The 72,089-nt window shown below is 31.3% G+C and overlaps 2 protein-coding genes across 17 annotated transcripts in view; one reads left to right on the top strand and one right to left on the bottom strand.

Annotated features, from left to right (window-relative positions):
- Positions 1 to 8,782, top strand: part of LOC139514392 (putative leucine-rich repeat-containing protein DDB_G0290503) — a 13,906-nt gene extending 5,124 nt beyond the window's left edge. The window contains exons 4-6 of the mRNA XM_071303571.1: positions 1 to 65; positions 1,931 to 2,014; positions 2,729 to 8,782. The exon at positions 1 to 65 is cut by the window's left edge and continues 19 nt beyond it. Of these exons, the coding sequence (XP_071159672.1) occupies positions 1 to 65; positions 1,931 to 2,014; positions 2,729 to 7,017 (4,438 nt within the window). The 3' untranslated portion in view covers positions 7,018 to 8,782. The remainder of the gene's footprint in view (positions 66 to 1,930; positions 2,015 to 2,728) is intronic.
- A 5,504-nt stretch (positions 8,783 to 14,286) lies between these two features.
- LOC139514390 (protein PALS1-like) lies at positions 14,287 to 71,881 on the bottom strand. 16 transcript variants are annotated; one of them, XR_011662606.1, is made up of 17 exons: positions 64,286 to 64,388; positions 54,070 to 54,179; positions 46,104 to 46,167; positions 36,156 to 37,079; positions 34,232 to 34,518; positions 31,513 to 31,659; positions 31,071 to 31,146; positions 30,501 to 30,586; positions 29,847 to 29,924; positions 29,288 to 29,302; positions 26,369 to 26,568; positions 23,124 to 23,254; positions 22,645 to 22,806; positions 21,984 to 22,186; positions 18,185 to 18,301; positions 16,606 to 17,655; positions 14,287 to 16,562 (listed from the first exon to the last, which is right to left on the bottom strand). XR_011662606.1 is itself a non-coding variant. In XM_071303556.1 (16 exons), exons 1-16 carry the CDS (start codon positions 71,856 to 71,858, stop codon positions 17,461 to 17,463), a joined length of 2,976 nt encoding a protein of 991 aa, XP_071159657.1. In that variant the 5' UTR covers positions 71,859 to 71,881; the 3' UTR covers positions 14,287 to 17,460. The 16 variants fall into 16 exon arrangements, 12 of the variants coding, with proteins under 12 accessions (XP_071159657.1, XP_071159659.1, XP_071159658.1 ...); XM_071303556.1 differs by lacking the exon at positions 64,286 to 64,388 and adding an exon at positions 71,678 to 71,881 and having other exon boundaries at positions 14,287 to 17,655; XM_071303558.1 differs by having other exon boundaries at positions 14,287 to 17,655.
- Between the last annotated feature and the right edge of the window lie 208 nt (positions 71,882 to 72,089).

Here is a 72,089-nt window from a genome sequence, read left to right as displayed (position 1 = left end):
TGATGATTCATGTCTGCATGACAAAGTTACAGATTGTCCAGAGGTCACTCCAATTGTGCAAAATGGCAAGTTTATTATAATAGAGCTTGTACCTTGTTTTTATACCCCCGCTTTAAAAAAGGGGGGGTATACTGTTTTACCTCTGTCTGTCAGTCCGTCCGTCCGTCCATCAGTCCGTCCGTCAGTCAGTCCGTCCCATGAAACTTTCGTCACATTTTTCTCAGGAACTACACATCCACCCTTTCTGTAATTTGGTATCAACATTTATATATGTCAGCCATACCGTGTGATGCGTTTTCAGATTCATCACTTGACAACTTCCTGTTTACCGAACACTTGTCTGATTTTACACATGATAGCCAAGTTGAAAATTTTCGTCACATTTTTCTCAGGAACTACAATACAAGGATTTCTGAAATTTGGTTTCAGGATTTATATAAGTCAACTATACCATGTGATGCGTTTTCAGATTCATCAATCGACAACTTCCTGTTTACCGAACACTTGTATGATTTTACACATGATAGCCAAGTTGAAAATGTTCGTCACATTTTTCTCAGGAACTACAATACAAGGATTTCTGAAATTTGGTTTCAGGATTTATATAAGTCAGCTATACCGTGTGATGCGTTTTCAGATTCATCACTCGACTACTTCCTGTTTACCGAACACTTGTATGATTTTACACATGATAACCAAGTTAAAAATTTTCGTCACATTTTTCTCAGGAACTACAATACAAGGATTTCTGAAATTTGGTTTCAGGATTTTTATAAGTCAGCTATACCGTGTGATGCGTTTTCAGATTCATCACTCGACAACTTCCTGTTTACCGAACACTTGCATATTTTTACACTATTAATATTATCCACTTGCGGCGGGGGTATCATCAGTGAGCAGTAGCTCGCAGTTTCACTTGTTTAGAATAAAGAAAAATACTATCCACAGTAGATAATTAAGTAAGTTGCAAGCAGTGTGAATACATCATTAAAACATTAAAGATCATATGGAATACTATTGCAGTTGATGCAACTAAGTCTTATCTACTGGACTTATAGAGCCTATAATTACATGTGGTGGGGGACATTGAAATAACTTGTGCTCTCAAGCCTACATTTTTTGTAGGATTGTTATATGAAATTATTATTAAAGATTTAAAACAGCAATTTCAGGGTAAATTTCAAAATCATCACTGATCAATTATTTTTACAAGTGTTTTTTTTTCTCTTGGAAATGTATATTGTATAGGAAATTGTATAACAAATGTCTCTTTATTACATTTCATATCAATATTTTATGAAAATTTATCTATCAATAATATTGTTGGAATATCTAATGACTAATGTTAATCCAGAAATTATGTCCCCTTTGCAATGCAATTTGTATTGATGATTGCATTGTGAGCACTCAATCTTACACTTCTCATTTGATTTTTATGAAAATTATATCAAAGTTTATATATACTAGTATATTAACAAGGTTTCCAAAGAGTCAAATAGTTAGTGCAATCAAATATTTTTACATCAGTATGTCCCTTGTAAATATAAATTATATGGAAACTAACATTGTAAGCGATCATACCTACATTTCTTGTACTAAGAATCTTATTTAAAAGTTAAACAATTCAATACCATTTCTTCCCCATAATTTGCTTTGACAAATATAATATGTGCACTGTTGGGGGACATTCAATGTCATTGCAACACTATTCTTCCATTTATTAGTATTTTTAAAGGGCCCCATGATATTAAGAAGGGCTCCTTAAAAACACACACACTACATATAACACTGCCTCAGATTTTTTTCCTTTTCTTATTTTTACCTAAAGCATGGAAATTTAAGTTTTGGTACACAAATTAATTAATGAACAAAACACTTTTTCTTTATGTTTGTAATGTAAGAGTTTAATGATTTTTAATTTAATTTTTAGAGGTCAGTGAGAAAGGACCTGTGGACAAAAAAATTGAAGTTGGAGGTACGAAGACAACAAAATGTGCAATTCATCTCTTTAAAAGTGAGTAATATATTATCTTAAAGATATTGGATGCATGTTAGGTTGAAAATATCTGAGGGACATGTAGACATTGTAGTAATTACATATACCTAATAAAACAATCCTATTACTCATAGTGTGTGATAAAAAATCGTGAAAAAAATCTCATTATTTTATTATTTTTTTAAAGTACTTTGTATTGAAACAACAAGATCAGGCAAAAACAACAGACATATGCCAAACAGAAACTTCAGAACATGAAGCTGATGTATACAAGATATGAAGTATTCAGTCTACTAACTTTTGATATATAACACTATAAAAATTGCTTTCTCTGTTGCCACTGCCAAATTGGCACCGTTATTTCTGACGTTATGCGTTATTCATTGCAGGCAACACAAAAATCTTCCTTTCCAAAAGTTGGCTTCTAAGATGACTCAGAATAAATATTAAATTTAGGTACCTTCAACATTTAATCATTTTAAATATGTAAATGTAAGCAACTTGAAAAGATGACACACAATGACTGAATGTCTTATATGAAGTAAAATTTGAAAGAATCACCCTGTTACTCATATTTTATTTTGGAAAAAAAATATCTTTAAAATGGCAATTATTGGTCAAATTTGACAATTGAAATATTTTACTAAAAAAAAAGATTGAAGATTAGTGTTGGCAATTTCAAGAACTCTTATTAAACCTCTCCTTAAATGGGTTTTCATGTTTTATTTTTAGAGTGGTTAAAACAGAATGGAATAAACCAGGATTTTGAGTACTTGGCTGTTGACAAAATTGCAGAACATGTAAGGCATATGGGAACAACCAAAACATTAAACAGAAACCTATTGTATCCCCCTCGAACAATGCATTTCATTAGGTCCTCTGTAATGCAATATCTTAATTCTCAACCTTACAATAGGAGAATTTCTCAAGAATTCTTTAAAATGAGCACAGAAAACAGGAAAACAACAGAAAACACAAACATGTATGATCTGTCATTAAGGAATCCTATAACACAACCAGATTTAAGGAAGATATATACCAGTGGAATTTTTGGAAATGGTGAAAATTATACTCCAAAGTTGTTATTGTACAAAGTATGGTTTGAACTAACCCTACATTTCAGTAACTTTTTGAGGAAAAATGGAAGTAGGTTAAGAAGAGAAGAATTGAAGATAGCTACTGATGAAAAAGGAAGATTGTTTTGTACCTTTTGTTTAAATGAAATGGTTGATACTAGATGGATGGATGCTCCAAGGATTTATAGCATGCCTGGAAACCCTTTTTGTCCAATGAAAAGTATACTGCTATATATTAGCCATCTAAATCCTAATAATGACCTGCTGTTTCAGAAACCAGCAAAGTTTTTCAAACATGATGCAGAATGGTATACTAGTTCACCCCTGAGTCAGCATACAATCAAGAAAATAATGAAAGTCATCTCTAAAAGTGCTGGTCTAAGCAGGGACTATCCAAACATATGTGTCCGTGAGACAGCTTTTGTTATTTTGTATGAAGCAGGACTTTGGGATGACGATGAATATAAAAAATGTTGGGTAAGAGGAAAGGATATTAATGTTGGCTCAAGGAAAGAGGAAATTTTCTTAAAATTACAACAGTATATACATGGCGACAAAGGTGAAATAACACAACCAATATCTACTGCTATAAACAAACAGGCAGAGGATGAAGCAGATCAAACAAAACCAGCATCTACAATAAATATGATTGACAATTCAAATGTTCAGGTTACCCATGATATACAGAAGAAACAGCAAAATGATATATCACTTTTGGTTCAACAAACTAAAAACCAAGAAAATACAGAGGAGCAAAAAAAGGGTAGCAATCAACAGACAGATTCTACAGCCACCAGGCAGACTGACACAGAAATAAGTAAGATTCTTCAAGATGAGCAGAGTAAACAAGAAAACAACAGAAACACCAGTAACGGCAATGATGGCATAATGGTGTTTGATTACATGAAGTCTATATCCAACTGTCAGACAAATATAAATCAAACAAGTACTATAACTCAATCAAGCAAAGGCAGTCAACCAGCAAAAGTGACTAGCAACCTAAAACTTCCTAAACATGTTATAATCAGAGCACCCTATAATTCTGTTAAAATTGAAAATATCCAATCAGACAACAGTAATTTGCTTAACCCTGCTTATAAAAGGGAGCAATATAATAGTGGGAATACAACAATGGCAAATAAAAAACCATTTATGCCAGTACTGAAAGTTCCTCCGACTAGCAACCAAGATAAAGTATTGCAACACCAACAAGTTTCAGCAGTTAGTAAATTTAGTCCAGGCTGTTCATACATGATTCCCCATACATCATGGTCTGATAACCAAGGACATGTAAATTATTTGTTTATGAATACAAATCAGTGTATTCCTAAAATAAATGTGGAACAGAAAGATAAATTACCACTCATCCAAGTAATAGACAAAAAAAATACACAAGAGAGTAAATATGTCAACTGTAAAGAGAGTAATGCAAATACAATGATGGAGAAAACTCACAGCATTCAAGCTACTAAGGAAGTGATTACTATACTGGCAAAGCCACAGGAGTGTCTAAAAACACAAGGAATGATACAAAGAAAATCCTCAAGTAATGACAGTAGAACCTGTAAAGTAACACCTATTGTGAGACATAAATTAACAGAAAAACATACTATGAAAAGATCTGAACAAACTAGACAACAACATGCTAACATAGAACAGAAAAATACTTCTCAGCTTTTAGATGTAACAGATGTAGAAAGTCCAAACTCCTCCACTGAAAACCCTACCATGACAAGATCTGAACAAGCTAGACAACAACATGGTAATATAAAGCAGAAAAATACAACTCAATGTTTAGATGTTCCCGACATAGAAAGTCCAAACTCCACAACTGAAATAAATTCACAAAACCTAACCAAAACCAAACAGTTTGTCTTCGTAAACAAGAAGGGAGTAAAATGTGTGAAAACAATAGATACTTCTATGTTTAGAACTCAAAGTACAGAAACAACCGCCACAAACATAGTTCAGGCACAAAATTTAGAAACCCCTGTAGTATCATTATATCAGAAACCAGAACAAAAAAGAATAGGTGGAACTCCTGTTTATTTTGCAAATGAGAAAGATTCAAGGTCATTGTCTGATATTCTTCATAAAAACTTAACATCAGCAAAAATGGAATCTTGTAAAAAAGGGAATAGTGTCAACAAATCTATGACTATGCAGATGAAACCTAGTTCTGTTCAAATGATTCATATAGAGACTGTCCTTGAAAATCATAAAATTGAACATGGCAACATTTCTGAAGATGACAGAACATCTCGAGAGAGAGCAGAACTAAACATGAATACCAATTCTGAAGAAAATATTGCTCCAATAATATCTTTTGATGAGAAAAGTGAATTATGGGTCGTTCAAAATATGAATGATTTCTTAAACCACAAAATGCCTTCTAAATCAGATACAGATAACATTGGAAGGAAAGAAATGCCAACTAAACATGAAAATAGAGAAAAAAGTAAAATTAGTAGCGAAAACTGCATAGAGACCAACATTCATTATGTCAAGGAGAGTCCAAAGCCTGATTATAAAATAAAAGCAGGTAATCTTGAACATATACAGACCTTAATCAAGGAAAACGTACAAAATCTCAACAAAAGGAAACATCTAGAGACCTTAATCCAGGAAAAGGTACACAATCTCAAGAAAAAGAAACAGAGAACTCAAGTACATGTTAAGGAAAACTTGGACAGTTATTCAAAGACAAGTTCCCTGCATGTCATTTCTGGTGCACAGAAAGTGGAAGTAAAAGAAAAATTACAAAAATGTGCATTTGATGAAGTTACAGAAGGAAAGAACTTATTAGATAGGCAAAAAGTTATAATGGAAAACAGTTGTAACTTTTTAATTACTGATGTAAAATCTATAGATACTTTTAATACTGATGACACTAACTGGAGAGCAGAGGAAAACAATACTGATGAAAACAATAACTCTGAAATAATATCAGAAAACATGATATGTGGAGAAGTAGAAAAAATACCAGAGACAGTGGTTAACAACACAGATCCAAAGGTAAAATCAGAGTCTAATTTTGATGAGTTTTTGCCAAAGTTTCAACAGCAATTTTCACAAAGGAAGGATAAAATAGCGAAGATACTAAAAAAGATTCAAGCGGATTCAAAAAGATTAGAAATTCTGAAGACATTGACAAAGAGATCAAATACCATGGATGTGAGTTTAGAATCTGAATCGAACATGGAACATTTTGGTCAAAATATACAATCTACTGAGATCAGTACTGAAAGATTAGCAGAGGAGGATAAAAACAAATTGCCACATGAATTTGTTGAAAAACCTAGCCATACAGGTCATTTAATGAAACCTAAAAGATTTGTGTTCAAAAAGAGGAAACAATGTAATGAGAAAGGATCAAATAAAACTATTGTACAACAAAATACTGAAACAGAAGAAAATCAAAATGATTTATCAGAAACAGAAAAAGAACATTTTACACCATTGAAATTGGCTTTTAGAAAAAAAGAGGGAAATGAATATGAGATTATTAAGTATCAAAATTCCAATAACATTTTTTATTCACCCTCATTCAGCAAGGATTCTCCTGATGATAGAAATATACTCCAAAAGAAAGAAAGGAATAAAAGTTATGGAGAGAAGCTAGCTGAATACAAGAAAAGAAAATCCTTATATGATGAAAAAGATGAAAGGGACATTGAAAACAGGGAATTTTACATTGAGCAGAACAATGAAAAAGAGATTGACTGCACTTCTGTCCCGTTACCATTCAAGAAAAGAATCAGGATAAATCATTCTTATCTGACTCAACAGCGTAACAGTGAAGAAGAAGACCAGCATTTGAACTACAGTTTGACAGAAAAAGAGATTTTTTCGGATTCTGACTGGAGTCTTAGTGATGAACCAAGTCTGCTGAAATGTGTAAATACAGCTACATTTAACTTTGCAGATATAGAAAATGATGTTTAATCACTTACTATTAATCTATATACCTACAAGTATATCTTGGCAAAACAATTCATATATTTTGCTAAGAAAAGATGATAAATTATTATTAAGGATTTCAAAACATCCATAAAAATCATGACTACTACTAGATATCCTACAGTTTGTTTTTTCTTGTTGTATTTTTTTTGACAATGTTTGATGTAGTAAAACAGATGAACAGGGAACTTGTATTGTTAGAAACTTAGTTATGATATACACTATTGTAAATTATTGACATTTTTGAAAGCTTTAAACATTTGAAAAGTTGGTAACCCCTTGACACTTCACAAATACCAAGCCTTAGACTTAAAGCTTGCCTAAAATGAGAGTCAAATTAAGCAACAACACAGTTTTCTTTTTATAGCAAGATTATATTGCTTAAACATTCAGATAAATCAATTTCATTCTGACCCATGTAATGTAGAGCTAAAACTGATTAAAGACATTATTAGTTACACAGTGTGTTAGTGACCTAATACATGTATACTGGGTCAGTAAATTCCATTTTAGGTGAGAGCGAACTCCATATGGAATTTACTGACCCTGTATATATTATATTAGGTCACTAGCACACTATGTTACGAATTTATCTTACTGATTAACTTTATATGTTGAATTTAGACTAAAAGTTGTCTCATTTGCAATCATACCACCTCTTCTTATTTTAAATTATTAAAGTGTTCAAATGTTCAATTTTAAGAACCTGCTTACATTGGTCTGCACAAAAAAGCTAATGTCAACAATTACAATATGATATCAACAACCTTGATATAACAATATTAAACAAAACTTTCAAAACATTTAAATCAAATAGTGCCAAGGTAGTAACTCCACTACTAACCGTGTATTGAAAGAAGCCCTGCCTCCCTAATAACCTAATATGGAATATACAGGATCTCCACGCGGATGCTCTTAACCAATCATATTCCTAAAAATATAAAGGAGGTAAGATAAATCATGTTTCATTTTCCCTTAAAAACTAATTAACCAGTATTGAATTACCAAAAATTATCTCCCTTTAGTGACATTATTTTTACGCATTATTGTTTATATTGAGTGTATATTTTTCTTTTATTGTTGTTAACTAATGTTATGCTTTAAGTTATTCCTAATGTTATTGAGGTGAATGTAATTGAAGCTTTTTTTTATTTGATTAATTGTTTTCTATTTTTACATTTCTATTGTATCCAATATTGTGGTGAACTTGCCTTTTTTGTAATGCATATTGCATTCTGATTCTCAAAAAATCTTGTAGGAACAAAAACTTTTTTTCATCTTTAAACTGTGAAATTGTAAACAAATGTGTATTAACATGTGTAAGACAATGGATCACATATCATGACATTTATCTGGTTCAACCTTTTACCTCAAGGTCAAAGTTTTTGATTTTTGGGGACATTTTTTTCTGTCCAGTATATAACTTTTATTCTTTTATAATTGATTTGGCACATAGGTGGAGCATCTCTATACAATATGTTGTTTAACATTTTAAAATGAACCTTGACCTGTAAATTTCGAGGTCAAATTACAGATTTTATTTTAAGTCCAACCTAAAACCTTTTGTATCCTTTGTTGGAATGCAAGACCATTAAAGTGCAGCTTAAAATTTATCACTGGGTGTTGTGCCCCTCCACCTCATTTTATATGGGGTTAGACATCTTTCAAAAATGGTTCAGATTCCCATTCCTATACAATATGAAGTCCTCATTTATTGTCTTAGGTAGATCCTTATATTTTACTAATACAGGCGCGGATTCAGAGGGGGGGGGGTTCCGGGGGTTGGAACCCCCCCTTTTTTTGGACGATCAATGCATTTGAATGGGGACATGTAATTGGAACCCCCCCTTTGTCCTGGGTTAGGAACCCCCCTTTTTAAAATGGCTGGATCCGCCCCTGTAATACTAGACATTTTGTCCACCAGAAAAGTGCCCCATTCTCCCATATCATTCACTATTAAATATCTTGAAAACTGTTCATATATACTGGTATATTTTATTGCTAGGAACAAAACCTATTTAGTTCAACTTATATTTTGTCCTTTGGAGGCATGCCTTGTCCCATTACAATGACAGACAACAGACACCAAGTCATGAAAAAAACCCCTATCAAGACCATTTTGGCTAGGTGGGCTTTCTGATTACATGAAAGTTTACAACTTCAGTAATAACTCTTTTCCAACATACATTTAAAATTTATCAGACATTCTTCTAAACTGAATGATTGGCCAACATCAAATTTTCTGAACAGTATTAGTCATTATATGGCATAAAAAATATCCTCAAAATAAATTATAGAGAGTGGTTATTAGAGGCTTTGTAAAACATAAAATTTTACAGTTGTTTTAAAGGCAGGGATTGGATTTATATAAACAGAGTTGTTGTATAGATCTTGCATTCAGGGAATCAATGCTTACAGTTTTATACATGTATAAACAGACAGTTTTACTTGTTAAATTGTTGTAGACCGTTATACATTGTTTGCTCTTGTTTATTAAATCTTTTTAAAATGTTTGTCACTATCTTGTTCTATTATATGTACTGGTACTTGATTTAATTCAATAATTGAAAATGAAAATTGGAGACTCACCATACGAGTTCATGAGATACTAAGAGGTAATTGTTCACTGGAAAACAATACACCAAGAAAAACTGCAGGGTCATCACTTTCACTCATCAGCCTGTTTCAGTCCCTTTCCAGTTATAACATGTTTTCTGAAATTTCTGCTTTACCTGTGTATTCCATAGACAGAGGCCTAGTAACCACTTGACTCAATACATCTGAAAGACCTTGGGTAGAAAATAAAGTAAATTCTTTAAACTTTTCTTGGCTTTGGAATGGAAATTTTAACATTTTGTCTGAATCTTCATAATGTTGAGTTGTTAACAGCAATTTATGTAGTGTTCCAAAATGATACAATTTGTTAACAAGAGTACACACATTGAAATGTCTTGCCGGTTTTACTTATTGAATTTATGTTGTAACATATATATGCATGAACGTTTTACTACAAGTATCACATACACTTAAACTTAATTATTTTCAATGATATTAAGGTCATGGTCAGATGAACCTGGCAAGACAGACAAGTTCACCTTACAACCAAATAATACTGACCTGTTGCTTATAGAAAAATCTTTTATAAGACTGAGCACATGAAACCCCAACCAAAACTCGGGGTGATTTCAGGTACTGTGGTGTTGCTCATGTTAGTTCAAACCCAGTAATAAGTCTAATTCAGTAGGTCACATAAGTGAAAAAGGTATAGGATTGTTGTTACGACATTAGGAACAAATCTGCTATCATCTTTGATACATACATGAATAGGTTACAACTAATTCGTACACCAAATACTGCTGACCTATAACTATCAGTTTTTGAAGAAAGAAAAACCAACACAAAAACTTAACATTTACCAATGTACCATGAAAAGGTAGCGGTCACATGATACCGGCTAGAATGACATGTTTACCTTTCAATCATTTCATACACCAAATATAGTTGACCAACTGAAATTGATTATAGAACTTAAAACACAAAACTTAACATTGTTCAATAAACCATGAAAATGCAGTCAAAATCTGCCAGAGTGAGACTGACATGTCTCCTTTTATTCATTCCACACACCACATATAGTCGACATTTGACATTAGTTATATTGGCATTTTTGTATAGAGTGTACTGCTGATCATTTTAAAAGCCATTTACACTTTCTCTACCTATTATAGCTACAAATGCTACAATTTGTCTAAACAAGAGATATTATGTTGATAGTCCTAAGTTTAAAGCTTTATTACAACAATCACATTAACTTAAAATGATCCAAGAAAATGAGGTCAATGTCATATAAACCAATCAAGAAATACATATAAACCAAGCAATCATTCAATACACCAAATAAAATAGACCTATTGCATACAGTATAAGTAAAACAGACCAAAACACAACCAGATGCTCTGCAGGGCACAGCTGTATACGACCGCAGAGTTCGAACCCTGAACATTGAGGCAAGTATGGACACAACATTCAAGCTTGATACAGCTCTGAATTTGGATTGTGATTAAAAAGTTGACACAATACAGGTTTCTGACACATAATGAATGTGGTCTAATAACTTGAACTTAAAAACTTTAAATTTTAATAAATTGGACATTACCGATTATGGTCCAATATCCAAAATCTAAATACATGGTTAGATTCAGCATATCAAAGAACCCCAAGAACTCAATTTTTGATGAAATCAAATAAAGTTCAATTTTGGACCCTTTAGACCTCAATGTGGACCAATTTGATAACCGGGCCCAAACATCAAAAATCTAAATACATGGTTAGATTAAGCATATATCAAAGAACCCCATATATACAATTTTTGTTGAAATCAAACAAAGTTTAATTTTGAACCCCAATTTGGACCAACCTAAAATCAAAAACCTAAATACATTTTTAGATTCAGCATATCAAAGAACCCCAAGGATTCAATTTTTGTTGATATCAAACAAAGTTTAATTTTTGACCACGATTTGGACCAACCTGAAAACTGGGCCCATAATAAAAAATCTAAGTACATGTTTAGATTCAGCATATCAAAGAACCCCAAGGATTCAATTTAAAAAAAAAATCAAACTTAGTTTAATTTTGGACCCTTTGGACCTTAATGTAGACCAATTTGAAAATGGGACCAAAAATTAAGAATCTGCATACACAGTAAGATTCGGCATATCAAAGAACCCAAATTATTCAATTTTTGATGAAATCAAACAAAGTTAAAGTTTGGACCCTTTGGGCCCCTTATTCCTAAACTGTTGATACCAAAACTCCCAAAATCAATCCCTACCTTCCTTTATGGTCATAAACCTTGTGTTTTAATTTCATAGATTTCTATTTACGTAGACTAAAGTTATGTTGTGAAAACCAAGAAAAATGCTTATTTGGCCCCTTATTCCTAAACTGTTGGGACCTCAACTCCCAAAATCAATCCCAACCTTCCTTTTGTGTTCATAAACCTTGTGTTTAAATTTCATTGATTTCTATTTACTTTTACTAAAGTTATTGTGCGAAAACCAAGAATTATGCTTATTTGGGCCCTTTTTTGGCCCCGAATTCCTAAACTGATGGGACGAAAACTCCCAAAATCAATCCCAACCTTCCTTTTGTGGTCATAAACCTTGTGTCAAAATTTCATAGATTTCTAATTACTTAAAACTAAAGTTATACTGCGAAAACCAAGAAAATGCTTATTTGGACCCTTTTTGGCCCCTAATTCCTAAACTGATGGGATCAAAACTCCAAAAATCAATCCCAACCTTCCTTTCATGGTCATAAACCTTTTGTTTAAATTTCATAGATTTCTATTTACTTATACTAAAGTTATAGTGCGAAAACCAAATGTCTTCAGGCGACAACGCCTCTGCCACGAACAACGCCGCCGATGCCAACGCGATACCAATATACGACCAAAAACTGTTCAATTTGTATAAAAACTAAGCTTTAACCACTGCACCATGAAAATGAGGTCAAGGTCAGATGACACCTTCCATACACCAAATATACTAGACCTATTGCTTATAGTATCTGAGATATGGACTTCACCACCAAAACTCAACCTTGTTCACTGATCCATAAAATGAGGTAGTCAAGTGAAAACTGTCTGACGGGCATGAGGACCTTGCAATGTATAGTTATCCTATTACTCATAAAAATAGAATAAATACCATTACAAAAATCTCAACTTTTTTTTTTCAAGTAACGTAGTCAAAATTTTAAAGAATTAATAAACAACAAGAGTACACACGCTGAAATGTCTCGCCTTCTTTACTAATCATTGATATTATGTTGAGTCCTAAATATAAAGCTTTATTACAGCTGTCACATAAACTCAACATTATCAAAGAAAACTAAACATTGATGATGATCAATGAATCATGAAAATGAGGTCAAGGTCAGATGAACCATGCCAGGCAGACATGTACAGCTAACAATCCTTCAATACAACAAATATAGTTGACCTATTGCTTATAAATTAGAAAAAAAGACCAAGACAAAAATACCGAACACTTAGCAATGAACCATGAAAATGAGGTCAAAGTCAAATTAAACCTGAGCGACTGACATGTAGATCATAAAATATTTCCATACACCAAATAAAGTTGACCTATTGCATATAGTATTAGAAAAATAGACCAAAACTCAAAAGCTTAACTGACCACTGAACCATGAAAATGAGGTCAAGGTCAGATGACACCTGTCAGCTAGACATGTACACCTTACAATCATTCCATACACCAAATATAGTTGACATATTGCATATAGTATTAGAAAAACAGACCAAAACACAAAAACTAAACTATAACCACTGAACCATGAAAATGAGGTCAAGGTCAGATGACACCTGCCAGTTGGACATGTACACCTTACAGACCTTCTATACACCGAATATACTAGACCTATTGCTTATACATGTAGTATCTGAGATATGGACTTGAACACCAAATCTTAACCTTGTTCACTGATCCATGAAATGAGGTCGAGGTCAAGTTAAAACTGTCTGACAGGCATGAGGACCTTGCAAGGTACGCACATACCAAATATAGTTTTCCTATTACTTATAATAAGAGAGAATTTAACATTTCATAAAATTCAAACTTTTTTTTAAGTAGTCACTGAACCATGAAAATGAGGTAAAGGACATTGGACATGTGACTGACAGAAAGTTTGTAACATGACGCATCTATATACAAAGTATGAAGCATCCAGGTCTTCCACCTTCTAAAATATAAAGCTTTTAAGAAGTGAGCTACCACTGCTGCCATAGCCACCTGATCACTATCCCTATGTCAAGCTTTCTGCAACAAAAGTTGAAGGTTCGACCAAAAGTATGTATCTGGCCCATCTGAAAAGTGCTCACTTATAAAAATTCCTCACTGAAGCTGCTGGCCAAATATGAAACCATTCTGTTCAATAGTTACTGAAGACTGGGCTGAAGACATTGTTTGTTGGTGGAATAATATAAACAAATAATATAAACAAACAGTTGTATGCAGACAAGGTGATTAACCAGGAGGGGTAATGAAAATAATTCTCCTAATTTTACAGACGAGACCAAATGGACAGGATGTGTGCAACTAAAAGAGGCATAAATTTGTCAAGTTTTACAACATTCACAATTCACATTGCAATTTGAATTACTGGTATTGAAATTTTGTCTTAATCAACAGAAACACTGAATTCCTTAATGCAAGAAAAAAGAAGTCAAGATATTTCTGGCTTTAATTTACTGGTAATTAGATAATGTGATATATATATACAGAATAATGTATATAAAGATATAGCATGTAGCACCTTTTTATATCGCACATGATTTTCCTTTTAATTATCCAATCTTATAATAGTTAAGAATATTTGAAGTGTACTGTCTTCAAAAGTTGTATATATAAAGTAAAATTCTGTTAACAATTCTGTCTTAGCATATAAATATTCTAACAATCTTATTTTTTCAATACAACCTTTCTATACAGCAAAATACAACCATATCTATGTAAACATAGAAAACAGCATGTTCTGAGCTTTGTAAAAACTCTCTGAAACTTATATATTTATATACTACTGTGGATTCATTATTATTCGTGGGATAACAATTTTCGTGGATTTCGTTGGTGCAGGTGAAACACAAAAATAAAGTATTCAATGAATTACAAATTTTCTAATAGGTAATATGCAGATTTTGGCAAAACCATGAATAAAATATCCACGAACATGCAAGTTTTACTCAATCCACAAAAATTGATAACAACGAAAAAAATAAATGAATCCAGAGTCAATATTTTAATCATTGCTACTTGGATAAGAAGAAATTACTTAAAGAGAGCAACTGTTATGTACAAAAAAATTTAAAATTTGTATTGCACATAAAATATTTATAACCTGATTCTACAAATTTCTAAAATGCTAAAAATATATTGACAGCAATATAAAAATTAATATGTTTGTATAATATCAGAAATGAGCCAAGTCCTATCACAGGTTTCTAAATTACTGTAATAAAATAGACCTTCTCACACATTAGTGTGACAAAAACTAAACCTCAAAAACTTTCTATGATACTAAATACACATAAAATGTATGAAGACATTACCATGATAATAATATAACTAACATAGAAAATAACAAACTGAAATATCAGGCTCACAACCTCTTTATGGAATGTCACCAAAAGTGAAGTCTTCATACACGATACAACATTTTTAACAATTCAATTTACATTTTGATCACATGATTCAGTGTTAAAAAAATGAAGATACAAAATTCAAGACTTTTTATCAACATCCTAAATTTTAAGGTGTCCTTGTTCGTATTTAGAAAAAATATTTTCCAAATTATTTTTTTCTTTGTTTCATTGGCCTTGTCACAATGAGGCAGGAGTATAAATTTTCCCTTACAGAATAACACATAGTTTACTAAGCCTTTATTCCACACAAAAAGTACAGTGGCCGATCCAGAGAGTGGGGGTCCACTGACTGCTCCGGTCAAGCTTCCGTGATTCCATATATAATCAACAAAAAATTTCCCAGAAAGGGGGGGGGGGCTAAATCCTAAATTCGCCTCTGAAATATTCTATTTGCAATAACAGTCATCACTAATCTAATAGTTAAATTATTTTGTTAGTGACAAAAGTCTATTAAAACAACCCCATTCAAAAATACATTTCACATCTATTGGCATATTTTTTTTTCCAAGAAGGTTTTTTTCAAATGGATTTAAATTATATATGATGGATTGAGATTTCTGTTAAGGTGTTATTGTCATCACACATTTAACCACCTGTCAAATGTATTAACTTTGATTACATAAATAACATATTAGTGTTTACTAAAATAAACTATTTATAACTTTGTAAAATAATCTTACTATCATCAGTCATAATAAATTAGCTTCTTTTCTGTAAAGGTTTTTTTTAAAATATTTCTTGACTGATGCAAACGTTTTCAATCCATTATTTCTTTTTTATTCAACCTGTGGTTAAGTTGTTCACACTTGTTCTTTTTGGAAGAACTCAATTACAATGTAAAGGCAAACATTCCTGATCAGTCAATCAATCATTACTAAATATTTTATATGTATCAAATGAATTGTGGATAATAAACCCATTTTGGCAAAGGAAACAATATTATGGAGCAATTTTTTTTAGACCAATTATTAAATAAGAGTATTTTGACCAAGGATTTGTATAGAAATCTGTCTGATACTGTTACAACACATTTTTATGCCCCACCTACGATAGTAGAGGGGCATTATGTTTTCTGGTCTGTGGGTCTGTTCGTTTGTCCGTCTGTTCGTTCGTTCGTCCGTCCATTTGTTTTTGTGGTTTTTGATGAAGTTGAAGTCCAATCCACTTGACACTTAGTACACATGTTCCCTAAGATATGATCTTTCTAATTTTAATGTCAAATTAAGATTTTTTACCCCAATTTCACGGTCCACTGAACATAGAAAATGAAAGTGCAAGTGGGGCATCCGTGTACTTGGGACACATTCTTGTTTTATCTCTCATATTTATTAACTTATCAAGTTGTTAACAGTTTATCTAACCATTTGTTCAATAGCATTTGTGAAATGAATCAATTCTTTAAATAATTTGCTATGTACAATCTTTTCCAAATATTAAAGGTCACTGTCTATAGTTATATATAATGCTGATGATTTTTATATACAATGTTACAATATTTCTGACTAGATGACATAACCAGAGCTATATCTTTATTCTTAAATACAAATAAATACTTTCTATTTATAGTAATCCAAGTTACAATTCAAAGATTTAATTATAAATTTTCAGATCTTAAGAATTTTTTGTCAACAAACAAAAATAAAAATTTTTGTAGTCCTGTATTGAAAATATATTGCATGTTCTTCAATTTGATAAGATTGTTTGACAAGGTAAAATACAAGACATGATATTGATAGAATAATTCTTGTTTAAAGCACTAACCCAGTGAAATTTCTCTCCAAAAAATTGAAAGTGAGAATATTTTACAGAAAACCATGATTATTTATAGCTGCATAATATTACTGGTTATTTTTTAGACTTTTTATTTTAATTTTGGCAAAGTCAATGAATCACTTGTGTATAAAACTCCATTTTTTCTTTAAAGGCATAATATATAACAAGTAATGACAAAAATCTCAATTTGTACTTATGTTATCCAGATTGTGCTTTCTATTTTTGTAATGTGTTCAATGGTGGTATAACTTTCTTATTAAATCACCCCAAATCGTTAAAATATACTGGCTAAAATTATATAATGGCACATCTAAATACTACAAATATGATATTGTTATGTGTCAATGGGATCTAACAGAAAAACATGAAATAATGCAGGACAAATATGTAACTAATGTGTGAATAAAATTATGATAATATATGCATATGATTCATTGTAATACAAGGCGACTTCCGACCCATGATGATGGAACCCATTGTGGCTCAACTTCCAATCTATTTATCTCGTTAACAAGTTCTGTGTATGCAAGTTCCATATCAGAGTTCACTAATATATAATCAAAATAATGACCATATTTGTCTTCCATTTCCCTGGCACGTTCTATGCTGTCTTGTAATTCCTCATCCTACAATACAAGCAAGTTAAATAATATTTTGTTACATGAATTAAAATATACATATCTTGATAAGGGTTCTCTTTTATTGATTTTTGAAACAAAATTAATGTCTACTGGGATTTTAACATTTACACATTGCTATTTCTGATATATTCTTATCCTACATGTTTAACAGTTTATAATTTGTAATTTTGCTTGAATGCTTATTCCTACTCAAGATGGAACTTATATTGTAGTTCTAATACAATATATTTTTTTCAATGCTGTTTTAAATTCCTACATATGACGACATCACAAAAATAGCGTTTAAGATATTACATTTTAAAATTTGCATTGCCCTCAAAAGTTGTATATTCGTCATGTTTATTTGGCTGTAGCTGAAAACTTTGTAAACAGAATCGAACAAAATATGTTAGAATGTTTTTGCCTTTTTTTGTGTAGCCTTTTTTAGCAGTAATCCAGGGCTTGACCACAAGAGAACTCAGCATGCATGCTCAGTGTCAATATCATAAAACTACACCATAAGTTTCATTCTTACCTTAACTTTTATACCATTTGTTAAATGTTGTTGAATTTGTCTTAACTTTTCCATGTTTGGTGGATACACAAAAACAATATATGGCTTCAAATCAGACTCCTTCAGCAATCTCAAAGACTGAAAAGAATAATCAAAAGCATAGTGTTACAATACTTGTTATGTCTAAATTGAATTAATACCATAAAGAAGTAAATTTAGTGCATTTAAGGTAAGGTTTGCATGAAACCTGGATTTTTTTCTTAGTGATATTACACCAATATGATACATCATTTTGTTCAGGGAGAAGTACCCAATCATTTAATGAAAAAAAATCAAACATCGCCCGTCCAGTTTTTTCATGTGAAAAGCTCAAAATTCCGATTTTTGACGATTTTTCGGAAAAATTGTATTTGAATTCTTCTGAAATAATAATGTATGCGAGTGACTATAAAAATATAAAACTGAACAAAACATGTATAAATAATTGTGGTCCATTCATTAATAATAAATTTTGATTAAAAAAATCATAAAAAGTTCCTAAAAACAAGATTTTTTTATTTTTGGGTTAAAAAAAAACCGTTGCCATGGCAACAAAAAGCCAAAAATATCCTTTTTTCGGGTCCACCGTTTTTGTAAAAAACTGTGAACTTTAGGATTAAACTATTTGCATTGTAATGAGCTAATAAAATTGGTATGTCCCCGAACTCGTTTTCACGGAAATGGGCGTTATGTGTTCATCTTGTCATTTCTGTAAAACACAAAAATATTTTGTTTGTTTATCTCTAAAGAAGAGAGTCATCTTTAATATTATCTTTTTACAAAGAATCATTTTGTCTTGTAACACTTTGGGACTGACCATAGTCAATGAGAGAAAACAGTGATTAACTTATGGATGAAATCAAAAGATCATTGTAGGATAAAAAAAAAACTGAATTCAAATAGTTTGCGGGGGGGGGGGGGGGGGGGTGTGGATAAAAGTCGCTGCAAGTTTTTTTTATTAATTTGACATCGATTTTACATATATCCATATTGGTCAATCAAATTTTTCCCAAATTAAGTTAAGAGGGGGGAGGGGGTCAGTGAACAAACTATGTGAATTAAGTTGTTTTTTTTTATCCTACATTGAACTTTTGATGTCGTCCCTTAACTTGTATGCCCACAACTATCAGTCGGAAGGGGAGGTGTTTAAATTTTGTCATACTTGTGTACTAATACATGTACACGACTCTGAGTTTGAAGGAATGTGTCCATGGTCATTGATGATGCCCCCTCTTGCATAAATATAAACCATTATAAAGCATTACGTATAAATTTTATAACATTTGGTTTAAGCAAACTAAAGGTAGAGAACAGAAACGAAAAATTCAGAAAACGACCTCATAAAAATACTCCGAGCGTCGTCACTAATTCATTATGATCTCTTATATATATACGGAGAAAGACTAAAAACTAACAATTTCCCGGATTTTATAGTTGGTCTGTGCATGTGTAGAGACACATGTTACCATCCTTGTTTTTAGATAAATTAATTCAAAGTTGACTGATATGCATAGAAGGTTGTTTGATTAGGGTTTGTAAAATGTCCTGTGGCAAATACTTCAGGTATGTTCAGGACGACACAATACAATAGTTGTGTCTGAAAGACACATTTTTAATGCATCCATAAAAACAATTACGATTAGATACATTCCGTCAGTTGTTAAAGTGATTGATAAAATAACATATATTTCGAATGATGTAAACGTGTGGGTTGTGTGCGTATTTGCGGATAAACCTTGCAAACTGTACATTTGAAAGACCAAGTCAACATTCTGTCATTCGTAAAAATTATGCAATAAAAATATCTGAGAATATATATATGCATCCTCTATAAGTAAAACACATCAGTGGCGCATTATGTAAATTCCAACCATTTTAAACGAAATTGACTAAAAGTGTCACAAAAAATGTGCCGTTTTTCACTCAATCCTGCGTTTCTATAATTTGTATTTATACTTTATAAAAAATCGGAAACGGCGTGCATCAGACTTACAAATTCAATGAAAGAGACAGCTTAACAGTCAGTGAAAAAATTATCGGGGTTCTTGAAGCAGAATAAACAACACTTCTATCTTGTGAAAGGACAGGACGGGGACAAGCCATCAAAACACAAGATATTAGATCGATTTCTGTTGAAATGAGCTTCCCATACATTAGTTTTTTTAAAAGGTTTTACGGCGGGTGACAAGAGAAAAGGGACAGGAGAAAGGAGAAATGTGTACCCTGTCCGACCCCTCATAAATCTGGACTGTAAAAGTGACGACATCAAAATTCAAATTTATTCTGTGTTTTTGTGGTAAAAAGCATTATGCATAAGTTTTATATATCAGTTGGTTGAGGCAAACTAAAGTTAGAGAACGGAAACCAATTTTATAAAAACGGACGTATTATACATTCGGATGGACGTACAAACAGACAAGGATAAAACTCAATACCCCCTTGCTACGGCGGGGGCATGAAAATGTACATTTATGAAATGAAATAAAATAATATTCCGCGAAACTTTATGAATGGTTTTTGCACAAAGACGTTACGGCTTAACGTGACGTCATATAAATGAAAACTAACAAACTGAAGGTCATAACGTTACTTGTACGATTCAAATTTTGATAAAATTACATCAAAACGGCGATTTTGAGGTAGGTGTTGTTTTATTTTTGATAATATTGTAGTTATCGAACATTGGTTAATCAAAGCAATTCAAAATGGCGGATCCCTCCTTTTTTCAATTATTTGAATTCGAGTTATCTCCCTGTGTACGCAAACCTTACCTTAAACGAATAAATCTACTTTGAAATGAATAAGATTTTTTTTTATTGAAACTCCAAAAATAAGAAGCCATTACTATCTTTCCTTCATTCTTGAAACGTAAATGTGACTTGAAAATGTCAATTGTGTGACATAAAACTATTTTCTCGGATGAAAACCAATCTCATCCAATAATTTAACTTGATAATTCCTTTTTAATCAGTATATGATAACATGGAAAAGTATTAGAAAATTCTTACATATTTAATCATCCTTAACAAATGATTTTTGAAACTCTAAATAAACTAGAAAAAGCTCTAGATGGTTGCAATGAAACAAAATCAACTAAAGGGAGGTAATCCAAAACAAAAAACCAATTCAATTCAAACTGAAATAAAAATTAATAATGGTAATGTCCCTCAAAAACTATGTAAAAGTATTTTTACAAAATAGCTATCGAACTCATCAAGATTTTGAAAATATTCTCCATTTTTACCTTCACTATTATATACAGATTTTCCTCAGAGCTTAGCTACAATACATATTCAGTAAAATGTATTAATATTTTTTTAATATTTTTTTTCATCCTTATGCCTCGTTCACACGTACATTTAATTCTAATTTAATTCGAATCAAATGCGAATCGAATTCGCTAATTGCGTTCACACAATCTTCTATTTTAATTTGAATTATCCAATTTGCATTAGAAATACGCTTTTGTTAATACGAATTAAAAGTTAACGTCGTTTGGACAGTAAAGCGAATTTGACGCGCATTGCAATTTGAATTAGAATTGACATTACAATGTAAAACGTTTCGAATGCGTATTAAACTAATTGAAATTATTTAATGTGATTCGAATTCGATTTAGGTGTAAACTCAGCATAAATTTACATTGTGAAATCAAACATATGAAATAACAAGAATAAGATATTACTTCAAGTGCTAGTAAATACATGAACAGCTAAATGCTGAAATCATTCATAACTTGAAGAAAGCACGTTTTTTAACAAGCAATAAAAAGTCAGCATACCTCTGGATGTAAATTCAACACACATATTTTGCCTTGGTTGATCACTTGTCTAACAGAATTAAGACTTGTTCCATATAAATTTTTCTCAAATTCTCCATGCTCAATGAATTTGTTATTTTCAATGTCTGATTTAAATTCCACTGCTGTTACAAAATGGTAATCTCTGTCTGGCACTTCATTTTCTTTTCTTTGTCGACTTGTATCTGTTAAATTTTTTTTAAATAGTTAGTTATGCATTTCATTTGAACACAAATGAGCTTCTTACAAATACATTTTATTCCTTAAACATGGTGAGGTATGTTTAGATTTATTTACAGAATTTGGGAAAACATAAATAACTGCTATTTTCATGATTAAAATTTAACATGGATTAATTAAAACATACTTGTTTGTGGAAATCTAATTTCATGGTCTTGCATACAAGCGTATAGGAAATTTGTCATTCTTTGAACATATAATTTTGTGGTTCCCCTATGAAAAAGAAAATCCACAAAAATTGGTATCCAACGAATAATAATGAATCCACAGCACCAATTCAAACTTTTTTCCCATTTAACATCCATCATATAACATACTGTACTTAAAACTTATGTGCAGATTTCTAACAATCCAAGACATTAAATGTCTTTACAAAAAGGTGTGTTTGAAATCTATCACTTACGTGGAATTGCTGCTGCAAACCTATCAAAATCAGATTCCATTAAACGTTGCCGTAATTCATGACGACCAACATGAGCAGGACCAATCAAAACTACTGGCCTTTTACGATTTGGCTGAGGATAATATAATGATACTTCTTCATATGTAAGCACTTCTTCTGTTTCTGTAATATTTAAAATATCTTTACATTCTGTTTTGTAATACATGATTTATATATGATCACTAGCTACTAGTTCAATAATTAATTGTGAAAGTACTTTCTTTAAATACATTATAAGAAATTTCAAATCCTTATTTCTAAATGGAATATTTTTTATCAGTCTTGAATACTTTACACATTGTATTTCTAATTTATTTGACAATAATAAAAGATCCCTTTTCTGGTTAAAAATTGTATTAATAACTAAAAACAAACCCAAGAAAAAAAAAGATATCATCATTAAGACCAACAACTTCTAATGTAAAAAAAAATATAACTACCTTCCATACCATCTTTATACATTTGTTTCTTCTTTTTATTCCGCCGTTCTCGTCTGCCGCAAGAACAGGATTTTCCTTTCTTCATATTATCCTTACCATCATTATTCAAAGTTCTTTTGTATGCTTCTCGTCTGCAGAAAAAAAACACACACATAAAGAGTATGGAACATATGTAGATAAAACTTTGAAAGCTTCATCTTACTCCTAGCAAATTACAATACCTACAACATCATGTGTGACAATATGTTATTCAATCAAAGCTTGTAATATCATTTGAGATTTATAAGCAAAATAGTAACTTTCAAGCTGACAATGGAGTCTTCAATTGATAATGCTTGTGATATAAAATACCCACATAACATTCTAAAAAGTATGTTACACATGATACAGCATTACAAATTAAATAAATCTATTTCTTACAAAGCTTTTCTCATATAAATGTAAATATCATTGCATCATTTTTATTTGGGTTTATTCCTCTTCAATTGACAATTTTGACAGAAATACAGAAATAACAGGCAAACTTTACTTTTCATATCTGTTGGAGGAGACTTGGTGTGTTTTGAAATAAAGACAGATCACAATTGAATGTATCTTATCTCAACCAAATATTATTATTCAAAAACATTTCTGAAATTGTTGATTTCATTAAAACTGCTGCTAAAAATCTAAAGATAAGCTATCAGGTTTTTATCTATGAACTGAAAACAAACACATGAAATATGAACCCACTTTTCATTGAAACATTTTTTTCAAAAAAATATAATGTGATAATGCACTATTGTCAAAATGTAAGAAATATTCTGAATTGTTTAAATAGCTCTATAGAGAAAATCTGCCTTCTTTAAAGCAATGTTCATTATTATAAAGATTTCCACCCTTCAATAAATAATCTTAAATAAAAAGATTTTTTTGAGTGTTTAAAATGTTTAAATAAATAATTATTAAATTCTTACTGAGGGAAACATATTTTCAAGATATTTTTTAATATTTCTTTATATCTTTAGTTTCACACAATAGAACAATATTTTTTTTATTTCCTCCTATTGTCATTCGTTTTTTTACAAATCAATTCTTTAATTAGCAATCAAATTTTCTAATTTAATAAATAATTGGACAAAGTAAATCACAAAAGTATAAAATTTCATAGATAATTAGACCAATCATCTAATTTTAACTAAGGAGACTTACTGATTAAAGGCATAAAAGCCTAATTAAATGACTAATTGAACTTTATACACAAAAAGATGTTTACAAACCCAAGCCTTATCAAAGCAGAGGTACAGGAAAAGTTATTGAGAAAAATGAAGCCAGTTTCCTCAAATGTAAATGAAAGAAAGGTGTTTTCATTAAAAGTAAAATAATCCTTTGAAAATTTGCATTGTTTATTTAAAATCTAATGTCTTAATTGTCCAACCACAAATGATGTTTTTCCAATATAAACCAATAGAATAAAAGATGAACCATTTGATCTGTTTAAAGATTTTTTTATCAACCAATAGAATTTATTGCAATATTCTATTTTCAAAATATCAGCATATAAATATAAAATAAAACATCAGGTCAGCACTTCAAAGTTCACCATGGGTTACTTCACCAATTTACCAGCAACTTTCAAAGCTTATCTAGACTCACTGCCTGAAGGACTTAAGATGACCTTATACATCAAAGAGGTACCTAAGGGTTATTCCGTCATGCTGCTGTACTCACCTGATGCATCAGATGTTAAAAGCAACCAACTTTGCAGCATTAAGACAGAACCTAACACTGCTGAGAACATGTTTATTACTGATTCCAAACCAGTTACACCTGCCAAAAGTGTACCAGATTCTACTCTTTCATCACGTACCAAAGGGAAACTTAGATCCATCAAAACAGTTCCAAACCTTCATGTGAAGTCACAAACTCTTCCAACCAAAAGGCCAGCAAATACGCCAGTTAAGTCAGTTGCCAAATCTAAGAGAACAACAGTTCAACAACGCTCTGTTTCAACTTATAATCTACCAAAGCCAGTCACCAAGTCACCAATTCCTAAGCAGTACTTCAACATGAACAACACTTATAAACAACTGGCGCAATCTGAGAACTGGACTTGTCGTGCCTTCAAAACACCTCTAGGTTGGTACCGCTTCCTACAGAATCAACTGACTGGCCATAGAACAGCTGTCCATACTGCAACCACCAACACATCAACAGACAAAACAGTTTATCTCAGTCAAGACAGAGCCATGCCTTCCATCATCAGTTATGTCACACGATACCCAGAAGTCAAAGATCCAATGACATCTCAACAGAAACAGTGCTTTGTATCAGCCATTACTGAAAGGATCTACCATGACATGTCTTTATCAGAATTATAAACTTATAAATATTGTGTTTTGAACTATTGACAATTGTGTTATAGAACATTATAGATTGGATTGAATTGTATTTATATCATAATGTATCTAGTGCTTCTATGTAATGATTATGAAAGTAGAGTATAAAGTCAATAATTATGCTTTGTAAAATGTATGAAAATAATAGTGCTTCTATATAAAGAATTTAAAACAATTACTTGTGTCCTTATTATTTCCTGTGCTTGTCCTGAAACTATTGACGATAATTTTAGTATTGGGATATTATAATTTCACCTTTTTAGTAAATTTGTCTCAGAACAGATTAACAGCTACAGTAATTAAAATGATTTTCCTTTACATCATTTAGGTAGAGTGAAATTCTGTAAGGAATTAACATCACATGATCAATACTAGCCATGAAAACAATCTAATTTAGCAACCATAAAAGAGTGCACACTGAAACGTCTTACCACAAATACTTAACATTGACCAATGAACTATGAAAATGAGGTCAATGTCAATTGAAACCTTCCAAACTGATATGAAAATATAACAATTTTCCATATATTTGACCTACTGCTATAGAATCTGAGAAAGGGACCTACTAATGAAACATCCAGGTTTTTTCGCTTTGAAATAAGCAGAAGAATAACATCCTGGAAAGAACTCTAAAAGCAGAGGGCAAAACCAGAAAAGTATAGTTTGCTTTCATATCAGAGTTGAGAAACAAGTTTTTTGTTGAACATCGTTAAGATAACCGTTTTCTCTCACACCAATACCTTTCATCATCTTGATAACTTAATTCATCAAACACTGTCAATATAAAAACAAATCAAACATAGTACCCCCACCCCACCAAACACATACATTTTGAACAAGAATGTATGCATATTAATGAGTACTAACTGTTCTAAAAAGTTGCCACTAGGAATGAGACCAGCTAATTCATGTTCATCTTCTCCCTCTCTGTAAGCTTGCCACCAGTTCAAATCTTCACGGTTGATCACACGAAGTATATCACCCTTCATGAATGATATTCCTAATTCTCTACACGGAATATAAATATCTTCTTCTGGATCATAGTTAAAGAGGGCCTTTACATTTACCTGAAATCATAGAAAAATATAATTTACAGAGGATGATTAGGAAGTCATATTCATTATTCAAAGGGTGTATATTTTCCTGTAGATGTTTATTTTGGATTACTGACTTTGTAAGTGTTTTCTCATTATGTTAACCGTAAATTTCATTGAATTCAGTCACAGCTCATGTCAACATGCATACTCAAACAAAATTCAGAGGGTCGTACAGTACTATTTCTCTTAAAATTTACTTCAGTGATCTTGAATATTTTTTTCTTTGAATTTTTTAATCAAGAAATAATATTGTAATTATATGACTGAATTAAAAAGTTAATGTCAGCATCTACGAATTAATTAAATGCCTAATGATCTAAATCATATTATTCCTTACATATTATTTTCTAATATTTTGATCTAGGCTAGACTATGCATAAAGTTCTGTATTAATCTAGGTCTTACTTCAATTTCTTTCAACAGTTAAATGATCCATCATTTTAAACTTTTTGTGAAGAAAGAGTTTGTTGCATGCAATTATTGTTAAAGGATTTTAGGGACATAAATATTCTGAAGTAAACACACATTCAAAATTAAAGTAAAACTAGTAAACTTAATGGTTTTAATACATAAATGCTGCTGAAATTGAAAACTGCAAAATCAAGATTTATTATCTATTTAATCATGGAAACCAGATGCTCCGCAGGGCGTAGCTTTATACGACCGCAGAGGTTGAACCCTGAACGGTTGGGGCAAGTATGGACACAACATTCAAGCTGGATTCAGCTCTAAATTTGGATTGTGATTAAATAGTTGACACAGCATAGGTTTCTGACACAGAATGAATGTGTTCTAATGAACTTAAAATTTTTGTTTTCTCTTAGAGCAATTCACTATGCTGTTGAATATTAATCCTCTCAAAAAAATGTTTGAAGAAATTTTCTTTTTTATTTATGAAATTTCAAATGAGAAAAATTGAACCCAATTTTTTTAATCACATCCTCCTTTCCCTTATTCCAAAACTAATCTCAATCAAAATTTCTAATGGAGTTTGCAACAATAACTACTCATTTAAATACATCATAAAATATTAAAATGTAAAAAAAACTGCTTGTTATCACTGAATGGTAAAGATTATTTTAATTTATCAGTTGGTAGTAAAAAGTGAATATACATTGTATATTGTATATATCAAAGATTTAAGTTGATTCTGGACAAAGAAAGATAACTCCAATTAAAAAAAAATCTTGCTATTGCAATTAGATATTTCTTGCTTACTATTCTGGACAAAGAAAGATAACTCTAATTAAAAAAAATTTTGCTATTTCACAATATTGTGCAATTAGATATTTCTTGCCATTGCGCAATACTGTGCAATTGAAAAGACTTGCTATTGCACAATACTTAATATAATAATTTTAGATCCTGATTTGGACCAACTTGAAAACTGGGCCCATAATAAAAAATCTAAGTACATTTTTGGATTCAGCATATCAAAGAACCCCAAGATTTCAATTTTTGTTAAAATCAGACTAAGTTTAATTTTGGACCCTTTAGACTTTAGTGTAGACCAATTTGAAAACAGGACCAAAAATGAAGAATCTACATACACAGTTAGATTTGGTATATCAAAGAACCCCATTTATTCAATTTTTGATGAAATCAAACAAAGTTTAATTTTGGACCCCGATTTGGACCAACTTGAAAACTGGGCCAATAATCAAGAATCTAAGTACATTTTTAGATTCAGCATATCAAAGAACCTAACTGATTCATTTTTTGTCAAAATCAAACTAAGTTTAATTTTGGACCCTTTGGACCTTAATGTAGACCAATTTGAAAACGGGACCAAAAGTTAAGAATCTACATACACAGTCATGACAGTTAGATTCGGCATATCAAAGAACCCCAATTATTCAATTTTGATGAAATCAAACAAAGTTTAATTTTGGACCCTTTGGGCCCCTTATTCTGTTGGGACCAAAACTCCCAAAATCAATACCAACCTTCCTTTTATGGTCATAAACCTTGTGTTTAAATTTCATAGATTTCTATTTACTTATACTAACGTTATGGTGCGAAAACCAAGAAAAATGCTTATTTGGGTCCCTTTTTGGCCCCTAATTCCTAAACTGTTGGGACCTAAACTCCCAAAATCAATACCAACCTTCCTTTTGTAGTCATTAACATTGTGTTTAAATTTCATTGATTTCTATTTACTTAAACTAAAGTTATTGTGCGAAAACCAAGAATAATGCTTATTTGGGCCCTTTTTTGGCCCCTAATTCCTAAACTGTTGAAACCAAAACTCCCAAAATCAATCCCAATCGTTCTTTTGTGGTCATAAACCTTGTGTCAAAATTTCATAGATTTCTATTAACTTAAACTAAAGTTATAGTGCGAAAACCAAGAAAATGCTTATTTGGGCCCTTTTTGGCCCCTAATTCCTAAAATGTTGGGACCAAAACTCAGAAAATCAATACCAACCTTCCTTTTGTGGTCATAAACCTTGTGTTAAAATTTCATAGATTTCCATTCACTTTTACTAAAGTTAGAGTGCGAAAACTAAAAGTATTCGGACAACGACGACGACGACGCCAACGTGATAGCAATATACGACGAAAAATTTTTCAAATTTTGCGGTCGTATAAAAAGTCATAAATTGTTAGTGACAACATACAGAAAATTAGCAACACCTAAATTAAGTAGCTAACAGATTAAAAGAATAGACAAATCAATCCATACTTACAAGGCCAAAATATGACTGAAATATTATAGGTATTCTATTTGTTTATATACTTTAAATAATGTAAATAACCAACTGCTCAGCAGTATTACATACATGACATACAGTTTGTGAAGCTTATTAACAATTTTTTTTATACAAAAATTCATAATGCAAACTTTTTGATGATGCATATGGTACACACTTTATATTCTTGCAAAAATATTCTCTCATATATTAAAGACAATATGCTTCAAGGAACCCTAACAAATCTTAGTTTTTGATAGCAAGCAGAAAACAGCTGATAGTTTCATAAGCCTGTCATCATAAAAGCTTTTCAATTAAAACATAAGCAGTGTATCAGAAATTCTTTATTATAAGCTAAAGTCAATAAATAATCAAACGTTTGTAGTCTTATTTTTGAGGTCTTACAATTATTTATTAAACACATTGTTAAAGGAAAACCTATCACACCTTATGCTTTATGAACTAAATACAATCATTCATTAAATATTTTACAGGACAATTCATATTGTTGTCCTTTGGTAGATAACATTGAATACATTGGGTATATAATACTTACAACTTCGTCAGTGCTTAGTTTTGGTTTAAAGTCCCCACTGGGTATAATCATAAAAGTAACTGTTCCTGACATATTTGCCTGAAAAATCAAAATACTCATAAGCGATTTTAAAGTTAAATAGTGAAAAGCCTGCGAACCAGAAATTTCATAACCCTACACTAGGCAAAAATTTCCTTAATGGAGTACAATAGAAATTTCCTTAATTGTTGAACTAAATATTTTGATTAACAATTGATAAATTCTGCAATTATTTATGTTTGAAGATACTGAATTTTAATTTGTATGGACCTTCGTAACAAGGAACACTTCAACAAACTGTTTACTTACAGTTTATTGGAAATTAGATATTTTTAAGCCTGATAAAAGTTGAAATTATACAGTATTTAACTGTATCAAGTTTCTTTGTATCAAAACATGACCAAGTTCACCTATCCTCATGCCCGTAGCCAGGAATTTCCAAGGGGGGTTCGGTTCGTTGGACTCATGAACTCGACTTTAACAGTCACAATTTGAACAAAACGTTGACTTTAACAGTGCTTATTTGATTTCAAGGGGGGGTTCGTCCGAACCCCCTGAACCCCCCCTGGCTACGGGTATGCTCCTTATTCTGGATCACATTTCTTTTGCAAAGTCACAACATGTTGATAACCTTACCAGCATTTCAGATACATCATTGATATTCTTGCCCTTCATGTCTATACCATTTACTTCTAAAATCTCATCTCCTTCATGTAATAAGCCTAAAAAGTCAATATAGTATATTAGGTATATATCTAAATTTTCTATATCATAAATAACTGAACGTTTTTATATTTGATTGGTTGATTGTTGCTTGTTTGATTTTACATTTGAACATGGGGATATCAAGTTGTATAGGTTTGTAACAATGATCTTGCATGTAGACATTTGGATTTTATTCTCACCCTCTGGTTACAGGTAGTGGACAACAATAACAACAATTATCATTACCGATGATATCCATCAAGACATTCAAAAGTTCTGATCATGATATCACTACTTCCTACATACACCCTTTTCTCAGGGTTCAAATAAATGGTTTTCAAGATTTCATGAATTTTATTGTAAAGCAACACTAAGACACATATATGTGTAATGTGAAGGGCATGAATGATTTGTTACACACTCATATACAGAATGACAATGAGTAAAATAAAAAGGTTACTTTTTAACACATGTATTGAAATATATTTGACTGATACCTACCACTTTTTTCAGCAGTTCCACCTTTAACAATTCTACCAATAACAACAGCATCACCTTCATTTCTAACTGTAGCTCCCTAAAATAAATCAAACTACTTTATATTTCAGTTCTTTTTAACATGGAATCAAAAGTCAATTAGTTATTCAACTTATTCATTTCATTGTCATTGCTATTGCAACATCAAAAGTTAATCAAGGAAAGTCATATCTTTATCAAATTCAAAATTTTAGTATTTTTTTTTCATTTGAATTTTCAAACATCTTACAGTTCAGTTCAATTTAATTGATAAAGAGAGCACGGTACAACAGAAATTCAAGTATGTGCCAGCAGAGATGAAATATAGCAAGTAAATAACATTCCAGTATGTTAAATGAGTACTATAGTTAAAATGTAAGAAAAATAATCAAATAACTTTTTGTCAATATTCCATATATATAATTACCAGAGGTTCATTGGTCTTTTCAAGGTGTATAATTTTAATTGTATCCTCTCCATAGTTTGAAATAGGATCTTCACTGTAATCTTCATCTCCAAGATTTGAAGGTTTTGACTGGTGGTCTGCAACTCCATCATGTGCTCGTAACAAGTTCTATAAAATAAAGAATAAAATGTTTTATGACACAATATATTAATGAATTTTACATAAAGCTATTCTTCATATATTTAGCTCACTTGGCCCGAAGGGCCATGTGAGCTTTTCTCATCACTTGGCGTCCGTCGTCGTTAACTTTTACAAAAATCTTCTCCTCTGAAACTACTGGGCCAAATTTAACCAAACTTGGTCACAATCATCATTGGGATATCTAGTTTAAAAAATGTGTTCGATGACCCAGCCAACCAACCAAGATGGCCGCCATGGCTAAAAATAGAACATAGGGGTAAAATGCAGTTTTTGGCTTATAACTCAAAAACCAAAGCATTTAGAGCAAATCTGACAGGGGTAAAATTGTTTTTCAGGTCAAGATCTATCTGCCCTGAAATTTTGAGATGAATCGAACGACCCGTTGATAGGTTGCTGCCCCTGAATTAGTAATTTTAAGGAAATTTTACTGTTTTTGGTATTATCTTGAATATTATTATAGATAGAGATAAACTGTAAACAGCAATAATGTTCAGCAAAGTAAGATTTACAAATAAGTCAACATGACCGAAATGGTCAGTTGACCCCTTTAGGAGTTATTGCCCTTTATAGTCAATTTTTAACCATTTTTCGTAAATCTTAGTAATCTTTTACAAAAATCTTCTCCTCTGAAACTACTGGGCCAAATTAATCCAAACTTGGCCACAATCATCTTTGGGGTATCTAGTTTAAAAAATGTGTCCGGTGACCCGGCCATCTAAACAAGATGGCCGCCATGGCTAAAAATAGAACATAGGGGTAAAATGCAGTTTTTGGCTTATAATTCAAAAACCAAAGCATTTACAGCAAATCTGACATTGGTAAAATTGTTTATCAGGTCTAGATCTATCTGCCCTGAAATTTTCAGATGAATTGGACAACCTGTTGTTGGGTTGCTGCCCCTAAATTGGTAATTTTCAGGAAATTTTACTGTTTTTGGTTTTTATCTTGAATATTATTATAGATAGAGATAAACTGTAAACTGCAATAATGTTCAGCAAAGTTAGATTTACAAATAAGTCAACATGACAGAAATGGTCAGTTGACCCCTTTAGGAGTTATTGCCCTTTATAGTCAATTTTTAACCATTTTTTCGTAAATCTTAGTAATCTTTTACAAAAATCTTCTCTGAAACTACTGGGCCAAATTAATCCAAACTTGGCCACAATCATCTTTGGGGTATCTAGTTTTAAAAATGTGTCCGGTGACCAGGCCATCGAACCAAGATTGCTGCCATGGCTAAAAATAGAACATAGGGGTAAAATGCAGTTTTTGGCTTATAACTCAAAAACCAAAGCATTTAGAGCAAATCTGACATGGGTAAAATTGTTTATCAGGTCAAAATCTATCTGTCCTGAAATTTTCAGATGAATCGGACAACCCGTTGTTGGGTTGCTGCCCCTGAATTGGTAATTTTAAGGAAATTTTACTGTTTTGGGTTATTATCTTGAATATTATTATAAAAAGAGATAAACTTTAAACAGCAATAATGTACAGCAAAGTAAGATTTACAATAAGTCAACATGACTGAAATGGTCAATTGCCCCCCTAAGGAGTTATTGTCCTTTATAGTCAATTTTTAACAATTTTTATAAAATTTGTAAATTTTTACCAACATTTACCACTGAAACTACTGGGCAAAGTTCATTATAGATAGAGATAACTGTAAGCAGCAAGAATGGTCAGTAAAGTAAGACGTACAAACACATCACCATCACCAAAACACAATTTTGTCATGAATCCATCTGCTTCCTTTGTTTAATATTCACATAGACCAAGGTAAGCGACACAGGCTCTTTAGAGCCTCTAGTTTTTACTATTTTTGTTATTGAGAACTACTTGATATTAAAACAGTTACTGTAGGTGTGATTTGTAATGCAGAGAAAATGTGATGGAGAAGAGTTATATTCTATGGTTATAGTGATCATCAATTAGATATTCACACTTGGATGGTATAGGTAGTATATGAATCATCAGCCATACTTTGGGGATATTATTCATGTTATTGATAAAAAGTGTGACTGATTGAAGCATGCACTGGTGGATTCAGTGATAGATGGGTAAAATGGACATTTTAGGTAAACCAATGTTTCCGATCTATTTGATTTACCTGTAGAATTATTTTTAAAATTATACTTTTAAACTGGTCATGGTTGGTCTCCATTTACATTACAAAATAAAATGATTTTTTTTTCACAGTCACCTCAATTTTTTAGATGCCTATTACTGATGATGAGGATTTAAGTAAGATCAACTACATGAATTAGCTAATTTGAGTATCAGTTATATAGAAGTTTCCACGATAATCTTTTGAATCCAAAGGCCCTGAAGCCCAATTTTAGGAAAATTCATGTTGGATTCTGTTATCCTGTAGAGAAGTTTTAACAGACCCGAAAGCAATTTTCCAAGCCTGGGCTTGTGGGCCTGTTGTTAAGCATGAAGACTAATGCAGGCATTTACATGTCAATATATTTTAAGTGATTTTTTATTATCAAATTGTACAATTATCCAAAGATGTTGACATGTCCAGTTGAAAACTTACTTTAAAACCTGGCATGGAAAGCAAATCTGTAAGATCACTTGCATAAGGTGAAGGTGTATGCTGTAGCACGGTCATTACTTCATTGGACGTCTGTAATGCGTTGCTGCCATCTGGTGAGTAGACAGCTGAGCGGGAGGTCACTTGAATTATTTTGTTGTGTACTTGGACAGCCTTTCTGAATTGGTTATTATTAAACAATTGTTGAATAATTGATATCTGGCTTTTATCATCAGTTGAGTTGAGCTGAGTCTTGATGTGCTGTAGAGAGGAGAATAAGTCGTCTAGTCCTAGAAATAAAAGTCACATACATTACATTTTTTAAATTTACAGATGTTGTCTAATTAATCATAAAAATAAAAGAAGTGTTTCCGTTCTTCCTTATATTATCTTAAAAATGTTTATTCTCATTCGTTTTTCATCCCAACGTTTGTAAGAACTGACTTTTTATACATTATGTAATAACAATATGATTAATCAGTCACATTTTCAATTAATATGATAAAAACATAAGCCAAAACTAACAAAAACTTCTCCATGTAGTATCATATTTCATTTCATGTAGGCCACAGGTTCATTGTATTTTACTGACACTGGCACAGGGAAGCAATATTTATGAGTCCATTATCTGTAAGTGGATAGTTCTTGGCAATAACAGAGGTGACAAGTTTTGTTAAATTCTGTCAAAAAAGTGTTTCAGAATTCTCCCAAGGGCCTTTTAAACATCATGATCATGGTAATGTAATGTATATTGTAAAATTTGTACTGCTTGAATGAGATATTGAACATGATATCTTTATAGATTTTATTATGAATGTGATAATTTAATTTCTCAAATATTGATGATATTCCATATAAAATTGAGAATGGAATTGGAAATGGGGAATGTGTCAAAGAGACAACAACCCGACCATAGAACAGACAACAGCAGAAGGTTACCAACAGGTCTTCAATGCAGCGAGAAATTCCCGCACCCAGAGGCATCCTTCAGCTGGCCCCTAAACAAATATATACTAGTTCAGTGATAATAAATATATCTCCAGTTAACTAGTAGTTATATTATATAAAATGTATTTGGAAAACAATGCAAACTTGTTCCTCAGCTAAAACATGCAGAAAACATAATCAACAATTTATTCAGAACAAATTTCTTAAACATGCATGTGGAACCTGGAAACAAGAAAACACACAAAAAAGTGAGGAAAATGTAAACTTCAATCTTAACAGACAGCTATATTGTATATGTGATTGTGTGGTTTAATAATAACTTATTACTAAATTTAAATGTCATGTATGTGATTTTTTTCGAACTTGTGAATGAAATGAATGATAACATGTACATGTACAACATGATGAGGTTAACCACATTTACATGAAGCCAGGCATGAATAAATATTCAGGGTACATTTTGTACATCATATATACCACATTGACACATTCTATTCATTATGATCTGGGGTTGTATATGTTAGTCCAAAATTTCAATGGAAATGTGGAGTCTACTTCAGCACCAGCCAACATTGCCAGTTTAGACCAATCAAATTTCATTAAGCTAAAAAAAAACTTTTAAAATTTTGTGAAATATGAAATTTTGCTAGAAATTTTCTTTACAAAAACATATTTCAGGCTGATACTAACCTGGATGGAAAATTGGTTAGATAAAAGACATCTATTTGGCGGTCAGGTGTGAAGGTCGTACTTTTTTATTTGATTGTAATACTAACAACATGTGAAAGGATGGACCTTGCATTACTGGTAGGTCTTAACGAAACTGAAGCTGGAAAAGGTGAATAATTGTATAAATTTCAAAACAGAAATGAAGTCAATATGCTCTGTCATTGAATACTACATGTACAATTTAAAACCTAAAAAATGCATTCACCGCTTTGTTTTTTCAAGTAGCAATTGTATCAGAGGTTTTACATACCAACGTTTTTCTTCATATATCTCTCTTTTTCGAAAGGGCCATGAACACTACTAAAACCATCATCTAAATTATCTAAATCATCCACACTATTGTCATAAGCAGTATTGATAACGCCTTGTGGTTCTATTTGTTTTCTTTCTTTTAAGGCTTGTAATTTCTTAGATCCTCTCAATGAAGTGCGTAGAAATTCGTCTTCTCTTGCCAGTCTATTTTCTTCTTCTCTGCGTTTACGTAAATCGTCTTGATGTTTATGTAATCTTTCTAACTGATCTTTATTAATAGAATGATTTTGACGGCCATTTGACATGATGACAGATGCTGATTTCAATGTTGAATCTGTCATATTTTTGTCCTCATTTTGATGAAAGCTTTTTGATGGAGTAGTTGGTGGTGTTTTTAAGGATTCTGTGGAGTTTTGATAAGATGGAGGGTATTTGGGCGGAATTTTCACAGAAGCAATGAAATTGTCTGGACAGTCAATTGCCATTTCCCGATGCGTGCTATCCTCCTGATCAAACGAGTCTTGCATTGAATCACTAAAACTTTCATTTGCATTAAATACACTGTTTTGGATCGCCTCTAAAATCGGTGAGTCCTGATCAGAATTTTGATTACTTGCATTTTTCTTTCGTTTTTCCGTTTTGGGTTTTTTAGTTGCTTCCATTTCCATGCTTTCTAATTCTGTCATTTCAATACATCCATTAGTTACATTAGGTGTATGAGTTTGTACAGATACTGTTGTTTGATTCACAGGATTTAATTCTACACAATTTTCTGAATTGATTGATGAATTTTCACTTATATCAGAAGCTAATTTTGTCATATCAACTGCTTGCACTTTATGAAGTAATGACAGCTTTTCCAATCTTTGTTGTGCTTCATCTTCAACTGCTATCACATAAGCTTCCTTTACTTTGGACCGATCTGAAAATAGAAATGTTTTCTATATACATATATGGTTTATATTCTCACATCAATTTTTTAGGAATATAATTTCATTATAGATCTGATAGAAGTAACATATTTGTCAGTTTGACAGTTATACTTCTAGCTACTGTACATGTGGCTTAATTTATTTTGTAGGTACATATATTCATGGATGGAAGGAACATCTATTTTCGTAGATATTTGATTTTATGGTGTAGCAGTCTTTGCATATAAGTCTATAGATATTTTTTACTTCATTAACCTTTCACTTAAGCTTACATACCCGCACACAAGATCAACAAAAATTGGTACCCAAAAAATAATAATGTATTCACAGTATTTAGCTTTTACACGATTTTCCTCTTTCAGTTGATTTGTTTTTATTAACTGAAGGTCAGTGTCAAATATGACATAACATGTGACAAGAAATTAAATTTTCATGTAACACTATTCATAATAAATAAGAACATAAGATGGATTGACTATAAAACAATTATTGTATGGAGAAATCCAACACCTTAATAAAAATCCCATAATTGACACAGTTTAAAACCACCATAAAGAGATACTTATTTCGTAGGTAATGTCATTATGAACATTTGCTGGGGGCAGTTTCTCATCGAAACAATCACTGCCACAAGTTTACTGTTATATGTTTAATACATACAATCATATCTAGTCATTTGTATCTGTTTTTAATTTTCTTCATTGTACAGGTCTACTAAACAGGTCTTCGGTTAGTCACTTATTCGTAAATAATTGTATCCACCGACCTGTTAATAACCCTATTTAAACGCACCTTTTTTACTCACATATATTTCAATAGTATACAATATAATTGACTTAATGGTATTTAGTTTAATATTTAATTTCACATGACATTATTCCAGGTTTGTAAACACTAGTTTTACTTTCCATTCAGGATTATTTATATACCCTTGTGATCCTTTATAAAATATAAATATCATGCATGTAACTTTTTTCCCAATGTTTTCCTGTCATACAACACCTGTATAAGTGTACATGTGTAACAATAAACATATTTACCTAACCTTGTCATACCAAAACAGGTGATATCATATTTTTAGGTACATTTAATTACCATTTCTAACATAATACCTATCTATGTCCAATATTGATCAAAATATCCAATTGTTATTTCAGTTGTACAGAAACAGGGGAAAAAAGACAAATGCAGAATGGAAATAAAATTGAGAATGGAAATGGTGAATGAGTCAAAGAGACAACAACCTGACCATAGAACAGACAACAACAGAAGGTCACCAATAGGTCTTCAATGCAGCGAGAAACAAGGAATTTCTGATTCTAAATACAAAAATCCTGTATCACAAAGATGCTCACTATTTGTTTACCTTTAAGTAGTTATTAAAGAATTAGACGACTACATCTATACATGTACCTCTGATTTATCAACAATTACTTCTTTCCCATATTTATATTTTAATTTCATGATCTCTATCATAATTGAACTGACCTCAAACTCAAATCCTACCAGTGTCAGAAATTATAAATTTCAAAATGTTGCTTTTTAAATCTCAGCTCTTACAACAATATGAGGAAATATTAAATCACAACGTCACATTTTAGTATTTATGACCTTAAATGTGGTCTGAATCATACCATTATGGAAAAAAAGGTCAGGGAAAAGAATGTAAAGTTTGTTCGTTGTCTTGGAGATAAAATTAGTTAAGAAACAATTTGATTGAAAATGACATCTGACATTGACAAAACACACATTACATAATGACTCAGTTCAACACTCACCCCTCTTTCCTGTTAATGCCACATACATGATAAAAAGTCTCCTAAATCTCCAAACACAATATATTCAGACAAGTTAACCTCCTACTTTCTAATGCAATTACGATTATCAGGTAACAATTAAGATAGGTTATCATGTTATTTTTCACATGTATTATGATATTATAAGTTGTTGTATACCATGTACACATTCATCTATGTAAAAAATTGTTTATTTTCATAAGTGACAAACCACATTTGACTTTAACAAGTTTGATAAGATTTTTTATAGGTAAGTAACAATGGCAAAAACAAAGAAGATAAATTACATGTTACTCTAACAAATACAAAGTTCACTTTTTAAATAAAACAATAATAAAACTTACATAAATGATTAAAAAGACAGAAACATAATAAATTGATAAGCCTACAATTAGTTACTGTAAATTCAGAAATTGTTCACTGCATTTATTATTGATATTTTGTCATTTTAGACTAAAATGCAATTTTAATTTTTGCGATATTGAGAAAAATCCTGTTTAATTCATAAAGAAAATTTCAAAATGCTAGTTTAAATTATTGCCATTATAACCCTGTCCCATTTTTCGCTATAATAAAAACATCACAATAATTTCTGAATATACAGTAATTAAGTCATACCTTTTCAACGAAAAATCTAATATTGTAATCAAACCAACCCTAACCAGGTGCTCCGCAGGGCGCAGCTTTATACGACCGCAGAGGTCGAACCCTGAACAGTTGGGGCAAGTATGGACAAAACATTCAAGCGTGATACAGCTCTGAATTTGGATTGTGATCAAATTTTTGACATTATATGTTTTTTTTTTACACAAAACAAATGTCAAGATTTTACAAATCAATTAAAGATTTCTTCAAACTTTTTAAATCTAAAATTAAATAGTTGACACAGCATAGGTTTCTGACACAGAATGAATGTGGTCTAATGAACTTAAAAGTTTTTTTTTTGCCTTTGAGCAATTCACTATGCTGTTGAATATTAATCCTCTCAAAAAAATGTTTGAAGAAATTTTCTTTTTATTTATGAAATCTGAAATGAGAAAAAATTTAACCCCCCCCCCTTTTTTTCACATCCCTGTTTCCCTTTTTCCAAAACTGATATCAATTCAAATTTCTAATGGAGTTTGCAACAATAACTACTCTTTTAAATACATCATAAGATATTAAAATGTAAAATAAAGTGCTTGTTATCACTGAATGGTAAAGATTGGTTGGTAGTAAAAGTGAATATACATTGTTTATTGTATAAAACAATAAAAAAAACTTCATCAGCAACATTTTATATTGGCAAATTTCCAATGAAGTTATTTACATAAAGTTATTGGCAAATAAAAATAGAAAATGACATCATAGTCATGTCTGGCAAATGTCCAACATACATTATCTAAAAACATTTTAGATAAGATAAGGAAAAAAGCTTCATCAGCAACATTTTATATTGGCAAATTTCCAATGAAGTTATTTACATAAAGTTATTGGCAAATAAAAATAGAAAATGACATCATAGTCATGTCTGGCAAATGTCCAACATACATTATCTAAAAACATTTTAGATAAGATAAGGAAAAAAAGCTTCATCAGCAACATTTTATATTGGCAAATTTCCAATGAAGTTATTTACATAAAGTTATTGGCAAATAAAAATAGAAAATGACATCATAGTCATGTCTGGTAAATTTCCAACATATATTATCAACTACTATTCTATACAAAGAAAGATAACTCCAATTGAAAATTAATTGCTATTGCACAATATTGTGCAATTAGATATTTCTTGCTATTGTGCAATACTGTGCAATTGAAAATTTCTTGCTATTGCACAATACTTGATATGGAATCCTGATTTGGACCAACTTGAAAACTGGGCCCATAAGCAAAAATCAAAGTACATATTTGGATAAAGCATATCAAATAAGCCCAAGAATTTAATTTTTGTTAAAATCAAACTTAGTTTAATTTTGGACCCTTTGGACGTTAATGTAAACCAATTTGAAAACGGGACCAAAAATTAAGAATCTACATACACAGTTAGATTTGGCATATCAAAGAACCCCAATTATTCAATTTTTGATGAAATCAAACAAAGTTTAATTTTGGACCCCGATTTGGACCAACTTGAAAACTGGGCCAATAATAAAAAATCTAAGTACATTTTTAGATTCAGCATATCAAAGAACCCCAAGGATTCAATTTTTGTTAAAATCAAACTAAGTTTAATTTTGGACCCTTTGGACCTTAATGTAGACCAATTTGAAAATGGGACCAAAAATTAAGAATCTACATACACAGTTAGATTTGGCATATCAAAGAACCCCAATTATTCAATTTTTGATAAAATCAAACAAAGTTTAAATCTGGACCCTTTGGGCCCTTTATTCCTAAACTGTTGGGACCAAAACTCCCAAAATCAATACCAACCTTCCTTTTATGGTCATAAACCTTGTGTTTAAATTTCATAGATTTCTATTTACTTATACTAAAGTTATGGTGCGAAAACCAAAAAAAATGCTTATTTGGGTCCCTTTTTGGCCCCTAATTCCTAAACTGTTGGGACCTAAACTCCCAAAATCAATACCAACCTTCCTTTTGTGGTCATAAACATTGTGTTTAAATTTCATTGATTTCTATTAACTTAAACTAAAGTTATTGTGCGAAAACCAAGAATAATGCTTATTTGGGCCCTTTTTTGGCCCCTAATTCCTAAACTGTTGGAACCAAAACTCCCAAAATCAATCCCAACCTTTCTTTTGTGGTCATAAACCTTATGTCAAAATTTCATAGATTTCTATTTACTTAAACTAAAGTTATAGTGCGAAAACCAAGAAAATGCTTATTTGGGCCCTTTTTGGCCCCTAATTCCTAAACTGTTGGAACCAAAACTCCCAAAATCAATCCCAACCTTTCTTTTGTGGTCATAAACCTTATGTCAAAATTTCATAGATTTCTATTCACTTTTACTAAAGTTAGAGTGCGAAAACTAAAAGTATTCGGACGACGACGACAACGACGCCGACGACGACGACGCCAACGTGATAGCAATATACGACGAAAATTTTTTCAAATTTTGCGGTCGTATAAAAACAGTTACACTTCAATCTTTTTTAAATTCTTTAAACATGTGCTGTCCAATGTTATTATGTTTTTTTTCCTTGTTTACAAAAGATAATCTATTTTGCATCAGCCTATTGAGTATTGTTTCAAAGGTCAGGATTGTTTTGATAGTGATCCCCCATATGGCATACACACAATGCTTCACCTTATCTGACTGTTACATCTTAAAACCATTTAAATTCCACTACAGTTTGGTGCTTTACAGTTTTATAGTTATAATTTAAGCTTAAAGTATAAAAAAATATCTTAACATTTAAACACAAAAATTATCTAGTTGTTACATGACTCATTCAGAATCATTTTTATCAAAATTTTAAAATGATAAAGATTTGGAGAATGACTCAAGTTTACATGTGATTTAGAAAAGATTTTCTTAATTCTTAGTTGATTCCATTCCCCATCCAGATGAGACTATATTTTATAATCAATGGGTGATTTGCTTGATCTCCGTTCTTCTTTGGTCAATCAGAGTTCAAATTTTCTTGCTTTCCTGTGATTTTATCATAATGTGATGTTTAAATACAAAGGCGACCATGCCTGATGCTGTCATATGAAAAGAACAAAACAATGAAAAAGAATGGTAATTTGCATTCGGTAGTTTGCATTTGTATTGTAAAATTATCAATTAAAGAAACAAAATCCAATACCTTTGAATATTTTAATAAAATGCTTGGCTAGTCACAAGTTTTAAATTAGAAAATCTTGACAGGAAAACATCCTAACAGACTGGATTCAGTGGTAGAATCTATATAATATATTCTTACTAATAACTTAGTGGTAGAATCTATATAATATATTCTTACTAATAACTTATCCCGACAGAATTCATTTTTTGTGTACCAACACAGAGTATCAGAATTACACAATATTTCATCTGTGACAAGGGCATAAAAGGTTTATTTTCTGTTGTATAAAAGAATATTTTAAATGCAGCAACTCACAGATGATTTTGGGTTGAAAGAACTCACTGAAAACAAAATATTCATCATCGCTAGTATAACTTGTAAAAATCAATAAGATTTGTAATTTATCATATTAAGTAATACTCCTTGGACTGAAAACTTACAGAAACACATCTCAATAAAAAACACTTTCTTTCAAAGATAAACAAGTCTTATAAACACTATTTACATATAAAAAAGAAGATGTGGTATGAATGTCAATTAGACAACTGTCCACAAGTGACCAAAATGACACAGACATTAACAACTATAGGTTACCGTACGGCCTTCAACAATGTGCAAGGCCCATACCGCATAGTCAGCTATAAAAGGCCCCGTTATGACAATGTAAAACAATTCAAACGAGAAAACCAACAGCCTTATTTACATAAAAACAAATTAACGAAAAACAAATTTGTAATACATAAACAAACAACAACCACTGAATTACAGGCTCCTGACTTGGGACAGGCACATACATAAATAATGTGGCGGGGTTAATCATGTTCATTGAAATCCTATCAAATGATACTTAAATTATTCACTAATACCAGGTGTCTTTTACAAGGAAGAAATTGGTTCACTATAATTCACAGTAAAAAACATAGATTCCTCCCTACAACTATTAAACCCTTTGGAGTTAAAGGATGAAATTTGACAAGGCTATTTAACACTACTAGATTAACCCATACACACTATTCCAGTATAAAGCATCCACAGTTGTGTACAAAAACTAAGTTCAACAAAGCAAATATGTTCAAAAATTATTAAGGCTCTCAAACTTTAAACCCTTTGGAGTTCAGGGATGATTGGTTTTTTTTTATGATAGTGATGTAAGTCATCACAGATTTCCCTATCAGAGCAAAATGTAAATTGTGATGGCCATCAATCATGCTATTTTAAAATTAGGGTTATTCCGTTTTTAACTTTTATCTTCGCAAATACCCACAATGGCCAGAACTTGTGTACCTATCCACAGACTAGATTTTCCCCAACCTCTAAGCAGTTTTAAAGTTTGAGAATACATACCTTCACAGGGATAACTTACAAGCTTTGTTTTTTACCATAAAAAGTAAAATCACAAAAATACTGAACTCTGAGGAAAATGCAATCTGAAAATCCCTAATCACATGGCAAAACCAAATGACAAAACACATCAAAAAGGAATGGACAATAACTGTCATATTCCTGACTTGGTACAAGCATTTTCAAATGTAGAAAATGGTGGATTGAACCTGGTTTTATAGCGCTAAACCTATCACTTCTGCGACAGTCTCATCGAATTTCGTTATATTTACAACAATGCACAGTTTTCTTCCTCAAATATGACATACCTCCTAGTAAGGGTGAATAATTTTATCAAGTTTAATTCATCAATGTGAAGGACAGACTAACTGATTACAATAACCTTCAATTCCATAGATCAATTGATGTGACCCTTATAAAATGGCTAATTTTTGCTTTTTAGAAAGAAATAAACTTTCTATCCTACATGTATATCATCTATTTATCAAAATGTTCAACTGAAAATAGTACGGTACACTTAGAATGTGTGCTGAAAATAAAACCAGACAGTCAATACCAGAAATACTGGCATTAATACTGGTTAAATTGAAATTTTGAGTGGACATTCCTATAATTACTATAATAACTCCCTTATGGTCAATTATTGTTAGTAATGAATTTATGAAAGTGTTAAAGTCAATATAAATGTAAGTCAATTCAAATGGTCCCTTTTCCATCTTTTATTCTAAATTCTACATACTCAGTGATTTAAGATTACTAAATATTTAACTTAAAGATAAAACTGTTTAATCCCGGTAAAGTGTACTTATCATTGTACTTTTATTTTGCACTGCCTGACTGGTTTTGTTTTTGCCTTCATATCTATAATAGTATATAGAATTTTTATTTGAATATTTTGTTTTCATTTTGGTGCTTGAATGTCAAAGTGATATGTCCAGTATGTAGATACAAATATAAATTATACATGTATGTGTTTTGAGTATTTTTTTTATTTCAAATTATACTAAATTACTATGTACAAATGTATTTCACAGAAGCCAAAAGAGTTGAGATCTTTCAAACTTTAAATTTCCTTGGAAGACAGGAAATATTTTATTGTAACAATGTATATGGGGTTTTCAAAATTATACCTTTAATTACCATTCCACCTGTTATATCAACATTTAATGGAAGCTGTTGTTTGAGTAATAAACTCTTCACACCAAGCATACATGTTAGTTTTCTTATTGAAATTGTTTCCCATTCATCATTTAAGGACGTTGAATAGCTGATTATGCATGCCTACGCTTTGTAACATAATGTTTAAGGCTAAACGGTGACCTATAGGCGTCAGACAACTAATCAAAAATCCCTTTTTGTTCAACCATATTTTGCAATTTTCACAACTTTCTAAATATTTTACCTTTTGCTTAACATCATAGAAACCCGGTATATCCTGAATTGTACATGTATCACCTCTCTACATGCCAATTTTCAACCCATGTTTAAAATCTTCTAAAAAAGAATGGCCTTTGGGAAAATGACTACTCCAAAATAACCCCTGGTTTTCTGGAAATCTTAAATTAGTATACTATGTAGCTCATTAATCCTGAATTTTTAATGCAAACTCATAAAAAAGTGAATTCTGGCTTAAAATGGTCTTAATATATTTCTCTTTCACCAAAAGTTTCATTTCTGCAAATTTGTTGGTTAATTTAAGTAAACAATTACATCAAAAGCACTAAGATTGTAAGGCATCTGTAGATCTATAGACATTAAGATTTCAACACATTGTTGTGCCAAGCATTACCCAACTAGCATATTACTGTCATAGTCATGTTCATTGTCAGGAGCCTGCAGTTAAGTGGTGTCATTGATCTGTCATATTTGTTTTTTGTAAAAAAATATATTATGCCATTATTTAATTGTTATACATAGGCGGATCCAGGTGGGGGGGACTGCTGCCCCACTCCCCTTTGTGGGAAAAAATTTGGTTGATAATATAGGGAATCACTGAAGCATGACTGGAGCAGCTTTTTTTTTTTTAATTGGAGATAAATTTTTCAATAAAATAGGCTAGTGTTTATTATTGGTAACTTGTAAATAAATGTCATCATTTATGCATAAAATTATTGTGAAAATCAACAGAAATATGTTACCATACCATTCAAATTGTTGAGATCTTTCTTTCTTTTTACTCGCAATGAAATAGATCTTGACTTGATACACTGAAAAAATAATTTAGAATATAAAACATATTGAATATATATACATGTATATAGAACACAACCTACATGTACAGTTATCAATGTCAAGTGACTGATATTTCAGAGGCAAATGCTGTTTGCACATTGTATCTGATAAAATGATGACAGAATTAATACAAGTTATGATTTTATTAAATGAAACCATTAGTAGGCATTACACAATAATAGAGCTTGGAAGTATTTTATATTTATCAGCAGTATTTCCAAAAGATGAATAGTGCTAAGCTGATTTACCAAAATTAAAATTTATTTACTTTAAAAAAAAAGAAAAGAAATAAAGGATGTTTTTTCATGTTCTTCAGCAGAAATTGCTCCATTTTCTATTGTTATATACATGTACATATATATATGTGCCATTCTAAGTAAAATTAAAAGTTTATTTTTTAGCACTAGCAATAGATTATCCAATTGAGGGATTGTAAATAATAATTAACAGTATAAGAATATACAAAAGGAACTTGCAACATGGTTGCTATATAAGAGGGAAAACACTAAATTTTCTTATTCGACTATTTGGGAATCTGCGACACTTGACATCAGAGGGGGTCTCATTGGGGGTTCTAATCCAGGATCCCGCTTACTGTTTTATTAGATTCCCCTATCCTGCTTACACTACATGTATGTACGCATGCAATTCTCATTTTTTGTAATTTCCCTTGTCCCGCTAGACTCCATTTCCCATTTTCACGGCACAATAATTTGACTTTTGCTATAGCTATCTTATAAATTCTGATTTTTTTTGCAGCATCATTTAGGCTGGTAAATTATCTCTGTGTATGACGGTATCGGGACCGTTCGCCTGGATTGCATGTTCGCCCTAAGTTTGTTCGCCCATAGAGTCCGTTCGCCCTGCATACTTTTATTTCAAAATATTAATATTAAGGGCATAAAAGTTTAATCAAACTTATTCAGATATTTGTATGGTATGAATTCTTGACATTAATGAAAAAACATGGAAATATTTAAAAGTTGATGGCTTACTTTGGAGTATTAATTGTTCAATGATTGATATAATAATTCTCACTGCGTGTTTAATACTTATCTTTGTTGGATAAATAATAAAAATGTTTTGTTTTGATAAATAAGTCTGTTTGAAATGAGTAAAAACAGTCATTTACGAATTGTAAATCATGGAAAGAATTTACAAGTTCTTTTATCGCCATATTATACTGCATAAATTGACTTATTTAAACTGTAACAGTTATAACGCATATATTAATAAAGATAAATACATTGTATTCAAGTATTCTACTATGCAAATAAAACGGAAACTGATTATCTGGTTGCAGAAATACAAATATTGAGCGACTTTGTCATCAATATTTATCATACTCTGTACAAATAATAAACATTATCATGATTATGGAAGTAGACAATAATAATAATAAAAAAATATCAGGACGAATGAACCCTGGGCGAACGTGAATCAGGGCGAACGGACACGGATTCGTGTATGACAGCACTGTTCTCAAACTCTATTAACTTACTATACATTAATACATGTCACCTTTATTTCAAGGCAAAATAACGTATGTCTACAGTCGCAGGCTTACCACTTTAATTTTAGACAGCTAGGTTTTATAAACAGCAGTCGATGTGCAGATGTATCAACACACGTTCAACCTGATTATCAAAGCATACTGACCAAAACAAGCAGACAATAGGATGATTAACTTTGTGCGGAAGTCAACTTCACAGGTGCGACAATAACAGAAGTACGATAACAATTTCAAAGAGAAGTCAGTTCGTTAGTTACTATCATAAACGGTCGGATTCTAAGGAAGATATCTTACCAGAATGTTAAACAAGATTATTATCCGATAGCATTTAACGAAAATTACCTTTTTTAATCACCCAAAGTTATGTGAATTATTTAAGATGGCCGCTCGTAATCTGGGTCACAATTTAGATCGCTTACGGCAATGAAAATGTAAACAAACATCATTGTTTCAAATACGAAGTTACAAAAAATGTTGGCAAAAGAACAAAATAAAGTAAATATTTATTATAAGTTAATGGACGCTATCTTGTCTGAATATTCCATTAGTTATTTTTTTGGAAATTTTATCTTTTTTTATTTGGATTATCTCCCTTAGGTCAAGTTTTTCTTAAGCTGAAGATTTGTATTTCTATCACAAATCTCAAATTGATTAAAAGAACAGAGTTCCAATGTAATTTCAATTGTTATGTCCAATTTTTGACCAATTTTTGTCCTGTTTTTGCACCTAATGTGACTTTCATGTGTCAGTTTTACCAAAAATATTGCCAGTCCTGCATCACACTAAGACACAGGCACTAGTCTCAGAAAAAAATTTCCTATATACCTTTACAAAGGTATATAGGAAAAACAAATTCTGAAACGAGTGCTTGTGCACTTAGACCCTAATGAGATCCACATAAAAAAGCAGCACACCTTGTATTACTATGTTTCAAAAAAGTGATATGGCATACAATGCGACAAAGTTACAATTATTTGGACGTTTTGTTGCATCTTTTCACATACAACACCAGTTTGATTGATATATACTGTTAAAATAAAGTCCATAACCACAGGCACTTGTTTCTATCTATCCATGGGAAGCTTCCAGTAGATAGAAAAAAGTGCCTGTGTCTGTGACCCTGTAATTATTTTACACCATCACAATGGGAATTTATGTATCAACAATTTACATATAGTTCAGAAAAATCTGTATTTGAAATTTGATGAATATAAGACAAATTTAAAAGGCACTGGCTACGGTTACATGGAGACTAATTGCCAGAGTGCAAAGTTGGGTAAGGGACCAATTAAATACGAATGTAACAATAATTATTGCGTTATTGATACATGAAAAACAGCAATGTACGCTAGATTTATGAAACTTAAATCTTCTCTAGTTTTGTTGCTTAATTCTTTCATATTGTAACTAAATAATACTTGTAATAATGATAAATAATAAATATTATTATTCAACAAATGGTGTTTAAATGGTGGATTCATAAAAAACGTGTTTGACTTTAACATGCTCCAAAAACCACTTACTGGATATGTAGAAAATGTCATTGTAAATAAAAATAAAAATAATTGTATGTTATAATTGTATGTATTGTAAATATAAAATAAATGTTTTCAACTTTTATTATTTAGTACATATTACTATAGTCCCATCGTACATTGCTGCTTTTCGTGTAACAATAACGCAATGTAACCATAACCTCAATAATTATTGTTACATTCATAATTAATCAGGTCCTTACCCAACCATGCATTCCGGCATTTAGTCTCCAATGTAACAATATTAATTTTATTATTGTTACATTTCCATGTAACCGTAGCCAGTACCAATTTAAAACTGTTTTTCACTGAATTTATGTGCTTTCTATACAGTTGTTAATGTATTTTGAAATATTTCAATCACTCATAATTCAAGATAAAATAGATATATGATTTTTTTTCATTTTTCAGTAATAAATCAATGAGCCAAAGCAGTATGCAAAATTTTACCTTAATCTGTTTCATAGCCCATTTACATTCATTGTTTCCTGTTGTTACTGTCACCATGCATTTACAGTATTTTTTTTATATCCTTCTTGGCAGACAAACTCCAAGTTGGTGTATTGGTCCTTCATATACTTTTTTCATATTGTATTAATGTATTTTGAGTGTAATTTATTATTTCAATTCAATTGCTTGTCATCATGGCCATGTTCTGTTTTTGGTATCCCCAACCTTCTAATAATTTATAAATCAAAATCAAAACCCTAACCACAGACAGACAGACAGACAGACAGACAGACAGACAGACAGACAGACAGACAGACAGACAGACAGACAGACAGACAGACAGACAGACAGACAGACAGACAGACAGACAGACAGACAGACAGACAGACAGACAGACAGACAGACAGACAGACAGACAGACAGACAGACAGACAGACAGACAGACAGACAGACAGACAGACAGACAGACAGACAGACAGACAGACAGACAGACAGACAGACAGACAGACAGACAGACAGACAGACAGACAGACAGACAGACAGACAGACAGACAGACAGACAGACAGACAGACAGACAGACAGACAGACAGACAGACAGACAGACAGACAGACAGACAGACAGACAGACAGACAGACAGAGGTTATCTTTGTCTATTGTTCAAGGTTCTCTGCTGATAACCATATTTAAAGGTGTTATATTCTTCTCATATATTTTATTATGGTATAATACAAAACCACTAACAGGAGAGACTGTGCTTCAGTGGCGTAGCCAGAGTTGGAACGATGTGGATGCGAACTTAAAATTTTGGGACGTTTTTATGCAGAAAATTATTTTTTTTCTGTATGCATGTCAGTGTATTCCCCTAGAATTCGATACTGGTTAGATTTTCGTTTAATTTCAAAATACCCACCAGTATACATTATATTTCCAACAGAACAATACTACCGTCATTAAATTCAGAAATATTTAATGTAATAGGAACCAAAGTGACACCTCTCCTTTCCTGGAATTTGACTGCGGCCTCCCAATGGGGGTTTTGATTCCTTGTCTTAACTCATTGCTGCGAGAGGATATGGAAATGCCGGGCGTCCGTCCGTCCAGTCTTGTTAGCGCTGTCATTTGTACAATTCTTGCCAGATTTTTGTGAAACGTATATCATCATGCAGCAATGTCTTTCACACATGCGAGTATAAATCCTGATCAAATATTTTTAACCAATATATGCCCCTTGGAAATATAAATTATAAATGCAAATCTCATTGTATTTGTCTGGGAGCTCTCGAGATATAAATTTAAAAAAAATAAAAAGTGCTTTGTTTAGTTTTGCCCTCTTGTACATAAAAATGTATCTTGGATGCGGGGGACATTGGATCTCCGATCTTTTATTGAAAACAACATTACTATTTGTACCTAGATGGAAAAGGGTATTCGTGAGTCCTGGAATAAAAACACTTCATTACAAATAGAGTCGTCGTCTTTCGTGGCAAAGAAAACAATATTAGGATATGATGTTTCAGATTTTTTTTATCCATCTTGTTTACATAGAGGAAAAACCACGCATACGGCTTCGGAAATGATTGGAAGCTATTCTCGGTTTAAACTGAAATTTGGTTTTATCAGGGTTCGGTTTACCTAGGTTTCACTGTATTAAAAAAAAAAATGTTTTTGTCAAATTGATGTGGATGCTTGAGCATCTGAGCATACATGCAAGCTACGCCACTGTGCTTGATATTCATATGATGAAGACAAACCTTTTAATCAGTTTAATTGAGTCCTGTAGCTGGCATGCCAGTAACTGCTTGTAGTCCTTTGAATTTATGTATTATTGTTGTTTTGTTTAGGTTCTTTTGTTACCTATTATGACATTGGACTCAGACTTCTCTTAAACTGAGTTTTACTGTGGGTATTGTTGTGTGTTTATTTTTTCTACATTGGCTAGAGGTATAGGGGGAGGGTTGAGATCTCAAAAAACAGGTTTACCATGTCCACTTGTATATTTGTCCATCTAATGAGTTAAGCCTTTTTCAACTGACTTTTATAATTCATTCTTATGTTGTATTGTTATACGACTGTCCCAGTTTAGGGGAAGGGTTGAGATGTATGATTTTTAATTTTAGTTTCTTGTGTATAATTTCAAAGTTTAGTATGATGTCCTTTATCACTGAACTAGTATACATATTGTTAAGGGGCCAGCTGAAGGACTCTTTTGGGTGTGGGAGTTTCTCATTGCATTGAAGACCCATTGGTGGCCTTTGGCTGTTGTCTGCTCAGTGGTCGAGTTTTTGTCTCTTTGACACATTCCCCATTTTCATTCTCAATTTTATTAAAGGTGTGACTATACAAGAAGTATGGTGTAGAAATCTTATAATGTGCAGAGTGTTGGAATATGTATTCCTGTTATCCCTTTTCATGTATTATAACTGTTACCACAGAATCATAAAGTTAAAGCCAAACTCTTTTGCTGGCATTAAGGTTTTGAAATTTGTATGTTATACAATACATGCAATCTTACAAATCATTACTTAACGTTAGATCAGATTGACCTCTTAATGAAGAGGCTCAGATTCGTTTGGCTCTAATGAGTTATAATATAATTGGCACCCTTCATGAAGAAGGAAGAGTCTGATTATAAGAATCCAGACTGAATTAAATAACAACATATGTATTTCAAGACCAAATCAATTAATCTATTACTAAAGGATCACATATGTTGAATTAGCCTGGATAGTCCAAATTGAAAAATTTATTATTAAGCATTCCATTTGATTAATCTGCAATACACAATTAGTTTGATTCACATTATTTCCAATGTAGGATGTTGAAGGATGTAGTGATATATCTTTTCTACGACTTTTCATTGTTTGCCTACTATTTAAAAATTAAATGCCTGTCCCAAGTCAGGAGCCTTAATGGCCTTTGTTAGTCTTGTATTATTTTTAATTTTAGTTTCTTGTGTATAATTTGGAGTTTAGTTTGGCATTCATTATCACTGAACTGGTATATATATTTGTTTATGAGCCAGCTGAAGGACTCCTCCCGGTGCGGGAATTTCTCGCTGCATTGAAGACCTATTGGTGTCTGGTGACCTTCTGCTGTTGTCTGTTCTATGGTCAGGTTGTTGTCTCTTTGACACATTCCCCATTTCCATTCTCAATTTTATTCTTTTTGAAAATTCAGTGGGGTGTAAAAGGTTTGACCAAAGTACATTTTGTATGAAGCAGGGAAGCGATTCATTCTAAAAATATGAGCTATACATTATGAAATTACTAAAAGAAGCATCTCAAACTTATATCATGACTAATACTATTCATTTTAAAATGAATGTTAATTTCAGAATGACATGAGACTGCTGCTAGCCAAAAATTAAAAAACCCGTATGAAACAAACATCTGGTCCGAGGCCACAATTGTCGGCCCTTGATTTTCGTTGTCCACAAATATAGTCCCTAGTGTTGACAGTGGGTTACTTGCCATTAATTTTTATACCCCTTCAAAATTTATTTCTCCATGTTTAATGCCTCAAATTGCAAGTAGGGGGGTGAAATTACACTGTAAAAAAATTTGGGTCCAGAATTTTAAAGGAAAGTAGTGATTTGGTCCAGCTGAAAAAGGTTTAAAATTAGCACTTCGGAAGCTGTCAAAAGATTTCAAGACGCCCTAAACATAAAATTGTCCATATTTTGAGTTAGAGCCAATGAAGTTTTTTATAATTTTGATGTGATTTGTACCAAAAGTAGTACAACACACTGTAAAAGTTTCTTTGAGAAACACAGGTGAGATTTTTTTATTTTCATTTATGTTCTAAAAGAAATGCACTACAAAATAATTGTGGTCTAGGACCATCTTATGTAATTATTAATCAATCAGATTTAAATAAAAGTCCTGTATCATTTTTTGCTTACAAGGATCTGAAAATGATATCTGCTCTACTTTCTGTTTAAGACCTTTTCGGATACTCTGGTTTTGTCATAATATCATGCACATCTTCAAAAATGTGTAGCAGGAATTTCATTGGCTGATGTTATAAGTAGAAGGAAGTCTTGTCAGATCCTTGTATGCAAAGAAGGAACAGAAGATTTGTATTCTAAATTGATTGATTATTTATTTACTAAATTGCCAGGTTGACATACTAACTGGGTATATATATCTGCTGCATGTCCTGACTGTTTTCTTCAATATTTTGATTTGTTTAGCTGATATTATTGTCATCAAACTGCATTTGAATTAATTCTTCATTATTTCCAGACAAAACTGATTACCTCTGGTAATCAAGTCAGTTGAAGATTGATTTCCCTCTCAAATTTTTAATTAAATCTCCAAAAATAAATCAGCTGATCATTTTCTAATCATCTACCTGTAATAACAGTATGAATTATACCTTGTGAATGTGATTGATGATATCCAGGTGAGAACAATTGGTCAAGTTCTTCCCATTAATGCTCATGATCTCATCTCCGATTTCCAGCTCCGAACTGTTAGCAGGGGACCCTGGGGAAATAAAACAATATTTATTTTTGTGTGACAGGTACTTTGTTACACCTGATGAAAGTCTAATAGACATATCAATCAAAATAACTGTACTCAGATGCATTCTATCAATATACTTCCTGCTGGCAGAATCATTGGAAATTTATTATTTTCTGAACAGAATTGTTTGTCCAACCCTCATCATTATTATTTTGTGCACTTAGGTAAGCAGGAGATGTCAGCCTGTACTGCTTCTGAGTTTAATACATGCATTTATCATTGAAAATTCCCAATAGTGGGCAATAATGTGAAATTCATTAATGTGATTCCTGCACTTGGTGAAATAGATTATTACAAGCAAAAATAAACTAACTTTAATTACTTGTAAATATTCTAAGAATCAATGCCCAACCTTTATACATGTTAAACATGTTCATATTTATAAATACAAATAAAAAACTCCTGTAAAATTATAAAAGACTATGAATATAAAATTTGAATGGCTGTTTATATTATAAATATGAAATGTATGAAATGCATAGGGATGTTCTTCTATTTTTGAAATATAGATGTTACAAGCATTTTGTAGAATTCCTGAAAAATTGAGCAGTTTTCAAAAATGCCTATGAGATTCAGGCTTTAAATATTTTAAAAATAATTTATTAATTTTTCAGGCATTTTACAAAATGCCTTAACTTATAACATTAAATGAAATGTTTGCAAAAACTGAGCAATGGGAAGTATTGAATTTAGTAGTTTATTATATAATTGCTTATTTTAAAGCATATACCATAAGAGATTAAACAAGTAAAAATAATATTCTATATATTTTATATTATTTACAATTCCAACATGCATTGAATTCAACTATAATTTTTTATTTCATGAAATGTTTGACTTACACAATTTTTCCTGATTATTTTGCAAAGACAACGGTTCGAACTACTAGCCACCAGCACTAAAATCACATTTGGTGAAATCCTGACCATCATACTTTCTGCCTGTAATTTTTCTAATAAAACCTTCAATGTTTGAAAAAAAAGTGGATTTGCAAACAGCACACTGTCATGAAATTCTTCTTATATTTCATGTTCCCAATAGATACGAAGTAACATAAGCATGATTAGGTTGAATTACATCTTTTGGCCCAACAGATAGTTCAAGGGGGTTTACCAGATCTTCTTTAGATTGTAAACCTAAGAATCACCTGAGGCGTCACAATAAAGATATAGATAATCTGACCTATTACAATGATGATCAATACCAAACCTGGCCTTGTATGGATAGTCTTTAATCTTTACTTAAATTAAGAGTACATGTATCACAACTCAATGTTTCCGTATTGCATTGTTGTTTTTCCAATTTTTGGATATGTTGAAATCAATTTTTAAAAGTTCTTTAAATTTTTTTTATCATGAAATCAAACCAAATGCAAAATAGGTTGTTACCGAGAGAAACAAAATTGAGATATTTAAAAATTTTGCAGAGATTTTCAATCGGCTTTTTATACAAATCAAATAAAAACTGGTTGGGGAAAAATAGATTCATCAAATTGGATTTATTAAAAAGCTATGATAAGCTGATCAATGTGAGTTTAAAAAACAAAAAAAAGTTTTATAGAATGTAAGCTTAAATTCATTGATGCTTATGTTGAAATTGCTAAGGTGAGCATCAAAATGAAGATCTTGAATATATTGCTCATTTGTACTTTTTATTGTTAGCATGTAGATGAAACTACAAATTTATTATTATTTTTTCAGACAGAAATTCATGAGCTGAATAAAATGCCTCTTATCCATATTTTTACCAACAACATATTTTAAAGTTACACTGAATTATTGAAGATTTTCATTAAACCTTATTCAGGGGGAGATAACTAAACTGGTTAATATTGAAAACCAATTAACTGGTAGTTTTATAACCTTTTATTTACTTTTTACATTATTAAAGTGATAAATAAAAAATTCCTTCCAAAAGTACTTATATCTTTAAAGTTTATCATATTTAGTTTTTGCTTTCTTAAAACAGAAAGCATGAATTTCCAAATGTCAACCAGTATATATAATAAAGAAGAATATAATTGCTCCCTGAAAATATGTTATTTGTTATGTTACCATTCCAACGTTTTTTGGTCATGGTTTAACATTCTTTCATAAAAATTAAAGAAAATTTACAATATTTCTAATTTTGATTCATTTGATAAAAATAAAATAACACTTGAATCTCTCTATCTTAATTGGTTTGGATGTTAGAAACCCACTAGCATATAGATTTATGCTAAGATCCTCAATAAAAAACACATCATCAAAGATTTCTTTAGATACTTTTGTCACCCAACTGTATAATCTGTCACATCATCTAACAAGGTCATTCTTTTACAGCTAAATAGACAATAAAAAGAAAATCCAGCTGCCAGTTGGTTTGTCAATAATTGTGCAAAGACTTTCCAGCAATTTACACAATCTAATCAAAATCCTTATTGCTAAATGTAACCATGTTGCCACAAGTCCGACCTGATTACCAGACTTCACCTTCAACTCGCTCTCTCTGATAGTTTATAATGTTAAATGGTTATTGGAAATTTGGAAGAATTTTTCATATCAGTAAATTGAATTGTCTGTGATTGAAATCTTGAAACCAAATCTTCTTACTCAGTGAATTAAATGCATGTCCAATTGCCACGATGCTGAAAGCTTTTCATAGTTAAAAACAGCTTGTGAAATTCAAATGTATGTACTCAAAAAGGAAAACACAAATGGTGCCATATATAGGAGCTAACTGCATGAAAAAAATAAAATAACACTTGAATCGGACAACTTTTACATGTTCAATGCTCAAATATATGACATCCTACAAAATGATAGATCTAACAGATTTGAAATGTTTGTAGAATCTTTTAATTTTCTTTGAGTTAATATATCTTAAGACAAAAAGCATTCCCCTCACCTGAAATGAGTTATTTCAAGGTCACATATTATTGACAAAGCATTTGGTATACCAACAAATCTCTATAGAAACACCTGATCATATTTTGTTTTATTTTGAACCAAATATGATCATATGAGTGCAATGGGAATTTTGAAATCAACCAACATGCGTTTAAAGCTTGAAATTTTGTATAAACTTACCTATTGATAAGGACCATGCGTTGATCTCTAGATGTCTTTTTGGTTTTGATTATCATTGGGTTGCTGTCTTTTTGGTTAATATCTCATATCTTTGTTAATCATACGAATTATAATTGTTATTTAAAAAAGAGTGCTTTGAGATGCAGTTTGATACTGATAAAATATTTTTAGATTTAAACTTGTTACTTGTCCCTGGTTTTACTATTTTAAACCATCTACAGGTTTTTAATTTACACAAGGGAGACAGATTGAATTGCATTAATTTTGTTCAATTTTGAAGTATATGTTGTCAATTATAATAATTTTATTTATTTGGAATAAAATTTCTTTCTTATTAAGAATTTTGGCAATAACTCACCATGGACATAGCACTTCTACATCCTTTCAGGTTTTTTTCTCTTGGTAAACTATTTATAACCTTTTTATATGACGATCTAAAGAATGAAAGATGGCATACAATGATAACCAACTGATTAATCACTTGATAAAGTATTATTTATATTTATAGTAGTTTATATACTGTTTTGGTATTCTGTAATATAACAATTAAATGGAATAACCAATTTTTTCTGCTTTGATCGTTATTGTTAATTTTTGTTTTAATTTTGATTAATGTTGAAATAAGACTGATTTAATCAATATGGGAGTACTTACAAAACATCTTTGAAACAAGCATATGTTTTATTGATTCAAAAACTCACTCCTGATTAAGGAATCTTTCCAAAATTATTAATTTTTGGCCATTTTTTTAAAAATTAATTTCCTAAAAACTTTGTGCTATTTCAGGCTTACCAAACAGTATGGACTCTTGTCTATGACATGAAGAGTAAGACTATTAAACTTTCCTGCTTTTCAGTACTTTTAGACTGTGAGAATTGTTTGTTAAATGAAAGTGTAACAAACTTTAAACATTATAAATAAACAGAAAGATACCAAAATGGAAAATTAAAATTCATATGTCAAAGAGAGACTTATAAAAGCATTGTATATTAATTGAAAAAAAAAACTTTCTTGGAAGCAGGATAATGATAAGCTGTAAAACAATGCAGTGTGGTGGATAAAGATGTTGAAGTATAACACAACTCAAACTAGAGGCTCAAAGAGCCTGTGTTACTCATTTGCATCTTCAACAATATCCACTTTTTGATAAAAATCATCATTAAAGGGCAATAACTCCATAATGGGTAAACTACCTATTTCAATCACTTGACATATTTGTAGATCTTGTCCTGCTGATCTTTTGGATTTTTAAAGTTTCTGTTTCTGAATTGTAGTTTTCAAGATAATAGGTAAAAAGGGATTGAAAAAAAGTGGCCATAGCTTCTATAAGTAGTCATCTGATGATTTCAGCCATGTTGCATTATTTGGATATCTTGCCTTGCTGATTAGTTTTGCTATTTAAAGTTTCCATCTATTAACAAGATAATAAAAAAAACCTGCAAAACATTGTAAATATTTATTTTTAAAAGGGCAATAACTCCAATAAATATGTGACTGACAATTTTGATGTAATTGTCTGAATTGTAGATCATGTCTTGTTGATCATTTTGGATTATAAGTTTCTCTCTATCTATTATTGTTTTCATGATAAAAGGCAAAAATGAAAAAAAAAATTTAAATTCATCATTTAAAGACAATAACTTTAATAAGAAGTCATATATTTGGCACTCATAACACATTTTGCTATATCTATATATATATTTATGACCGTTTAAATGTAATGAAACAGAAGGAAAACTTCAACTTGACAGTCTTTTTTGGTCCTGTCAGATTTTCTCTATCTATAATAGGCTAAAAGATTAAAGATAAAAATAACATTTTACCCCTTTGCTCTATGTTTTTAGCCATGTCAGTCATGATGGTTGGCAATTGAGATCATCTACAGTGACTTGACTGTTAGTGTTGCTCTCCACCAATTGCAACTCATTCAAAATTTTGACCAAATTGCAATTTGTTTTATTAAACCAAATTGTTCAACTGGTCAGAATATTGAACAAATTGTTCAGTCAAAATGTGAAAGTGCAAGGTGATAAAATAAAACATACTTACAATCCTATAAGACTTTAACTCCACTTTAATGATGTTGTGACAAAATTAGTTTATCAGTTTGTATAGTTATATTATAGTCATTTCCATGCTGAAGAGGAACTGTTTATTTTGAATTGCTATAAAATTGTCCAAACAAAGCTTTCATATAGTTTTTCTTTCTAAAAGTATTCTATATTTATAAGAATCAGATATCATTTTAAATAAAACATCATATATTCAGTAAAATATGTGTGAAATAACAATATGCTATTGATAAGTTTTTAGGGGAGATAACCTAAAATATTATTCTTTTGAATAAAGACTTTTTGAAAGAAAAGTTATTATCTCCCCCATGGAAACTTCCTACAAACATATATTCTAATGCAATTATTTTGTAACAATTGTTCTGATTGGATAACAGCCAGCGTAAAATTCTCTATCTCCTTGTCTGTGACTAAAGAAGCCGACATTTTGAATTTCGGAATGTATTGACATGTTATTTCTACAATCATAAACAAAAAAGTCACTTGTTGCGCCTAAAAATCTTCTTTTTATCAAATTTTATTACATTCTGAAGCGGCAAAGAAGCCAAAAACGGCCGGTGTTTATGTTTGACGCCGGAAGCATACCTATGACGTCACCTAGTATAGGGACCAAAGAACATAACATGTTTTCGCGGAATTTTCTTTAATGAACATTTTTACACTAAAATAATGATTGAAATATATTATAAACTTGTTTTGCATTAGAATAGAGATAACTGTATTGTATTTGAAGCTTTGCGGACGTCCATCGGTAGTTTTACTGTCGCAAATACCCGTTTACCTGTCTCCGCTCCGCGTCGCCAGGTAAACTAAATTTGCGACAGTAAAACTACCGATGGGCGTCCTTAAAGCTTCAAATACAATACAGTTACATGTATCTCTTAATTGCAATTTTACACATATTTTACTGAATATGAAATGTTTTAATTCACATAATGTCTGATTTTTATAAATATAGAATACTTTTAGAAAGAAAAACTATATGAAAGCTTAGTTTGGACAATTTAATAGCATTTCAAAATAAACAGTTCCCCTTCAGCATGGAAATGAATATAATATAACTATACAAACTGATAAACTAATTTTGTCACAACATCATTAAAGTGGAGTTAAAGTCTTATAGGATTGTAAGTATGTTTTATTTTATCACCTTGCACTTTCATGACTTGGCTGTGGTTTTCTACAGCAGTTGGTTCAAATTTCTGACCAGTTGAACAATTTGATTTTATAAAACAAATTGCAATTTGGTCAAAATTTTGAATGAGTTGCAATTGGTGGAGAGCAACACTAACAGTCAAGTCACTGTAACACAAATTGAAAACTAGATTCCCCAAGGATGAGTGTGACTAAGTTAGATTCCTATAAAGGCCAAGTAGTTTCAAAAAGAGAAGATTTCAAAAAAGCTTAGGGAAGACAATTGACCAAAAATGATGAGAAAAGCTCTCTTGACAATTCAGTCAGATGAGCTAAAATAAAATAGTGCAAATAGACCATTTAGTCAATTGGTTAGAGATACAAATTTGGTTGACAGCCTGTTCATATCATAAGGGTTGGTGGGAAACTCTTCTTAATGCATCCTTTTTCTGACGTATTGAAAGCGTAGGCGAGAAACTCTTCTTATTGCATCCTTTTAGCAATTTAAATTTGTATGAAATGAAATGGATATTAAATCAAAAACAAGTAAACAGTTTTATATTAATTTCTTATGGCATAGGGTCAGATTCTCCAAGGTATATCTGCAATGCAATTCAACATCTGTCAATTATTTTCCATAAATCATTCACTACATGAAATCTGCACTCAATTATTAACTTTCAACAAAATTAATAATTTAGCATTTGCATTAATTTGCTTGAAATCCCCATTGTTTGTTTTTGAGTTATTATTGATGAGGTCCAACATCAACACTGGATGAGTGATAATGATTACTATATATGCTGTGACAACGCCCAACAACACATTGGTCTGAAATCTTGAAATTTTCTCTGTAACCTATTCTAAAGGAATTATGTTGGTTATTGCAATTATCAGTGCCGGATCTAGAATTTTTCATAAGTGGGGTCCCACCGGCTGCCTAAGAGGGTCCCCCTTCCTGTCACGCTTCAGTGATTCCCTATATAATCAACCATTTTTTATATTATAGTCCTCCTTAAAACGCAGTGGGGGATCCAGAATTATCATAAGGGGCCCACTGACTGCCTAAGACAGGGTCTGTGCCACACACGCTTCAATAATTCCCTATATAATAATGAAAAAAAATCCTACAAAAGGGGAGGACACCCTGTCACCTCCCTTTATCTGCCTCTGGAACTGTAAATTAAAATTTTGTGTGATTTTTTTTTATAGTTGCCATTTCAGTCCATATATTTCAATAATAATAAAAGCAAGCAAAAATTTCAGAATTTCCAGTATCTCCTTCCACTGTTTGTATGTTAGTATCTGAACTAATATGAACATTTACATTACTCAAACCAGTGCCAAGTATCTGAACTAATATGAACATTTACATTACTCAAACCAGTGCCAAGTATCTGAACTAATATGAACATTTACATTACTCAAACCAGTGCCAAGTATCTGAACTAATATGAACATTTACATTACTCAAACCAGTGCCAAGTATCTGAACTAATATGAACATTTACATTACTCAAACCAGTGCCAAGTATCTGAACTAATATGAACATTTACATTACTCAAACCAGTGCCAAGTATCTGAACTAATATGAACATTTACATTACTCAAACCAGTGCCAAGTATCTGAACTAATATGAACATTTACATTACTCAAACCAGTGCCAAGTATCTGAACTAATATGAACATTTACATTACTCAAACCAGTGCCAAGTATCTGAACTAATATGAACATTTACATTACTCAAACCAGTGCCAAGTATCTGAACTAATATGAACATTTACATTACTCAAACCAGTGCCAAGTATCTGAACTAATATGAACATTTACATTACTCAAACCAGTGCCAAGTATAATAAATGTATTGGTAAACTGACCTATTCTTATTTCACATGGTCAGACTCTTAAAATCAATTTAAATGTCTGTAATCAAAGTTTCTGAATGCAGACTGTCTAAATGGCCATAGAAATCAAAGGTTGCCCTAGAAGATCTTAGAAGGTCAATCAACTTCAAAATGTCAATATGGTGGTTGTACTTTTATGAACTTTTTCGATAATCTCAGATTTAGATTATTTTGTATGCAACTGAATAGAAAATTAAGATTTTTCCAGTCTGTATTCCGTTAACACTATTTAAAAAACAAATCTGAATGTCAATTTTCCAGACATGGGGGGGGGGTTCTGATCCCGGATCCCACTTACTGTTTTTCAGATTCCTGTATTACACTATGTACATAAGCTATCTCATTTTTTTGTAATTTCCTGTGTCCTGCTAGACTTCATTTCCCAGTTTTCATGGCATAATAATTTGACTTACAAGTGTCACGCTTACCAAAAAATCGGTAATCCCATGGCACGCTTAGACCCAAATGAGACCCACCAGACACATCACTTCAATGTATGAATCCATATGCATGTCTTAAAACTAAAAAGAGTAACAGTGAGATATATTAACCTAGATGGACATTTTCAATATTTAAATTGGATATTATCTCTTCGTGAAATTGAAAAAAAGCCTCTCTCTAAGTGAGGAGGAGATCATGATAGTTTTTTTTTTATCATGATTAGTTTTAAGGCAAATACAACATTTAAAGTCTACATGTATTGAAAAATAAAAAAAATAAAAATTTCAGATATTTTTTTACTTTCAGTACATTTTGTAGTATAAATTCTCTGATTATAAAAAAGTTCTTGTCTGGGATTATGTAATAAAAATTCTAAATTTGATTAAATCTTTTAATTTAAAAAGATGACAAGGTAAACAAAAATGACAATAATATGTGACAATGGATTTTCATGGTTAATTTTCAATTGAGAAAAAAAAAGTTTTTTTAATTGAAACTATTTGTACAATTAGTAAGGAAACAGCAATGGCATGGTTTAGGATATAATTTGTATGTAAATGTTAAATTCATGAATATGTTACCATTCCAAAACTAAAGTTGCTATTTTATCCCCTTGGAGATTTGAACTTACAATATACACTGTTTTAGGTTGTATTGCATATATGCTCTCATACTATTAATATTTTTGGCTTTCCAACACAGGTACCATAGGAAGACCCACTATCAAAGAATATTTACATTGATAGTGGGTCTTTTAATTCTCATGGATAGAAACAAGTGCCTGTGCTTTCCAAACTTAGCTATCCAAGAAACATGCTTTATCACACAGATATCCTTAATATAATATTTTAAAAACTTAATTATTTGGATATAAAAATGCAAATTAGTAACTTTGTGTAAAAGAAATAATTCTCAAAATTACAATTGTCTTTTTGGTTGTAAAGTAGAAAAACAAAAATGGCAAAAACAATCAAAACCTCCAGAAAAAGTGTTTCTCTATTTGTTATTAAGCAAAAATTAATGACTTGGAAAAGCAAATGCAGATAGAATATTAAACTCAATAAACCTTACGCTAATGGAACATCATCCAGCTACTACTATCCCTAAGTTGCATTCTAAGACTTTAATAATTTAATATCTCTTTGTCACTTTTGACTTAATTCATCGTAACAGCTTTTATAATTTCATAATAAACAACTGTCAATACAATTTACATGGAAATCCAAGCACATGCAACTTTATTCCTTTTTTTAAAACATTTTTCGAAAAATTAATGAGAAATTATTTTAAAAGCTTTTAAACTCTTCAAGAATTACATAATTTGAGGAGATAAAGATCAAACATCTAACTGTTGTTAAAAAGAATTCCCTTAAGCCACTTCATTTCCTTGGCTATATTCTTAACATCGTCAATAATGGACGGAGTACGTCTTTTAATGAACTCACCGTATAACTTCATTTCATCATCTATAGTTTGTACAAGTAAGATAACATAGCCAGTTAATTCCATCATCATAGAGAATGTGTCCCATCAGTATTCTATAAGAGTCTTTACATTTTGTCATCATAATCCAAAATGACTTTGTTAATAAAACTATTCTAGAATATCTCACTGTGATCCCAAATGGCAAATACGAGCTGTCCTAATGAATCAACAATAGGATAATAGAAACAAATCGTTGATAAATATCAAATCACATGTTTTTTCTTATATTTCTTTCATCATAAACTGATTGATACTGAGCAGAAAAGGGAAAATAAATCAATTCGTCTGATTGATAGATCTGTCAGTCACAATGAGAAGTAATGCCAACTATAATGGGCCATTGGATTAGGCCAAACTGCTCATGCGGAAAATATAGCTAAGCCGTAATAAAGCTAATAAAGAGTCACAATACATCAGAATTTACTCATTCTTCTGCAAGTGTTGCATCGTCCTACACTAGAAATATCTGTTATTTTTTTGTCTGTGGGACAGTCATTTAAGTTATTTTCAATAAAGTGATGGATTTGAATTTCTTGTAACAATTTTTGAAATAAATATTGTTCTTAGGAATGAAGTAACTATGTTATAAAATTAAAGCTGATCAATATAATTTGGTCCTATAGCTATATTCACTTTTTCACTTTATTTCCATCAAGTAGATAAATTGTTGCAAACATTTTTGTACAGTATATAGGAACCGTTGAGAGTGTATTCATAAATGAATTTTATTTAGCTATTTTTTTACCTCAAATTTACTGTATAAAATAAGTTGATATTTGATGACTTCAAGATTAATGAAATATTAACGTCAAGGATATACCTCCAAAGGAAACATGCCCATTCGCACCATTTCAGTGAAATCTGAGTTAAAGTCGTAATTTGGTATGAATAACAAATACTTTTTAATAATGAAAATGTGTATTTTAAAAGTTTAAAATTGATGTGACTACAAAGTACTTTAAACCAAAACTTTAACTTAACCTACACACAAATTTTACCATAAGAAGGGACAGACAGACTAAAGACTACAGTCTTGGCATAAACCAGAAAACGAAAAAATTAAAACCAGACTTGGAACTTTACTGTGAGGTTTTCAACTTATTGAATAAAATATACACCCCATAACAGTAACAATAAACATTCCTAATTGAATTGATCAAATGATTATCTCAAACTATAAATTTTCATTGTATGATCATCATGATTCAAAACTAATTAGCCATTTTATTGTACTATAAAGTTTCATGGTTCTAGTAAGTGCAATTGAAAATCTGTAATTCTATTGAGTAACTAAGAACTCAACCATATCCACACAAATTAGAATTTAATGTTGCAATTAATGAATCCATAGTATCACAAATGATTAAGACTTTGTAGTACTGTAGCTACATATGACACGGATAAACTGACAGAGAGAAATGGATGTTGGTAGATAAAATTCTATGGTAAAAAAAAATTTAAGAGAACTATTGTTTTTTTTTTTTTTTATATAAATGAAACATATGCCTTATAAAATCAAAGTGTGTCAGAAATCTACAGCACATATAAGACATTTTATTTTATAATAGGGGTTACCTTTATAAATTGAAGCAACAATGACATTTCTTTTTTTGTGAATTAATTTGGTATCATATGTAAATAAATTCAAGCAACCAAGCATAGACACAGCAAGCTCAGTTGAGTAATACCTATCGCTATAAACTTTGGCATGAATTTTAATAAAAGTATATATATATATATCCAATGCAATCATACATGTAGGTTAGAAAGTTGTTTTCAATTAAGACTTGTATATATATACAAAAGCCTAGATAAAAGCTTCAAAAGAGCCAAATTTCTAGTTTCTGCATGCTGACAAACTGACTAACATGTGCCTGCATATTTCAAAAAGTTACATCAAAGACGAGCAACCTGAAGAAGTTGACTAAGCAGTGTTAGAAATGAAATTGTTTTACACAACAAGGATTATTCTATGTAAATTCCACAGCTCTTAGTGATATAAATGATTTTAAGTGATTGACAAAAACTAAAACTTATTCAGTTGATGTAAGAAATACCAAGGACATTTGTTTGTTTGTTCTCATCATGAATAGGCCTGAAATCTTTCAAATGGATTTTAAAGCAAAATCAACAAACAAATCACATATTTATGTCATTGAGTTAATGAAATGGAATGGATAGAGTAGAGTATCTACTTGGTAGCTGTTACAAAAATAACTTTTCAAAGGTCAGATTTAGTTATGTTCTATCCATCTGGAAGAAATGATCACACATTTCTTATATAAAATAGTATTGGCAGAATGTCTTGTCTAACCAGAAAATAAAATAACCAAAGTAATTATTTCAAGAAGAATAGCAACTGCAGAAAACCTGTAACATCGCTATCAATTAAGATAATAAGCAAGTGAAAGGCCAATTATATTGAATATTGTATGGCCGATATTAGTAAAGATTTCTACAGCAAAACTTGAAAGACAATAGTGATAAAATAGTTCCTGATTCTAAACAAATGCATAATATGAAAATTGCTGCACTAAAAGGAATATCATATTCAAGTATAGAATAAATTTAAACATTAGAATTTATGAACCATTATTAAATCCTCTAGACATTATCAAAGAACACACAGAATAATGCTGTTAGCTGTCTCCAAATGTCCCACTCTTATCAGCCAAGCAATTATGTAACAGGGATCAAAATGATATATTAGTTACATCACAGCAATAATATGAACCACTGAACTATATAACTGTCATGTTTTTTTAATATTAATCACTCGCATCCACTAACACAATGAGTGCACAAGGGTAAACAGCAATGTTCAGTGCACATTGAATTACAGTGGTTGATAGTGACTTGATACATTATTTGATGAAAATATCTAATACCCCGTTCACACTATGCCCTTTTAAACCGGGTCGACCTGAATTAATCAATCCAGGTTAAATTTAGGTAGTGTGAACGCCTTAAACCGGGGCGAACACGGATCAAAATTACCCCTCATCTAAGGTGGGGTTAATGTGGGGCAAACTCAAGTTAACTTCCTCACTTCTTGATGTGAATGCAAAGTGAAGTTAATATGAGGTTGTTCCTATAGTGACGTTTACATAAATACGCCTTTGTCTGTGACATCATATATCAAATGACCTCATATTTTGACAGACGTCTAGTTCCTGTATTTACTAGGTTACGAATAATATAAAGAGGGATATATAATTGTATAAATCTTTGTTAAAAAACCTGCATGTTGATGAACGATGAAACCTATATCATCTCTATTGCCTTTTTGGGCGAAAATGGGTTCAATTTGGATAATGTGACATTATTCGAAAATACGGAAAGTGGTTGATGGTTTTTGATGGTGATCGAACTCCCCAAAGTGGCCAATAGTGCAGCAAAAAATAATTCAGACTTTAATATAATGCATCTGTGAAGAAAAAAAATATGTAAATATATATATAGTGGAAGGATGAAGGTTACAATTTTGGTGCTTACATTTCTATTTTTTCTGACAGGGAAAATCCCAAACCTGGTTAATTTTTATAGTGTGAACACTGTATTACATAAATAAACAAAATTATATCTACATGTATTTCCAAAATAAACATTTATAGTTGCAAAATATTTTTTTTTTCTTTTTAGTATAAATGATACATAGTTGTTTCTTTAATTGTTTTCCTATATCATGATGGATCTTACATAGATCAAAAGCATAAAATTCTGTCTAGTTATAAGACCATTTAAATATGTTATATAAATACATACAACCCCAGAGTTGTAATAAGCAAAAGATTTTGTTGGTAAAGAATACATAATTGTCAATCACACTATTGTAATGAAAAAGCTGATCAGGTGTAATATTTGAGGAAAATCAGTTCAATCATAATTCAAATATATGTAGTCTGCAAAACAAACAACTTTCATGGGGAATATTCATTTCATATAAGCATTCCGGACAGTAATAAATCATAATACAAGTAGATATAAAGAATTAAATATTAATCATTTACATGTAATAGAACTTCTTAAACTGTTGCCATCAATGCAAGTCGTTTGTCGTTTAATTGATTTACATGTTTTACCAAATGTATTTTTCCAAGCAGATAAAACAATTTTGTCAATTGGTATTTTGTAAAAACTAGAGGGTCCAAGGACCCTGTGTCGCTCACCTGATATTTTTATTTACAATTGATGCATGATAAATGCAACTGTTGTACTGTCGTTTAGTTTCAGAGATATAATACTAAAAAGTGCGTTTGAAACCTATGTTTTATTTCAGCCATGTGGGCAGGCAGGGTCATCATACACAGTGGTCCCTGGATATCCTAGTGGTGATTTAAACCAAGTTTGTTTAAATTTGACAGTTGTTTCAGGGGAGAATTTTGTAAAATTTATCTAACGAGAAATGCAAAGTAATGAGAAAGTTGTGAAGTTGTTTTGTTGTTGCGCAACCCCCCCCGCTCCCCCTTTGCCAAAAAAACCAAAAAGGTAATAAAAAATTATCATATAAGGGCAATCTATCCTATTAATGATTTCTGCAAAATTCAGTTGATTGTGCAAGGGTTGTATAGCCAGCTGAGGTCGTGAAAAACTCTCTTTTGTTGTTGCAGATAGATCTAGACCTGATAAACAATTTTACCACATGTCAGATTTGCTCTAAATGCTTTGGTTTTTGAGTGATAAGCCAAAAACTGCATTTTACCCCTAAGTTCTATTTTTAGTCATGGCGGCCATCTTGGTTGGTTGGCCAGGTCACCGAACACAATTTTTAAACAAGATACCCGAATGATGATTGTGGCCAAGTTTGGTTTAATTTTGCCCAGCAGTTTCAGAGGAGAAGATTTTTGTAAAAGATAACTAAGATTTACGAAAAATGGTTAAAAATTGACTATAAAGGGCAATAACTCCTAAAGGGGTCAACAGACCATTTTGGTCATTTGACTTATTTGTAGATCTAACTTTGCTGAACATTTTTGCTGTTTACAGTTTATCTCTATCTATAATAATATTCAAGATAATAACCAAAAACAGCAAAATTTCCTTAAAATTACCAATTCAGGGGCAGCAACCTATCAACGGGTTGTCCGATTCATCTCAAAATTTCAGGGCGGATAGATCTTGACCTGATAAACAATTTTACCACACGTCAGATTTGCTCTAAATGCTTTGGTTTTTGAGTGATAAGCCAAAAACTGCATTTTAACCCTATGTTCTATTTTTAGCCATGGCGGCCATCTTTGTCGGTTGGGAGGGTCACCGAACACAATTTTTAAACTAATTACCTGAATGAAGATTGTGGCCAAGTTTGGTTTAATTTGGTCCAGTAGTTTCAGAGGAGAAGATTTTTGTAAAAGATAACTAAGATTTACGAAAAATGGTTAAAAATTGACTATAAAGGGCAATAACTCCTAAAGGGGTCAACAGACCATTTTGGTCATGTTGACTTATTTGTAGATCTTACTTTGCTTAACATTTTTGCTGTTTACAGTTTATCTCTATCTATAATAATATTCAAGATAATAACCAAAAACAGCAAAATTTCCTTAAAATTACCAATTCAGGGGCAGCAACCTATCAACGGGTTGTCCGATTCATCTCAAAATTTCAGGGCAGATAGATCTTGACCTGATAAACAATTTTACCCCATGTTAGATTTGCTCTAAATGCTTTGGTTTTTGAGTTATAAGCCAAAAACTGCATTTTACCCCTATGTTCTATTTTTAGCCATGGCAGCCATCTTGGTTGGTTGGGCGGGTCACCGGACACAATTTTAAAACTAGATACCCTAATAATGATTTTGGCCATGTTTGGTTAAATTTGGCCCAGCAGTTTCAGAGGAGAAGATTTTTGTAAAAGTTAACGACGACGGACGCCGGACGCCGCCGGACGCCAAGTGATGAAAACTTTAACCTGGACGGACGAACGGAACCACAGACGGACGGACGGACGGACCAACGGAGCCACAGACCAGAAAACATAATGCCCCTCTACTATTGTAGGTGGGGCATAAAAATGTTTCAAAATAATTCAATCAGTAGTTTTCATGCTTGAAATGAGCACTGGCTTAACTTATATATGTATTGGTAATCATTAAGGGTGGACCAAGCAAATGAGAATGTTTTATTAAACATAAGTCACTATCGTACATTTCAAATTTAAATATTGACGACTTAGTTTGACTGGATTTAGGTCCTATTTTGGAATAATCGTTGATGATATAACATTGATATTTTATCGCTACAATCTTTCATTTTTATGCAGTACCAGTAAAATTTGGACGCCATAACCTTCTGATTTATCATGTGAATGACATCAACAAAAGTTTAACTTGTTGGTTCATAAATCGGCCCATATCAATGAAATATCTTCGATACTTTCCTGAAATGCTTTAACAAAATAACACTAATAGTTATTTACTTTTTTCCATTTTTTTGTCTTTGAATGATAGTTGTTTCGTTGGCAATCCTATTACATATTTCCTTATCTTTGTGATTTATTAAAAATAAATGTCATAAAGTGTGGGGTAAATGTCAATAAGGCAGCAACCTATATAGACAGAAGACCAAAATACATTTAGAGGTCAACATATGGTCTGCAACAGCAGACAAGTGTCTATACTATAGATATAATCTAAATCACCTTAAGTATAGAAAAGTCTTAGACTCAATGAACTGTATATACTAGTAGTTCCATAGATGTGTTTGTTTTAATAATACTGTATAGATATTATAGCTGAATGATTTTGCTGGCTTTTCAAATTAGAAACACCAATCAAGTGTAGACCAATTATTATCTAAATGAATAAAATGTTTAGTGTGAATTTTTAATTGATTATCATTGGCACATCATAATCATGATAATGGCTAATATTGAAATTTGTTTTGTTTTTTTTGTAAAATTTCACAGCTTTACGGATTACTAATAAAAATTTTCATGTGCATGGCATATCCAAAATTTATGAAAGAGCAAGTGATAACTTATGAGGGAATGAGGCGATGAAAAGTGGTAAAATATCTGCTAAAGTAGCTATCTTGAACAACAGTAATGTAGGAGCCAGGGACAATTGCACTCCCCCTTTTTCAGCATTGGGACTGTTATGGAGGGAGGGATTATTTCCCCTTTCAACTGTATGGTGCTTGTGTGTGGGGAGGGGACAGGGGAAAAACAATGTTTCCTGAAATATTTTTTTTGTAAACAAAAATTTTGTTCTATACCACAATTTTTATTTAATTTTTAACACCAATAGCTTAATAAGTTAACATATATATTAATATATTTTGAGTAGTATCTCATACTTTTAAATCAAGTTTAAGTTTCTAGTCCATATACTTGAGCAACACAGATGTACTTGCCTTCAGCAATATCCTCAATCCTGGGGCAAAACCCTTCATCCACTCCTCCCATGATAGAGAACCCATATCTTTTGTCATTTTCACCCAGATGTAATGTCTCATCTATAACTTCTATAACAGATAATGTGCTATTATCATTGCTACTCTTGGTTTCTGTTGTGTCATCTGATGATGATTCCATCTTATTAACTCATTTCTACTAAGCTACATAACAGAAACAATGGTCTTTTTAGTTTTTATAACATTGTACAATTCAATATTACAGATATCTACATTATTCTACAATCTACCAAGAATTTACTATTAGCCTGCTTGTAAATCTAAGGAGATGTGGTATGAGTGCCAATGAGATAACTCTCCATCTCTTGCAGTGGTGGCCATGGATTGGTTTCTGCTCTTTGGTCAGATTATT

The sequence above is a fragment of the Mytilus edulis genome, chromosome 3, assembly GCF_963676685.1.
Source record: "Mytilus edulis chromosome 3, xbMytEdul2.2, whole genome shotgun sequence".
NCBI classification, from domain to species: domain Eukaryota; kingdom Metazoa; phylum Mollusca; class Bivalvia; order Mytilida; family Mytilidae; genus Mytilus; species Mytilus edulis.
This window is presented reverse-complemented; position numbering and strand designations above follow the sequence as displayed.

Coding starts and splice junctions, on each gene's coding strand:
- LOC139514390 (XM_071303556.1), bottom strand. CDS start 71,858: ATGGAATCATCATCAGATGACACAACAGAAACCAAGAGTAGCAATGAT. Junction 34,519..36,155: donor ATATATGAAGAAAAACGTTG/GTATGTAAAACC, acceptor TTTTATTTCTAG/GACTAGACGACTTATTCTCC. Junction 22,807..23,123: donor GTATAAAGATGGTATGGAAG/GTAGTTATATTT, acceptor TAAATATTACAG/AAACAGAAGAAGTGCTTACA.